The sequence below is a fragment of the Podarcis bocagei genome (assembly GCF_964188305.1).
Source record: "Podarcis bocagei genome assembly, chromosome: 5".
Classification (NCBI taxonomy): Eukaryota; Metazoa; Chordata; class Lepidosauria; order Squamata; family Lacertidae; genus Podarcis; species Podarcis bocagei.
Window position 1 is genome coordinate 76,420,574 of NC_138129.1, and position 72,089 is coordinate 76,492,662.

Below are 72,089 nucleotides of genomic sequence, written 5' to 3' on the forward strand. Positions count from 1 at the left end.
AGCACAGATAATGAGCTTGTTAGGTAACTGGGATCAGGGTTGGAACCAGAAATGGGTGAGTCCCTTTGGGTTCCTTAAATAGGCAGCTAGCAGACAAAATTGGAAGAGACCCTAGAGATAATTAGCCGGATGGAAGAAGTAAAGATGTTCCTCTATTCATCTTCTACCAATCACCTCACCATTTTCTGAATCTTACAGACAAAAGTGTATCACTGCTGTGAAAATGATACTCCCCCCCCCTGCCCCATTTCAAGACTTCAGAAAATGACATATAAATGATAACCCTTGTAATGTCTGCTGTGCTTTCAGGGAGTCCAAGTTCTGTGATAATGGAAAGCTTGACACTCCAGCAATCGCCATGTTAATGGATTATTACAAACAAACGGTCTTTCTAACATCTTATCTTCCTGGTTTTCATCAGATCAGAGACTACAATTGAATTTATGAAAGGGTAAACAATTGTAGCAAGCGGCAAGGAGGGTAATTTTTCATCAGTGATGAAACTAAAGCTGGTACATGAATTGTATCCCGCACAGTCTGTCCTCAGTAATACCAGTGAAGACTAAATGTGTTCAGTTTAAAAAAACAAAATAATCTTGTTGCCTCTTACTAAGAAAAAATAAAAAATAGATTCTGTGGCACCCTGGAAAAACCCTGGAGAGTGATGGAAGAGGGCCTCCTCTCCTGATCTTAACTATTGCTGCTACTGCTGCTACTGATAAATATGGACTGAGTCCCCGTCAGTCATTAACTGCAGGTCACTGTATCTAATTCTGGAGTTCATCTGTTATTAAGTAAGCATTTCATACATTAATACATAGTTTCCATCGGTACCAAGGATTGGGGAGATGACTTGCAGATGACTTGTGTGACAGGAAAAGAAAACGGATATTGCCTTTGTGTGTTTGTAAGGTAGAGTGCTTTATTATTATTATTTTTGCTTCAAACTGAGTGAGCTCTGGATACAAATCTCTGTTGTTGTTGATGACCTCAGTATTTTTTCGAAGCAGTCTGAATTCAGGTCAGCATCTGTCCATTAACAGATTACAGGCTTGCTAACATCTTTTATCCAAGTTGCAGAGGAAATGTGTTTTCCAGATTTCACAGGCTGGTGAACATTCTGTGATTTAAAAGAGTTTGGTAGGATTTGCTTCTTCTAAGTGGTCAGTTGGATATTATGACGGGTGCTGATAGGGGTGCCAACAAACTTCTCTATTTTACATCCTGCCATTTCATTTTTATGTGTCCGACTCTTTGTGACCCCATGGACCAGAGCATGCCAGGCACTCCTGTCTTCCACTGCCTCCCACAGTTTGGTCAAACTCATGCTGGTAGCTTCGAGAACACTGTCCAACCATCTCATCCTCTGTCATCCCCTTCTCCTTGGGCCCTCAGTCTTTCCCAACTTCAGGGTCTTTTCCAGGGAGTCTTCTCTTCTCACCTTTTTATCTAGCATCAACTAAAAGTATGATGGGCTAGGGATGAATGAGGGAGGGGGAAACTTTGCAATTCTAGGCCAGTGTGCTTATTTGTACCACACCAGAGCACAATCAGAACTGAGAGGCAATGGCATTGCTTTCTTCTTTGTCCCTTGTCAGTTGTCTGTAGTTTGCTTATGGTGACAACAGCAGCTCCTTTCTCCAAGCCTCACAGAATTTGCTCCTCAATAGGGGTAGAACTGGAGATCTGAACTAGCTCCTGATAGGAACAATCTCAGATCTCCTGAGCTGACTTTGCTCACTTTTCCAGGGTTGCAGTTATCCAATCACAGATCAGCTTGTTTGGAGACTTAGTAAGGGCAGTAGGCCAGAGAGGGTGGTTGCTCATTGACTGCCTGTCTGTATTCACTGCTATTAAATACAGCTGATGAGGAAAAGAGTATCCAAAGGATGTGACTGTGGCCAACACCAGCTGACTCCCAAGTTCATAGAATAATGTATGTACCAGAACCCACTCATGCCGGTTCTGATACACTTTTTGACACATGGCTTCTAGGCTAGTCCTGGGTCGACTTGTAGCACATAGCTGCAGGGGAGTATTTGGTGTGCTCTTGGTCACACTTGGACCAGATGGGGTAAATGCACAGCAGTAGGTCTCTTTACTACCCCATTTGAATCCCGTATGCCCTAGAACTGGACCCAGAATCCTCCGCAATGCACTCAGAGTTCTTGAGAAGTGTAGAGGTTTCTTTTTAAACAAATGTTTTTAATTTGTTTAATAACATTAAATAACAGTACAGAATATGACAATGAGATACAGAGTAGCCATGCCATTCATATCAATGCTAATTACACATTTCATTGGTTCAGTCAGGTCAGGTAGAAGCAGTGCTTTTTTTTCCTTAAAAAATGTTTAGGGGTACTCTCATTTTGACTCAAGAAAATCACCATTTTATAGTTCAAATCGAGAAAAATAAATAAAGTAAATGGACAAAAGTACAAAGATTCACAAAATGTTTAGGGGTATGCGTACCCCTGTGTCCCCCCCAGAAAAAAGCACTGCCAATAATGATATAAAATAAATAAAGTAGGTATAGGCTCATGATATAATAAATATGGTTTACTATTTACCCAAGGAGATTCCTCCATGATGCTCTGTGCATCGAGCGTGAACTGCAATCTTGTTCTTGCTGGGGTAAGTATGGAATAAAGCTAAGCCAATGTCTCAGTGTCTAAGCATTTCTGTCCCCTCCTCATCTATCCAACCTGTTTTGTATTTTTTTCCATTAGGGCTGTGGACCAAACCTGGCTATACCACTCATTACTCATGTCCAAGCTTGCAGTTTTCCAGCGTTTTGCATTTATGATTCTGGTTGCCATGAAAAATTAAGCCAATAGGTCCCATTCATGTGCACCAGAATCTTCTCTGTCAAATATTGACTGGAATGCTCTCAAAAGGTTAGATGTTATTAGGCTGACTTCGTGAAATATCCATGCATATAAATCCTGGACTACTGGGCAGGGCCACCACATATGATAGAAGGTACCTATCTCCTCACACCCTCTCCAGTGTAGGACTGGTAGTTTCTGTGACTCTGATAAGGATATGGGGAGTCAGATACCACCTATGGATCAGCTTGAAATAGTCCTCCAGGGATACCTTATATGGAAAAGGTCTGTTGAAAGTGGAAACAAAGACCTTTCCTTAATTCTCCGTCCTTAAACACATGAACCTAATTTGTACATCAACAGATGAGTTAATAAAGTCTCTTGGATACTAATATTCACAATGAAAAGATCAGAGCTCCCAACTAGATATTCGAAGAGAGAAAGACTCAGAGATGTATATGGCATTCTTTTGAATTATTTTCCGTATTGGAAGAATAAAGGATTAGAGTCCTGGTTTTGTTTTCCTTAGATTACAAGACAAAATGAGGCATCTCGCTGAAGTCTTTATTTCTTTAGAGCATGATTGATCTGCAATTCATAGAAAGAGACAGCTGTTTGCAGAAATAGTGTTGTATCCTTGGCAGCAGAGAGAGACTTCGCAAACCCAGCAAACAGCTGAGCTTCTGAATTAATAGCTTCTTAATGTAATTGAATCCTCATATTCTGGAAAGACAGAAGGCCTTTTCATTAATGTAGGGGAAGCAATCTGCAGTTTGTGAGAAAGTGATAAGGTCAATTCTTGCTTTGAGACGAGAGGAAGTGTTTCTGTGTTATCCGCTCAGTCCCCAAACCTCAAAAGCATCTCCTGAGATTTCTGCACAAAGGGAGGTGATGATGAAGAGGCTCCCACACTTCCTGAGGAAAAAGTGTGTTTAAGCAACTCAGGCTCCCTCCTGTTCTTTGCAAAGAATGACTGCTTGGCTATTCAGGCAAGCTTTTCTCGAGGACATTTTAGCAACTCTGTCCAAGCAGTATTTTGGAACCCATTGTAGATACACATTTCAGGAAGGTGTAATGTCGCAACAGCAATGGGATGTTCCCTGGTGCAACGCTCACTGAAATGTACGGGAGCTGTGTAAAAGCACTGCAGTCTTAAGGATGTGCTGGGTGTTATGGAAGGCATCTATCTGCTACTACACAATCCACCTATGACCATTTAAGCACAGTGTTTCTCAATCTGTGGGTCCCCAGATGTTATTGGACTACAACTCCCATCATTCCTAGCCAGCATGACCAATGGTCAGGGATGATGGGAGTTGTAGTCCAACAACATCTGGGGACCCACAGGTTGAGAACCGCTGATTTTAAGGAATGGGCAGTATGCCAGAGCACTGCTGTGATATCGCCCAGCATCCACTCACCTCGGCTGAGTTTGTGCAAGAGAATTGCTCAATGGATTGTTCACCTTCTAGATGCTTCTTACAAGGACCTTTGGATAAGAAGTAGGGTGGTGGATGACAAACATAGCATCTTCCATATAGTGAAGTGTCATAGTGTATCTCAGTGGTAGAGTATCTGCATCCACTGCCTATGACCCTGGAGAGCTGCTGCCACTAAATGTAGACAATACCATGCTACAGGGACCGATGATCTGACTCTGTATTAGGCCACTTCCAATGTTCCTATAGGGACACGGGTGGCGCTGTGGGTTAAACTACAGAGCCTAGGACTTGCCGATCAGAAGGTCAGAGGTTCAAATCCCCACGACGGGGTGAGTTCCCGTTACTCGGTCCCTGCTCCTGCCAACCTAGCAGTTTGAAAGCACGTCAAAGTGCAAGTAGATAAATAGGTACCGCTCCGGCGGGAAGGTAAACGGCATTTCCGTGTGCTGCTTCTGGTTCGCCAGAAGCGATTTAATCATGCTGGCCACATGACCCGGAAGCTGTATGCCAGCTCCCTCGGCCAGTAAAGCGAGATGAGCGCCGCAACCCCAGAGTCGGCCACGACTGGACCTAATGGTCAAGGGGTCCCTTTATCTTTACCTTAATGTTCCTATAAAGTACATTGATTGGTTTTCAAAGACATCTCTTTGAAGGCTGGTATATCAGGTGCATGAGCAATGTCCCACTAAGTTCGGCCAGCCCCCTGCTGCCTGTCTTCTCACTTACGACCAACCCAGAAGGTGGTATCTACTGTCAGCTTCCTTCTCCTTAGTCTCAGTGTTGCCCCTTGTAGAAGTCAGGAGGGAGAAGGAGGGGGGCAAAACTAGGATGAGTTGTCTCTTCCTGTTCTTGGCTCTGAGTTCACCTACCATTGGTCTCCCAAAGTCCGCCAGCCACCACTGTATCTTTCTGCTTGTGGAGTGCTCTCCCTGCAGAAGCTTGCCTGGTGCCATCATTACATGGTTTTTTTTTTTAATAGTAAATTTTATTAGTATTTTCCACACAACAACAACAACAAAACGAAAAATAACAATACACAAAACACAAAAACAAGCACATTAAAAAAACCAAATCTTACAAATTAATAATATAAAAGGAAAACAAACATTGACTTCCACCAATCCCACAGCACCTCCTTTACCTCTCATTGCGTCTTCCTGTTTTCCTGTACTCCTTATCATCTCTATCCTAGCATCTAGATATAAATCCCTCTTTCTTATCCTTTCACTTCACAAGGTTATTCCAGACTCAGCCAGATTGCTGTCCTTGAACCTTGGCTTTTAAGGTATTCATTTAGGCACTCCCATTCCTTTTTCACTTCACTTTTTTGGTTTTTGTCTTATTATATCTGTCAATTTGGCTAATTCTAAATATTCTGAAAGTTTACATAACCATTCTCCCCTAGTGGGTAACTGATTCCCTTTCCAATACTTAGCTTTAGGTGCCAGACAAAATCATTTCTTTTGGGCCAGACCTTTGGCTCTCTTTTTTAAAAATATATATATATATTTATTTGGCTTTTCAGATTAAGATTTTACAGTCTTATATCGAACACAGAACGTAAAAACAAGATTCTGAGGAATATCTTGGACTTTCCTCCTCCCCTTTGTGGGTCCTATTATTAATCATTTCCTCCTTCATCTTTTATAATGATCCTAATCTTTTACATCTCCACTGTGTCCAAAATTCACCATTAGACTACAAGTGATATTACAATCCTACTAACGATTTTAGCTGTTTACAATGGTCTTTAAGATAATTTATAAATTTTCCCCATTCCTTATTAAAATTTTGGTCTTCCTGATTTCTGATTCTTCCTGTCATTTTAGCCATTTCGGCATAGTCCGTCAACTTCATCTGCCATTCTTTTCTGGTAGGGACTTTATCTTCTTTCCATCTCTAGACCAGTTAACACCTGTGCAGCTGTGGTCACATACATAAATAGTCTTTTCTGCTCCCTTGGGATTTTGGTACCTAGAATACCTAAAAGGAAGGCTTCAGGCTTTTTTTTTTTTTAGCAAAGGTTATTTTAAAATTTTTTTTCAACTCGTTACACAGGATCACACTTCAAAACGACCTTGACAGATTAGAGAACTGGGCCAAAACAAACAAGCTGAACTTTAACAGGGAGAAATGTAAAGTATTGCACTTGGGCAAAAAAAATGAGAGGCACAAATACAAGATGGGTGACACCTGGCTTGAGAGCAGTACATGTGAAAAGGATCTAGGAGTCTTGGTTGACCACAAACTTGACATGAGCCAACAGTGTGACGCGGCAGCTAAAAAAGCCAATGCAATTCTGGGCTGCATCAATAGGAGTATAGCATCTAGATCAAGGGAAGTAATAGTGCCACTGTATTCTGCTCTGGTCAGACCTCACCTGGAGTACTGTGTCCAGTTCTGGACACCACAGTTCAAGAAGGACATTGACAAACTGGAACGTGTCCAGAGGAGGGCAACCAAAATGGTCAAAGGCCTGGAAACGATGCCTTATGAGGAACGGCTAAGGGAGCTGGGCATGTTTAGCCTGGAGAAGAGGAGGTTAAGGGGTGATATGATAGCCATGTTCAAATATATAAAAGGATGTCATATAGAGGAGGGAGAAAGGTTGTTTTCTGCTGCTCCAGAGAAGCGGACACGGAGCAATGGATCCAAACTACAAGAAAGAAGATTCCACCTAAACATTAGGAAGAACTTCCTGACAGTAAGAGCTGTTCGACAGTGGAATTTGCTGCCAAGGAGTGTGGTGGAGTCTCCTACTTTGGAAGTCTTTAAGCAGAGGCTTGACAACCATATGTCAGGAGTGCTCTGATGGTGTTTCCTGCTTGACAGGGGGTTGGACTCGATGGCCCTTGTGGTCTATTCCAACTCTATGATTCTATGATTCTATATATCATTTCCCAAAATCCTTTTATTACCTTACATTTCCACCTTTGGCTCTTAAGTGCGGACCCACTCACAGTGACCCCTTCACAGGGAACAAGGCCTAACCTTTGAAGGTGAACAAGCTGGACAGGACAACATTCTGGGATTTAAAAATAGGCCACAACTTTATTGATTCCAGATTTTGGCTTAGGTATTGGGTGTATATCCCTCTCAGCTCCCCTGGTGCAGGGCCAACACATGACAAGGTCAAGCCTAGGGTTAAGGGTGCTGTTGGCATATATAGGCTGGGGGCAGACCACAGTGAAGCCTGCTCCACTTTGGTCTGCTCCCAAGCTCCACCCACCCAGCCTGGCTGGATTGGCCAGAATTCAAAATATCGGGAGGCGGGAAAGCCTGCCAATCCAAGTGGCTGGCCCGGGAATTTCCCAACTGCTGGCCAACTAGCCCCAATGTCGCTCCTCAAGGGATGGAGTCTGCTGCAACAGGTTGTAACAGCTGCCCACCCCTGGACTGGGTAAGTAGCCATTATCTGTGACCTGTTTGAGTGGGTGGGACGTTTTAATCTAAAATACAATTTTTTATGTTTTTCTTTTATGCCCGTTTTAATGTATGTGTTTGTTTATTTGTTTCTATATTGGAAGTCACTTTGAGTTACAATAAAAAGCGAACAATAAATATATTTACAAACAACAACCTTCCTCCCATGGTTCTTTATAGATCTCTCCAACTTGTACTTTACATTTGTCTTCTAAATTGGAAGCATATGTAGGGGAAAAATACACATTTCTCAGTGTAATTGTAAAAAATTCCCATGATTCTTGAATGTTTGTTTGTTTGTGTGTGTGTGTGTGTGTGTGTGTGTGTGTGTTTAAGGAGATTTCAGGGGAAAGATGTAGCTGATGAGCATCACAGTTCCATCAGCAGCATGCTTATTTCTTACAAATGCTAAGCTAAACCCTTCCTTTGTAATGTACAGCTACCTGGTGCCTTCGCTTATTAAAACAGGCTCCCCGCAGGCCTAATTTGCTGCCTTCATTTATGAAACTGGACTCCTGTTGACCTACTTGATTGACTTCATAACACTATCTTACTAACGTTTCTATTTAAAACTCTTAATACCTTGCGGTTACAACCAACATTATGCTGCGATTGCAAAGAGATTGCCAAGATATATGAAGGAGTTTACCTTGAAGCCATAAAACTGCTTTTCTAAATTCCCTGGGTACTTTTTGGCTTACTAATTTAGGGCAGATATTACATAAAAGTTCCCAGCAGAGGGGTAGTTGGGGGGGGGGGAGCTCCTTTGTTAAACTGGGGTTTTTTAATTTGTCTCTGATGATTTTTTAAGCATGCAACAAGAAAACACCTGCCAAAGATAGTTCTGTTTGATTGAAATATGCAAATGCAGTATTAGTTTTATATCAGTTTAACTGTCATGCCTTCCTTCAAAGAATTTTGGGAATGGTAGTTGTGGTGAGAATTCTCTGTTAGAGGTTCCTAGAGTCCGTTGCAGAAATAGCAGTGAATTGGGAAAAGTTGGGAGACTATGATTATATGCAAAATCTGCTTCCTCAGCAGATGTGACAAGGAAGGAACACACACACACACACACACACACACACACACACACACTGGCATCAAAATTTCCATTTCTCTTGTGTGGGAGCCTGTCAAGCTTGCAACTACATTATGATCAAATAGTAAGTTGGCTTTGATACTTACACACCCAAAGTCTTTCAGTAGTTAGTAGCATTTGAGAGCCAGTGTGGTGTAGTGGTTAGGAGCGGTAGTCTCGTAATCTGGGGAACCGGGTTCGCTTCCCCGCTCCTCCACATGCAGCTGCTGGGTGACCTTGGGCCAGTCACACTTCTCTGAAGTCTCTCAGCCCCACTCACCTCACAGAGTGTTTGTTGCAGGGGAGGAAGGGAAAGGAGAATGTTAGCCACTTTGAGACTCCTTAAGGGAGTGAAAGGCGGGATATCAAATCCAAACTCCTCCTGTTCTTCTTCTTCATCTCCTTAGGCTGTTTTAGGGTCCTTCTCTAGATCATCACTATTTTAGTAGGATTCATTCACATGCTGGCATTTAAAGCTGGTTTGGCCTCTTGCAGGAAAGAAAACTGCTTCCCCACCCAGCCCCAAACCGGCCTTTTTTTGCAATAAGGACAGTGACAAGTAAATACACTGGAAAGTGTGGGATAATACTTGTGTCCCACTTGCACTGCACATTTAAAGCAGTATTGTGCCACTTTAAACAGTCGTGGATTCCATCAAAGAATCCTATAGCATGATGCTGCTTCAAATATATAATGCAGACAGCAACATTGCCTAACTTTCCCATGAACAATGGAATGCTCAATAAACTACTAATATTGCCTAACCTCCCCTTAAACTTTGTTCAAACAAATCAGGATACGTGCTCAATAAACAGGTCATCTGGAAGCAATCTTCCTCTAGTTGTCCCAGAAACCTACTACTTACGTTACATCAAGGGCTATAATCAATGTTTCATCTTCCCCTTAATTAGCAAGTATGTCGTACGTATTGTTATATGTGTTCTTTTTGTTGCCTGTATTTTTAAATGGTGTGTGTGTGTGTTTAAAATGAGCCACAGTTCTCAGGGTTGTGAGGGAATGACTCTTAAATGAATTAAGCCTGTAATGTGGATGCTTGAAGAAAATCGTCATTTTAGCCGGAGCACCAAAACTTTCACATTAGTACTCATTACCATACCAAATGAAAAAGAGCATGCCAGTTTAAATATTTAAATATGAAATATAAATATTTAAAATATAAACGCTCTGCTCCTCCACACGTGGTCCTGCCTAATGACAGATAGGTCGCCAAATTTGTTTTCAAGCTTTCTCAATATGGCTTGAGCAATTCAATTTTGGTTTTCCAGATGGGGTCAGCAATATTGATGGAATGGTACATGTGGCAAAAGAAAACAGCCGAGTGAAATGCTTAGGTGGATATGTGTTTCAGCCAGCATGTGTCACCTTTAAATCAGGGTTAACTACTGCTTCAGTTGATACATTTCATGAGGGATGGGCTCTTGTTGTGTGGAAGATAGGCAGCTGACTTACAGCATGTCAGAGCATAGAGATTTCTAGCTGTTGTGAACTGGCTGCATAGGAGTGGTGGGAGGCACCTAGCTGGGGAACCCCCAAGGGAATCCCCATGGGAAGAAGGCTAAGAGTCCGGGGAGTGGTAGTGAGATGACGATGAGTGGTCAGAGGGAGAAGAGGGAGCAGACTGGGAGGGGTAAGTGTCGGAAGCCGAAGAAGTAACAGGGTTTAGTGAGCAGGAGGAGCCTGTGGCAGAGAGCAGTCCAGAATTAGAGACAAAAGCAGAGGCTGGAGAGAAGGAGGACCAAGAGGCGGAGATGAGGCAGGCTGCTGAAGAAGCCAGGGAGGCCTCCCTCTCCTGCTACGACTAGCTCCCCTCTCCCAGAACCAGAAGAGGTATGAAGAGGGAGGAGCAAAGGCAGGCACGGCGATCAAGTCTCAGATTGCTTGGAAAGGACCCAGGGGAGGAGGAGACGTAGGGAACTGTGGGGACTTTCTGTCCCCACAGCTGCCTCACAGTGGCAAGTCATGCTGGGATGAGTTGCTGTGCTCACTAGGCCTAGCCTCCCGAGTTGACCTTGTTTCCTTGAATATAGAGTCAACTTCACTGACGCCGTGTGATTTATTGCTGACCTGCTCCTGGCTTCTGCTCCTGACACTCACCCAGTATTGTCTACACTCACTGGCACTGTCTCTTTGGGATTTCAGCAGGGCACATTCCCAGCCCTACCAGGAGATGCCACTGAGCTTTCAGTGGTCTGCCTCTGAAAGGACTGCTGCCTACAGATATTTTTTGGCTGTGGCATGGAGACAATCTCATGGGTGAGCACAATCTGTGTGGCAAGCCAGTACAAATGAAACTGTTGAGTGCATGGTTGCAATGTGTAGGCACTTTTGAGTTGCCTCGCTGTATTGGGGGTGGGTGGGGGGAGGCAAGGAGGCCAACAGCAGATGGAGCCAGAGCCAATGACAGAAGGAGCCAACTCATTCTAAGTTTGTCCCCCTTCCTGGGAATTCTGCAAGGGCAACACTCATTTTGAAAAGGAGAAAGCTGGCAAGTGGTGCCAACCCCTGGACTTGGCATAAGCAAGAAAGCAAGCAGGTGGGGACTGGATGAGAGCAGATGGAGGTTGGCAGAGTGGTGCTCCATTAGCACTAATGGATCAAACCCCCTCCCCGTTATAACATGTGAAGTGGCCCTAGGCAAGAGAGTAGGAAGATATGGCGACTTCTGCCCTGCTTAATTTGTTCTTGAACATAGCACAAACAGGGCTTATAAATTCTTCATTGAAGACCCATGTATATTTCATCTGTAATCAAAACCGTTAGTGTTTCTCATACCCATTTTTGAATGTAAGTTCTTTACCCCTGTGTCCATGTCAACAAGGACCTCAGCAAGGCAGCAGCTTAATTGCCGATGCTGCCAAATCCCCATAGAGAATATGCCTCTTTTGATTCCGGTCTTCCTTTTCCTTGTTAATGCAGAAAGATGATTAAAAATTGAATTTCCATAATGCTGCACTATAAACGGCTATTTATAAGCAGATAACTGGATTAGTTGCTATGGAAACAGAAAATATCGTGCCGAAATCGAATCAGCATAATCTAGAAAGGATCACTTCTGTTCAGGCGCGGCACCCTCTTACTCCTCTATTCATCTTCTTCTCTGCTCCCAGCCATGGCTGTAGAAATCCCATCACAGCCCCCACATCCCCTTCTGCATTGGTGGTCGAAGTGGGGTGGGTGGGGGGTAGAACGAGAAAACCATACTGTGGAACTATACTGCGCTCTCTCTCTCTCTCTCTTTTAGAATTGAGCTTCAGAATTTGGTTTTTTGTTCCGGTCCATGAATCTGTGGGGACTAATTCATTTCAAGCGAACCATACCATAATCACCACTTTGCGATTCTGAATGCCGATGTGCCGTCAATAAAGCCATCAAAAGAAGCTGAGCCATGTTGATATACAAAGATGGCAATGCTTGCCGTGTGCACATCAGGCTTCTGTGATGCTGGTATGTTTCTATGGCAACAGGCCTCTTGCCTCATCACTGTAGCAACAGGTGCCTGATCCCTTTGGCAGCCAGTCTGAAAATCTGCAACAGTATTGTAATTGTATCCTTTTTGCTGGCTCACAATTTTTTGCTCTCCAGCGCTGCTAATCAGGGCCAACGGAAAGAGCCCGATCTTGCAATCCGGCTTGGCCACCATTCGGTATAAGAGGAACTCAATAAGCATTTTCTTATCTGGACCCTCATTGCAAATTTTTATCAATGAATTGCTTAAAGGTGGTCCGAAAGTAATTTCATGTGGACCACCCAGGGCACACTGATTGCTGGAATACTGGCAAAGAATGCTAGACTAGGTAGGTCTTCATAATAATAATAATAATAATAATAATAACAACAATAATTTATCTATACCCCGCCCATCTGGCTCTGTTTCCTCAGCCACTCTGGGTGGCTTCTAACAGAATATTAAAATACAATAACCTATTAAACATTAAAAGCTTCCCTAAACAGGGCTGCCGTCAGATGTCTTCTAAAAGCCTGGTAGTTGTTTTTCTCTTTGACATCTGGTGGGAGGGAGTTCCACAGGGCGGGTGCCACTACTGAGAAGGCCCTCTGCCTGGTTCCCTGTAACTTGGTTTCTTGCAGTAAGGGAACTGCCAGAAGGCCCTTGGCACTGGACCTCAGTGTCCGGGCAGAACAATGGGGTGGAAACACTCCGTCAGGTATACTGGACCGAGGCCGTTTAGGGTTTTAAAGGTCAGCACCAACACTTTGAATTGTGCTCGGAAACGTACTGGGAGCCAGTGTAGGTCTTAAAACAAATCCACCAGGGCACTTGAGCTTTTAAGCAAGATTGATTACTTAAAATGATTTAACAGACATTAGTTTTGCCTGACCTGCTCAGAAATCCTGAGTATGTCCTTCGGCCGTATAATATGGGGATTCTAGTAAAAGAATTGGGCTACACAAAAGTATAGCCAGGCCATATCTGATGACACACCGTACATTTAAAGCAGTATTATACCACTTTAACTGTCATGGCTACACCAAATCCTGGGAACCTATAGTTTGCTAAGGGCGCTGAGAGCTGTTAGGGAGACTCCAATCCCCTCAAAGAGCTCCAGTTCCCAGAGTTCTCTGGGAAGAGGAATTGATTGTTAAACCAGTCTGGAAATTATAGCTCTGTGAGGGGAATAGAGGCCTCCTAACAACGCGGGACGTGAGTGGCGCTGTGGGTTAAACCACAGAGCCTAGGACTTGCTGATCAGAAGGTCGGTGGTTCAAATCCCTGCAACGGGGTGAGCTCCTATTGTTCAGTCCCAGCTCCTGCCCACCTAGTAGTTTGAAAGCACGTCAAAGTGCAAGTAGATAAATAGGTACCGCTCTGGCGGGAAGGTAAACGGCGTTTCCGTGCGCTGCTCTGGTTCAGGATGAAATTCTGTTGCTAAATCGTCCACACCAGGCTAGTCTTCAAAAACGTCTTACTTTGTTACAACAGACAACCTAGAATTTCATAACTCTTACATTATTATTGATGGGACGCGGGTGGCGCTGTGGGTTAAACCACAGAGCCTAGGACTTGCTGATCAGAAGGTCTGTGGTTTGAATCCCTGTGATGGGGTGAGCTCCCATTGCCCGGTCCCAGCTCCTGCCAACCTAGCAGTTCGAAAGCACATCAAGTGCAAGTAGATAAATAGGTACCGCTCCGGCGGGAAGGTAAATGGCATTTCCGTGCACTGCTCTGGTTTGCCAGAAGTGGCTTAGTCATGCTGGCCACATAACCCGGAAGCTGTACGCCGGCTCCCTCAGCCAGTAAAGCGAGATGAGGGCCGCAACCCCAGAGCCGGCCACGACTGGACCTAATGGTCAGGGGTCCCTTTACGTTTACACGCTTAACTAACTATAGTTCCCAGGACTCTTTGAGGGAAGCCAAAATGTGATATAACAGCTCTTTAACTGTGTAGCACGGATGCAACCTATAACAGCAATTCTATCCATGCCCGCTGTGAACTCAGTACGGCTGAATTTGGTGAGGCCTTTTCCCAGATAAACAAACAAACTAATGCTAAAACTTTGAGAATATCAAATTCTGTCATTATATCCTTTAATCTTCTGGGTTCTTCTGCAGTCAACATTGTTAAGGGCTCTTTGTTTTTATTTAATACAAAAGTGTTCATTCTACGTTTTGGGAAGTCCTGTGAGAGGTCAGTCATTTTTTAATTTTACAGATGGTGTGGTCCACAGCCTGCCTGATCATGGATATACAATCTCATCTAACTGAATCAGTTGCACCATTTGTATTCCAAGCTATAAAAAGATTCGCAAGCAATTCTTACAGAACTGTTGAAGAGGTACTGGTTTTAATTTTGTTCTAAACTTGTTTAAGTTTTTACTAATTAAATACTGAGTTTTATTTTTTAAAAAATGGAGCTTCTTTCCCCCTTGTTGCATGAAATGAATACCCCATGGCAACCCAGCAGATGCAGTGAATTGAAATCCATTTTCCCAGGTTATGAGAGGGGTGACAGCAATAGGAACCTCCTTTTTAAAGCACAACAAAACTGCACAACACCTCCTAGGTACATCAGGGATGTTGTAAGGAAGATTCTCCCATGGAAAGCTGGGCCATAGCATAGCTACTTATTTATCCAGTGTGATTTAGGAGAAATATTATAAATGAGTACGTTTAGGCATTTTGGTGAGTACAGTGGTACCTCGGGTTACAGGCGCTTCAGGTTACAGACTCCGCTAACCCAGAAATAGTACCTCAAGTTAAGAACTTTGCTTCAGGATGAGAACAGAAATTGCGCGGCTGCGGCGCGGCAGCAGCGGGAGGCCCCATTAGCTAAAGTGGTACCTCAGGTTAAGAACAGTTTCAGGTTAAGAACGGACCTCCAGAACGAACTAAGTTCTTAACCCAAGGTACCACTGTATAGATCTCAATGACAGCAGTGCAACACTAGTAAGAGCTTTATAATATCACTTTCACAGAACGTGAAGTCAAGGCAACCTGCTCATTTGCATAACTCCAGCCTAGGTTTGATGTTTTCATCCCCCAAAAGTTTTTGATTTGAGTTTCTACTGAAATGAGGCTGCATTTTAATGTTGTATTTTAATCTTGTTTTTAAGTTGTATTTTAATCAATTGTTTTATACCTGGTGTTAGCTGCCCTGAGCCCGGTCTGTCTTGGCTGGGGAGGGTGGGGTATAAATTATGATGATGATGATGATGATGATGATGATGATGATGTTCCATCATGCTAGTTTCTGACACAAATATGGACTCCCAAAACTTATTTCTGAACCATGTGTGGGCAATACCCAACTAACACATCCTGTTAACACAAGAATTTCCACTACCACAATGGGGCTTTACCCCCTCCCCTCTGTGTGCCCCACACCTTTGCCAAATCTCTGTAGAGTTGTGAGAGCCCCTAAAAACAAATTCAGGGGGCAAACGGGGGGGGGGGTCCTGTTTCTCAAGTGCAAATCCTTGCACTGATGGGATGTGTTACTCAGTGCTACTTTGGATACAACCCCTGGTATTTTCTGTGCCTATTTTAGATTTTGTGAGGCCAAGAACAACACATAGCAAAGGAGCATTAGGAAAGGGTCCTCTCTAGATACATGATCCGACACATGGCATTCGAACCCAGGAATGCTTTAAATTGATGGCAATTATTCTCAAATATCCAAGTACACAGAGGTGTTATGTTGAAGACCTTTAAGCACCACTCGTTGTAGAGAGTCTGCAATTCTCCCGTTTATATTTGTTTTTGTATCCAGAAAAATGTGGGGGCTTTGGAAACCGCTCTTTAATATCAATATTTGATTGAAAGAATTTCAATTCTACATTGCATTTTTGTATCTATATTTTTCTAACACACATTTTTGTTCTCCCCCCCCTCACTTCCCCCTTTCCCTCCTCTGTATCACATTATTTCTTTATATTTTTGATGCTATGGATTCATTTATCCATATTGCTTAAAAAAAATAATTCCCACATGCCAGTGTACCTGATTTAACTCAGGAAACTGATGAAGCAGACTGTGTCCCTTCAAAGCTTGTGCCATAATTAATTTGTGAGTCTTGAAAGACCTACGAGATCTTGGTTGCTTTTGCTGCAACACATGAACAGGGCTGTCCCCCCTGACCTTGTTCAGCATGTGAATCTTTGTTAATGCCTTGAAATGTTCTCAGCTCATGAATTGTGCATGAATAGCTCTGTATAGTTTTGTTGTTTAATCATTATAGCACAATCTGGCTTCTCACCATTGGGACCTTGGTCTACAGCTGGCCTTGAATCCTGAACAAATGGGAGTAGCATACACTTTGTTGATTAATGCCTGAAAATAGTTCTTTATGCAATTAATTTTCCTGTTCTGGGGGGGATGACTAAGGAATGAAGCTCAGAGGCCTCCCTCCCAGATCTACAGGCAGAGTTATCCAATGCTGGCCAAGGGAAGACCTCCACTGTGGATCACCTCCTCCATCCAAAGACAGCATGGTCCATAGCATTCTATAGCCCTTGAGATGCCCTCCCAGAGACCATAGAGTCACACCCTTAATATTCAGAAATGTGCATGCATTTTCTGTTACCCAGAACCAACCAGAGGACAAATTGACAATTGTAACTCTTGCGGGACACAGACGAGATACCTCTGCTTCAATGAGGAATTTCATATTTATTTTAATGATATTAGCACAATAAACTCACACAGTAGCATTGATTCTGTAATTATTTAACAAAATACATTTATAGCAATTTACAAATAGTTTTTTTTGTTTTCATTTTAAAACAGTGCATAACATTTTATTAGAACACAATACTTTATATAGAATTCTCGTTTAAAAACATATCTTGTATTTTACCCAATTTATTTGTTTTTCTTAGTAAAGCACAGCCTAACAAAGAAATTGGTGCCCGTTTTAGTGAGTAAGAAAAAACTAGAAGATGCCACCTGTCAATTTATCTGATTTGTTTGAAATTAAGGTATCAGTGGAATGTAAACAAAGGTTAATTTTATAAAAGGCTCCATAAATGATATACATGCCGGAGTCAAGAGTTCCAATGCATATCTTATTGTTATTTTGTTCTTTAATGTGATTATTTTTCTGAGAAGCCAGTATTAAAAAGAGTAGCCTTTGGCACTTCCGAGTAAAAAAAGAGTATTTTCAATATTTTAAGTAAAGAATGCAATTACAATGATTCTGCAAGTGCTTTTAAAATTGTCTGCTATTAAGTAGGAAAAGTTTAGGTAGGAAAAATAGCACACTGCACTTGAAAGGATGCAGTGAATTTCAGAGACTTAAAAGCAACTTGTGATGCCTTTATCTATGGTAAACTAACTAAAACAAAGCAAACTATAAACCATTGCTCCCACTAAAGCTCACTCCACTCTACCTACTGTTGACAGAATAAGCTGCTTTCCCAGAAGGGCTATTTTTTAGTCCTTGTATTATTGCAGTTGCTTAAATTGTCATTTCCCCTTCTTAGATTATCAAGTTATTAACAACTCTGTGTTCTCTCACTATATTTCTAGGTCAGCCTTGATTGCATCTTCGTTTCAAGGTCTTCCCTACTTGGTGTATCTAAACTAAACTACAATCCCTCATCAAGCCAAGTGTTTGCAATATTTTTTGTAAAAAAAAGTGGGAGGGAAAGGTCAATACCAAGCAGATCTGCTTGGGTTGTTTTATAGTTTTTTAAAAATGCTTATAAATACTGTATATGGAAAACAGTCACCCCCAACCCGGCTAGGTAGATCTGTATGCAGATTTTCTAAAAACGTTGGGATCTTTGGGTGCAAGAAAGTGCTGGATATGACAATCTGCTGGCCGGATGCCTGCATCCAGCGATCAGGGCGGCATACTTGGTTCCTGAGCTGGATTGGAAATTTGCATGGATGGCAACTGACACAGGGTCTGTTGAAATGGGATGTGGAGATACAACTGGATATCCACCCCAGTTCTCAGCGCGGCGCACTCATGGGCGCAAAATGGTATGGTTAATGGTGCCTTTGAATCGAATCCAGATGAGAAATGCTAAACCCAACCTGCTCTCTGAAGTCACTGCATATGGGGCTTTTGTTTCTGCACAAGTCATTGCCTGCTAAATACTGTTGCATGGGACTGACATGGGGTTTTCGAGCCGTTACCTGAAGATAGCGCAGGAGAGCGCGTTTCGCAGGTATGAAACCTCAGTTCTGTCACTGTCCGGGCAAGTGTGAAAGGCTCTCAGGTAGGAAAACTGGGAATGACCTCTGTTTTAGGACCCCAGAGACTAGCTTTCGATGGGGGCAAGGTGTGAATGCATAGCTCAGCTGTGAAACTGGGTGATCTTGGGCAAATCGATATCTCCGTCTAATTTACTTCACAGCTGTGGTGAGGGGGAAATGCCACTGGGCTCCTTGGCAAGGGAAATGGCTGCAATCCTATACACAGATACCTGGAAGTAAGTCCCACTGAACCCAGTGAGGTTTGTACTTCCAAGAACACATGTATGTGATTGAATAATCAGATTAACTTTGTATCTTTATACCCACTGTATTTTTGTCTGTTATTTTATAGTACTGAGTGGGTTTTACTCAGAAAGGTGGCCTACCAATATTTTAAACAAAATAAAAAAATAAGGAGGAGGAAAATCATTAGCATCCAAAGGTTGTATCCAGTGCTAGTTTTGCTTGGAATAGACTCACTGAAAATAATGGACACAACTTTTTTAGGTCCATTATTTTCAATCAATCCACTCTGAGTAGGACTTAGTTGGGTACAACTCCAAGTATTTTGAGGTCATTGGATTCTGGATAGGTCTGCAGGTTTTCCAAATGGTAGATGCTCCTGTGACTTTCAACATTTCTAGCTGACTACTGCAAGAGGCATTCACAGAATTTGATCTTTGTGAGTTTCTGATATGAATTGATCTTATCCATGTCTCCAGATTAATGTGGAGATTGGAATTTTGTTTCACTACAGATTTTGCACTTCTTGAATATTCTGATGCAGTTCTTGGCAAAACTGAAAGTATCAAAATGTTTAAAAATGTGTTTTAAAATACACTTTAACATTTGTATCTTTTCTTTAAAAAAAATCATATTTTGAGAGAAATAGGTTTTAAAAGTCACATTTAAATGTGAATTTTCATATCAGATTTTTATAAAAGAAATAGCAAACTAATGCAGAAACATGGAAGGGACGGAGTGAAAAATAAAATGTCTCAGATAAAAAATAGTGTGGTTTGTCTATCCCTAGATATCTCCATTAGCTACATTCTGTATGATTTAGGGCAAAACACTTCAGTTTACAATTGCCATCATCCCTGATCATTAGCCAAGCAGGCTGCGATTGTCATCCCAATTCCAAACCAGTCAATTTTCTCCTTAGAAAATAATCTCGGCAGCATCTCCTCTCCTCAGGATGAGTTCACAGCAAGGAAAGGCTTTTCAAATCCCTAACTGAAAAGTATGTTTAATGAGAATATCCACTGAATCTAATTTGTGGTACAATACAGCACTTGTGTATTAATTTGGCTGTTGCGGGCCATTCCAAATCTCAAAATAACAACAACCCCAATGAACATTCTAGGAGTAGCTTAATGGGCATTATGTGCCAAGCCAAACAAGTGATGGAACAACGTCTTGGAGTGAGCTCAAATACGTGTTTCATCAGCAGTTTCCCACAAATTACAGGGTTAGCCCATCCATTGGACTGGGACTTCTGTCTATGGTATTATGCCCAAAGAGATTACCAGATGTCTCGTTCCCTGACACTACCCTCATCAGGTTTGCCTTATGGGATCTTAAATAACTCAGAGGAAGGCTAAACTGCCACAGTGGTGCAGGGATACAGGATAAAATACTGTACCTGCTTAAGGTCGCCTTACTTTGAGTCTTTATGATGGCAAAAACCCATCTGGGATAGGACCTCGCAACTTAAACACCCAGTAATTTCACTGATGCTGTTTCAGGTCAACCCCATGACGGTTTTACTAGCTAAAAGGAAGTTAAGGTAAGCGCATTAGGATTGCTTGGCATTCTTAATCAAGTTCAGGTCATCTCCGAAGGCAGAGAATGTGGCTCAGGTTCTGGAGGAGGGTACAAACAGGCCCAAATCTTGTCTAGGAGGCCCCGATACCTATGGCCAATCCAGCTAATTGATTCAGAAGCCTGAATTATAATCCCCCCATCTTTACAACATAGTAGCAATTATCAGAGTGAAACACTAGATAGTCAATAATGAATAAAAATTAGGAAAGATAAGCAATGAGACAAATCGAGAAACTGTTAAAAATGAAGTGTTAACCAGTGCTCTAAGAGATCCCTGTTTGTTTGTTTTTAAAAAATCCCATGCTATTTCAACTAGTCCCAGATTAGTTCACTGAGAAGTGACCTCTTTGTAGCACCTGAAACTAAACAAATTTCGGAAAGAAACACAAAAATTAACCAGAAGAGAAAATGTTTCCATTTTCATGGAGTATCATTCACATTTTTTTTTGTTCCAGTAAACATTTCAAAAAACTACACAAAACCTTTGCAATCTTTTAATGTGAAATACCCACTATAACAAAGCTGTCAATATTTTTCTACTCTAAATGAATGCAGCCAGCATCATATTTTCAGCAATATCACTTGGAAAGGAATTACACATCAAAACGTCATGTGTCTGTAGCAATGAACAGGTATGTAAGTTTACTAAAAAAGTAAAAGTAAAAGTAAAGTTAGAATCAGCACCGACTTGTATTAAATTTTGGTGCAAAACCCGCAAAGGTGAAGTACAACACTGATAGTACACCTTTTGCCCATTGTCCTTAGACATATATAAATCAAAAAGTTGGCACATTCAGGAAATAAGGTGTCTGTATTTAAGATTGCTGTTTTTGTTGACATTGTTCCCATTGGAAAAACATTTTGAGTCTGGGGGAAAAGAAAAACCTGTTAGGAAGCATCCCGTTCGATAGGTTCTTGCATTTGTGCTCCCCCCTCCCCCTCCACTGCAACATGAAACCCACAAATTCATGCACAATCACTACACATCAGCAACATCCAAAAATGGTCAGGCTGATGGTCGATATTTTGGCACATCAAGAATATTTCGGCATCAGCTCAAAAGTAGAGAGAGCACAAAGCTAGTACCAAACGGTGTCGATTGTCAGTGGCATGGCTGGGTGGATGCACCGAGCCTCATTCTTTGTAAGCTCTTGTGGGGGATGTTCCCTTGTAGAAGATGTTCCTGGTATTCTCCGGGCTGCTTCCTCTTTCAGGAATCAAAATGATATTACCTTTCCTCCGAAGCGTAGAATCACGGCTGGAGGAAACAGACAGGGTCTCTGAGCCAATCTCGCTGCCTTCCACTGGCGTGACCCTGATCGTCGTCATCCCGTGATGGTGGTGCTCACTGTTGTCGATGTTACTTCTTTTTCTGTCCCCGGATCCATAACTGTCTTTCAAAGATTCGCAGCTCTCCGAGTCTCTGTTGAGATCATTGAGCTCATACGTCTGACGAAGGCTTCCTTTCTCGGGAGCTTTCCATTTCCACGAGCCACTTCCTTCGCCTTCCGAAGGCATCTGAATGATGGGCCTGTTGTTTTCGGGGTGGGCTTCGACTCGCACGATGCTGCTCGGCTCGTGGTCCGTCAAGGTTTTGTATCGGATGGAGCCCGTGCAGGTGACCGTGCTGCCGTCGGAGCTCTTTGGGCTGCCCTGAAGGACGCCTTGCTGCTTTGACATGGCGATGACCTGCATGATCCTCGGCTGGCTGTTGCTTCTACACCCGACAGTCTTCTCGGCGGCTTTCAACCACTTAGCTCGGGCGGAGCTCGTTTTGGGAGACGTGTTCACATTCTCCTGCGTTTCTTCGGGGATGTGGACAAGCTGTGAAGAACCCGGCCGGGACTGAATAGAAACTCTTGGCCCACCAGAAAGGCCAACGCTATTGCAGCCTGGCATGCTGCCGGGCTGGATTTTCAGGTACTGACTGGGAGGCCCATGGTGATCGCCATTAACGCCAACCCTGGATGGCTCAGAGCTAGACCTCATCTCAATTGCTCGAGGTGGTGACTGCCCAGAATCCGTCTCTATCACCTGCAGGGACAACTTCCGGCTTTCATTCTTGTTCTTCCACTGGGACAGAAGCTGTTTGGAGCGGGCAGAATCCATAGATGCATGGATGGTTGCGTTCCGACGAGCTGACTCTTCCATCGCAGGCGTGTTGGCTCTCGGCAGTGTGTTGCTGAAAGTCACCATGTTCTCCTTCCCCATTGGACTTCGCGGCGTTATAATTTCTACGTCGGCATTTGCCCTTTTGAGGTTGGTCAGGGAGCCAGTGTCCCTGTGGTTCCTGTTTAACATACTCTCGGCATGGTGAGGGGGGATGACGTCATTGCCGCTTCCGTTTTTCCCTGGTAAAATTCGACTGGGATCTTGGCTCAGGTCAGTCAAAGACCTTAACGGTTCTCTGTGCGGGTTCTGGTTGAACATATTGTCTTCGCTCGGCAGGAAGTTCCCCACAGCATACAGGCCCTGGCATTGGGAGAAGAAAACACAGGATCCCATTATGAAAAATAAATATTTGGATGTTATTGACATTCAGTGACTGTGTGTGCAGAAGCTAGAATGAGAATCCACTTTATGAAGTCTTGGTTCTAATATGTCTCAAAAGACTAACACAGACAGGCCAGCAAATTGCAGGACATTTCTGGAAATGTCGCCTTGACATATTTTAATATCTTGGGCATGCCCAGTGGGATTCTGTTCCCCGCTCTGCTCCAAACAACAGGCTTCACCAATTGTTTTGAAACATCCCATAATTTAAATTTCAAAAGTTGCTTGCCAGATGGGCTACTTCTGGGCAAGAAACATCAGCCTTTCAAAGCCCTTGCTGGGTGCTTGGGTTAAGCCAAACCGTCCTCTGGATCTCGACCACTGTGGGAAGCATCCACTGATGTTTCAACAGAGCTTACCTCCAAATCAAAAACCATTTTGAGTGCATCATTTACTAAACAATGTGGCTTAAAATGAAGAAGAATGGAAATAAAAGCAATAACCTACTAAAAATGCTATCATTTTCCATTTAAGTTTGTGATAAGGTGATGATTTCTCATCATAATTCACCAGTAAATGAGTTAGGACAAAAATCAATCCGAGGCAAGTTATCAACGTTGCTGAACATAAATTTCAAAGAATTCTCAAAAGATTATTTTTCTTAATGTAAATACTGCTATTTCATATTCATTTTCAGCTTTGGGATAACTCCTGTCCCTCACACTCAATTTTACAGTCACACCAGCCTGATTTACCGATCGTGGCCTCAACCTGATTAGTTTTCTGCTCAAAGGTTATGCCCTTTCTGTTGCTTAATAGCCATGTAATGCAATATCTTGGCGAGAGACAAATTCATCAGTTTCAAATCAATTTGTGCAGAACCTCGGCAGGAGCTTGAGCTTCACTCTACACATTCAGTGGTCCATTAAAAAGAAAATGCATTGCACTCTCTAAGGACAAAAACAAGTCTCAAGTTTGAAGAACGCCAAGTTCATCATACGTGTACTCCAAATGGGCTTTATAAATGATATAAGGCTGCTACAGCTGGCCTTATCCATTTTAATGGTATCAGTGTTCAGGCACTTGTCTCAATGCGTGCTGGGTGGTGATTTTAGGCTGACGTTCCCCAACTTGGTGCCTTCATACCGCCTCTCCTGGTATGCCTTAAGGTCCACAAATAACAACACTTTGGAGGTCCTGAGCCTCAAGGAGGTTAGATTAGTTTCAACTTAGTTTCAACTAAGAAGAAGAAGAAGAAGAAGAAGAAGAAGAAGAAGAGGAGGAGGAGAAGAAGGAGGAGGAGGAGTAGTTTGGATTTGATATCCCACTTTATCACTACCCTAAGGAGTCTCAAAGCAGCTAACAATCTCCTTTTCCCTTCCTCCCCCACAACAAACACTCTGTGAGGTGAGTGGGGCTGAGAGACTTCAGAGAAGTGTGACTGGCCCAAGGTCACCCAGCAGCTGCATATGGAGGAGTGGAGACACGAACCCGGTTCACTAGAGTATGAGTCCACCGCCCTTAACCACTACACCACACTAGCAAGGGTGACATAACTGGGCTTCTAAGGCTTAGAGCACAATGCCCCACAGCTGCAAAAAAGAATGCAGTTGGTCAAGGGAGCCATGGACTCAAAAAGGTTGAAAACCTCCGTTCTACAGTATCGCGCAGAACAGAATCTATTACAAATAAAAGTGAAACAAAATATTTATTATTTGTAGGGCATTTAGCTACCCAAACGCAGGCATCTCTGCACAATTCCAGTCTACTTACCAAATACAGGGCAATTCCACCTCCAATTAAAAAGCCACAGTAAACATCAACTGGGTGGTTTTTGTACTGGGTGATGCGAGTCAGTCCACATATAATCCCACAGATGATAAAGGCAAATACTAGGAGCGGTTTCAGAAGTTTAGAGGAGTCAGTTAACGTGGAATTGAAGTACATCTTTAAAACAAAACAAAACATTAAAAAAAGCAATTTAGTTAAATCTCCCAGGTGGGATGGTTTGCTTTCTTGTTTCCTTAATGAGCTAGTAATGTGCCTCTCCTTAAGCCTGAAAGGTCCATAGCTTCTCATCCTGAGCTTTCGCTTTGAACTCCATGGGCTTCAGAACATGGAAAGTTTGTAGAAATTAACACAAACTTCTCAACTCTTTTTCAGTTTCATTCATTTGATGCCGAGGTTAGAGGCATCTGATCTGCATTAATGTGAATTGGTGGCATTTTAAGAAGTACTTGACTTATTCTGAAATTTAAAAAAAACCAATTTCATAAAATTTTACCCTCTAATTTCAGCCCTGATTCCCGCTTTTTTCTATTTCAGGCCTCCATAAATAAATAAATGGGGGAGCAGAGAAAAAGTTTTTTCCTGCTTCTTTTGTGGGGGGACGCTTGGCACCTGCAGTCTCAACCTTCCTGCTTTAAACAAGACATGAAATGACATTCAGACTTTACCCTTTTGTCCACATTATTGCAAAGAGGCTTAATTACTCACCGAAACGTACACAGCTGCAAATGCTGCCAGGGTGGCGTGTTGCGAAGGGAATGACTTTCTGCAAAGGAAGGACACCCAAATTAAATTTCTCACTTAAAAATACATTCCGCAAGGGCTGATTTAAAAATAACCAAAGCACTGGGTGGTCCAGTATTGTAATCATATTTAACTTACAAGCTGTAATATCATCACGCTATAGGGCTTTTTAAAAAAAACCCGTTCAGTGTACTGGAGAGAATGTGGAATTTAGGCACCATTAACAGAGTAAACCTGTGGTCTCAAATAATGTGGGTTTTGATTTACGTATTGCAATGGACAGATTCTACAATTACACAGAAGAATCTGTAATGCACAACAATCTAGGAAAAAAAGTTTGAGTAATTATCGCCATTGGGTTGCATCCAAATAAATTCTGCTCAGAATAGACTTCTTGAATTAATGGACTTAATTCAGGATTAATGGACTTAATTCAGGTAGGCATCTGGGTTGGTCTGACGCAGTCAAAATATATAAAAAAATGTCCAGCAGCACCTTAAGAGACCAACTAAATTTGTTCTGGGTATAAGCTTTCGTGTGCATGCATCTGAAGTATCTGAAGAAGTGTGCATGCACACGAAAGCTCATACCCAGAACAAACTTATTAGGTCCCTAAGGTGCTACTGGAATTATATATATATATATATATATATATATATATATATATATAGAGAGAGAGAGAGAGAGAGAGAGAGAGAGAGAGTGTATGTATATATCTATCATCTATCTATCTATCTATCTATCTATCTATCTATCTATCTATCTATCTATAGTTATAGATATATAATGGATTTAAGTTAGGCATCCCCATTACTTCAAATGGACCTACTCTGAGTATGACTAATGTTGGGTGAAATCCATTAATTTCAACAGTGGAGAGATCTCTCTCCCCACTTAAGGCCAGGCTCATACATACATGTGTATCACTTGATTTCTCTATCCTTCATTGCTCCGTATGGGATGATTTGCAGCTAAATAGAGAAGCATGATGTGAATGAAAATGAATGTCTTGTCTGTCGGAGCTGTAATGGCCCTTTCACACATGCAAGGCATCACTTGATCTTTATCATGTGATCGGAACCGCATAATTAAATGATATTGATGCTTATCATTTGAACATAGATATAGGCGGATCTGCCGATTTCAGCTTCTTTCGCTATTTCAGTTTTCCAGTCTTAAGTTCAATTCTCCACATTTGCACATCTATTTGCATATATGTGTGTGTGTGTGTGTGTGTGTGTGTGTATGCAATTTTCCCCAATAGTCCCATTTTGCAAAACATTTTTTCATCAAAGAGCACATTTTTGTATATTTTCACAAATGCATACATTATTATGTGTATTTTGCACTAAATGTTCAGAAGCACAGAACTGTTTTGGGTGATAAAACAACTGCAAAGTGAGGCAGGAAAATTTTAGGGAGCAAGTGGCTGGGAATGATGCTTAACATCACTTTTTTTTGAACTTTTGTCTCTTGAAGCCACGTTTTAACACCTGCTTCCTCTTAAAAGAATGCCCCCCCCCAAAAAAAAGGGGGAAGGGAAAAAAAGGCAATTGTTATAAAGATCCCCCGCCATGGGCAGGTTTTAAGAACTTCTGCCAAAAAAACGTACAACAACTCTGTAAAGAAAAATGGTACTACTATGATTGGCAGAAAAGCGGCAGAGTGGAAAAGCGGCAGAATTTGTACTGACTTTTTGCACTTGCGGAATATAAATAGATGGCAACACATGGTATGTGATGTGTCCAGGGGAGGCACTATAGGTGAAATATACTCAGAGTCGAGAGTGGATTTCATGCTCTTTATTCAGCTCATAGTGGTGAGGAGGAATGGAAGTTCCCTCAGAATGTCCGCTTTATATACATTATTTACACAATGGGCCCCACGTGATTGGCTAATTCCGGGATTCTCCTGTAGGCTAATCAGGTTGCGGGTTCACTTCCACCTGGAGCTGGATTGGGTGGCTCCTGTGGACCAATCAGACTGCTGCATTTTGGATCCTATTCAACTCAGTACATAACATTAGGCAAAACAGGGCTGCCTTGCCCTGCTGCTGCTGCCACCAGCATACCTGCCGCCGCCACTGCTGACTCTGCTGCCGCAGTGCACTCTGCCACATCCGCTGTTGGAGGAGCGCTGCTGTCATCCATTTCAGGCAATGTCGTGCCAAAATGGATACAATCTTTCCCAAAATCAGCGCTGGAAGTGGCAGGGCAGGAGGGATGTGTTTAGGAGTGCCAATGTGTGGGCTTCCACTGCCTGAGGCAGCAGCCTCACCCTGCCTAATGCCTGGACCAGCTTTGTATGCCAAAGTGATGGGAAGTCACTGTTAAGCACATGAGGAAGTAAGGCAAGGCAATGGCCTATCTAGTCCAGCACCCTTTTCTCACAGTGGCCAATCAGAAACCCACAAGTATCACATGGACGCAAGAACACTCTTCCCTGCACTGGTTCCCTGCGTTATTGGGGAGGCTCTGGGGAGTGAAGAGGTCAAGCCACATATTTGATGCTAGCCTTTCTGTGTTTGTCTTCTCTGAATAATTCATGCAATCCCTGCCCCAAATTTCAGTCCTCTCCTACGAATGTGTGTTGTAACTCACTCTACGTGGGGCTGCCCTTGAGACTGACCCAGAAACTCCAGCGGGTGCAGAATGCCGTGGCGAGACCTTTAAAGCCCTATACGGCCTAGGACCCTCGTACCTATGGGACCGCCTTTCCAGGTATGTCCCACGGAGGGGACATCTTGGAGATCCTGGACCACAGGATGCTTAGGCAGGCCTCAACCAGAGCCAGGGCTTTTTTGGCCATGGCCCTAATCTGGTGGAACGCTCTGTCACAAGAGACTAGGGCCCTGCGGGACTTGACATCTTTCCGCAGGGCCTGCAAGTCAGAGCTGTTCCACCAGGCCTTTGGCCAAGGCACAGTCTGACCCCCTCTCTCCTTCTGTAATCTTCATAGAACTCTAGCCTTATGGTTGCCATTAATTTGATTCTGAAGTGATTTTAGAATGTATTTCAATTAATTGACTGTGATTTTATGTAAACTGTGCTATTTTTACTGTTATTAGCCGCTCTGAGCCCGTCTTTGGCTGGGGAGGGTGGGATACAAATTAATAATAATAATAATAATAATAATAATAATAATAATAATAATAATAATTAGTCATTATGTTTTTATGGGGCCATCATCCCCCTTGAAGCCAGTTTCTAATAAACAATGCAGGGAGGTACCCACATCTCCTTTGCAAATCCCAGATGCACAACTCTCTCAAATAACTACAGTGTGTGCAACCACTGGCAGCTCTAGATGTTAATCAGGGATCGTGAAGGAAATAACGAAGTAGCCATATCTCGTTTCTTGGTCAATGTGATGCTAGCTTTGGTTGGAGGAGCAGATCTTGCTCCTCCCCCCTGCCATCTTGCCATCTGTGCCATATGGATTCATGAGAGCCAATGAAAACAGAGTCTGCTGTTATCTGCAAAGCTCCCCCCTTCATCTTGCTCTTCTCCCCTTGAATGCTGCTTCTTGGCTATATTAATGCATAATGGAGTTGGGTATGATATATCTAAATCATGAGAATGAAATTCATGTAAGCATGCCCAGGTCTTAGAAAAGCTTTCAGATATTATCAGAAAATTTTGGTCCACAGTTATGGATGAAAACAGATGGCAGCACATTTTTGACTGGGTTGTAGTAAGTGGCCTTAAACTGAGCCAGAACATTAATCCATCTAGCTCAGGATTGTTTATCTACACTGGCTCTCCAGAGTTTCAGGCATGGATCTCTTGCAGCCCTCCCTGGAGATGATGGGGATTGAATTTAGGACCTTCTGCATGCAAGACACATGTTCTACCACTGAGCTACAACCCCCCCCCCAAAAAAAAACCCCAAGACATAATAAACAATGAAAGATCATATTTTCCCCCTCCCCCATCTTTTTGTGTCTAACCTTCCATCGTTGATGATGATGGGATCGGTTCCTGAGCAAATATCCTCCACGATGTAAGAATTTTCTGAGCAGGATACGTTGAGTGATGTATAGTTAGGCTTGCATACAGTCAGGAAATATGGCGTTTGATACCCAGTTGACAGCTGTATGATGTCAGTGATGAGAGCTGTGGCACAAAGGCCAAAGACGTGGACACCTAGAAGTGAAGCGGGAGAAGCCTTAACATCTTTGGCCAAATAGATACAGCACTTCATCCTAGGTCAAGGGATGGCAAACTGGTGGCCTGTGGCCCAAATCTGGCTCCATTGAACAATTTCATTTGGTTATCGTATTTTAATCAATATGTGTTTTCACAGAGAGCCATGTGTCATGGCTTAAAGCTAAACCTCTCTTTAGATTTAGTATATAACAGCTCAGCTATATCTTCACATGCACACTCCACAATTGTAAAGTTCTCATAGTTAAATGATGCTTCATCATTAAGACTTGCTTCCCAGTTGGAGTTTGCTTGTGTAATAAAACATGCTTCTAGCCTTGGGATCATAATCTGGATAATAGAGTGCTTTGCCTCCCTTGGAATCAATAGAACAATGCCCAATTAACAGTGAAAAATGGATAAGGTCATTGGTGCAGTTAGGTAATTCTGTAATCAGGATTTAATGGCTTTAAGGGAGCCTCCCTTCTTTAGAGAGTGGCCTGGTTCACACCATGGTTTGTTTAAGGCATGGTTTGTTTAACAAACCATGGGCTAGCCACAAGTTGTACCACAGATGATCCAACAAGCCGTGGCTTGTTTCTCCAAAGTCTGGTTTGTTTTCCCATGACTCTTCATTAACACCTTTGTAGTCAGGTGAGTGTCATACAAACCATGAGCAAGGAAAGTTGCTGGATTCACATGTAACACCAAGCCATAATGAAAATAAGATAATATCACCAAGACAACTATCTGTAAACAAACAATAAACATCCATAAAAATGGCAAAAGTAGTTTATTTCCCAAATATGTTTTATCTTAAACAACAGCAGACACAGTAAAGAAAGAGTTCACTTGTCATATATCAGTGGCTCAGTGCTCATTTCTTCTCTTTCCAAAACAGATTTTATTTCGAGTAATTGCGAACACAGTAATAAAGAGTCCACTTCTGATATAACAGTGGTTCAGGGCTTGGACATCATTCCAGTAATCAGAAGTTTTGTTGCTAAAGAGCTTAGTCATCAAGCTTTGTCCCCATCTGCATGTTTCCATTGGGAGGAGCATAGAAAGGGGAGAGTGTCTTTCAATTTGTTAAACCTAAAGGAGGCTGATGACTAAACTCTTTAGCGACAAAACGTCCGAGAATGACGTCCGAGCACTCAACCACTGGTATATCACAAGTGGACTCTTTATTTACAGCATTTGCAATTGTTTAATATAAAACCTATTTAGGAAAGAAATTACTTTTGCCATTTTTATGGACATTTGCCTTGGTGGTATTATCTTGTGTCGACTGCAGTAGTCACTGTATCACCACCCTGTTCATTGTTTTATTATAATGAAAACAAAGCAAGGTTCTTAAGTCAACAAAAAGCATGGCTTCAGACTGTGGTTTGTTGGTAGTAAGCAAACCACAGCGCAGCTGCTGAGTGGGGTTCACATATAAAGCTAAGCTACAGTTCAATAAACCATGGTTTAGTGCAGTATGCAAACCAGGCTGGCATGTGTAATATTTCACTTACTTTGAAATGTGATAAGCAAGACCTGCTGCGTTTGGGGGCTCTTCTGCGCAGTCTGGACTTCTCCCCAAAGTTCTGGCCTTGTAGCTCAACTAATTATAAACATGTAATTTAGCTGCAAGCCGCAATGATTTTAACAAGACTTGCTTCCACCAAGTATTAATTTTACTTTCTATTTGTTGTTTTTGAATGTATTCTATTTTTATTGGTAATAAAGGTCATATACCCAGGATAGCATGATTGATGTATCATAATTAGTTGGGTTTTTTTAAATAAAAAAAGGATATTTACATCTCTTCAACCATCTTACAGCAGGATACACGGTGCTCCCCCCCCCCACCTTTCTCCACAAGAACCCTGTGAGGAGGGTAAGGTTGAGACATGATGTTTGTCATCAAATGAGCTTCTTGGCTGAGTGGGGATTTGAACCTGGAGCTCTACATGTCTAGTTATATTCGCTTGCTGTTACACCACACTGATTTAAGCAGCAGTGGGATGAGCTGTGCTGAGAGAAGAGGGTGGGTGCTTTGTAAATGGACTGTGCAACAGTTCAATATTATAATGAAAAGGAACACATTATGCACTGTGGAAAATGGATACTGAGCACTTTGTGGTGTGAAGCTAAGAAATTGCTCAATGTGTGTGGCCCCTCCCCCAATGATTTTAGCTGTAGACTTTCATTCTTTATTTCAAACAGAGCCATGCCAAATTAATATCACTGGCAGCTGTGTATTTATTTCTCATTTTCTTTTGTAAAAGGGGTTCTATAATAAGTCTTCTTTTTTTTTACAATCAAAATGTTTACTTTTCCTTATGATGTGTTGTATTTACTGCCCATCAAGCAACCTCCTGATTTATTTATTTTTAGGCTAACATTTCCAGATGTCAGGGCCAATTCAGATATCCTTCCTAGACTGTACTATTTTATACTGCAGAAATATTTACATTTTTGAACATAAGCAAAGGCAGGGATTCCTACCTGTCCAGATTGGATGATACTGATGAGATTATATAACCTCAGAAATAATATCTTACTTTCCTCTTCCCTTCTCATCCCTTTCTCCCTTTTGTGTCATGCCTATTAGATTGTGAGCATGTTTGTGGTCTCTTTTCATCTCTGTATATCACTTATGAAAATGTCTGACCCAGCCCTCATGGTACATTCTTGTAGATCTGAAATCTGACATGTCCTTCAATTTATTTTTTTAAAGAGACTAAAAGCAGCAAGATTCTTATGAATCAAAACCCAGAAATTCTTCAACAAAGGCATGAGCCAAAACCCACCAACAAATCGGACGGCTCTCCTAAGGAAAGAGTTGAAGTTGCAGCCTCCCGCATTGATATTGGCCTCGGCTCCTATGCCATTCCGACGTTTTGAAAGGCAGCAGTAGAGAATTCCTTCGCCCACCATGATCTGTTATGACAAAGGAAGGGTTCAAGGCAACACTGGCAATTATGTAACCAGAGCATGATTTGTTTAGAAGGACTCACATATAGTCATAAGAGACCAAACTTCATTTGTGCCTGTTAACATTGTTCCAAGAACATGGCAAGGTTAGATGTAATGCATTTTCACTGTCTTGAAAACTCATTGTTTTGCAAGGGAGATATTTTGATCTGTTGGGATAGGGACAGTGGTTGATCTTGGATATGTTCCATCTCTCTAACAATGGCATGCTTTAGGGCTTCTTGGATTGATTATATGACTATATTAATAAACACAATTAGAACATCTGCACCCACACCATCCTCTTCAAAAGAGCCCCGATATCTGTATTTTTGTTTCACATCAACACTCCCAGGTAGTTAGCTTAAGATACTAAGATACAATGTGATGCCCAAGGACACTAAATTAAACTCATCGCTGGATGGAGAATTCACATTTTGAAATGCCTTGTTTTGACACTGCCATCAGGGCTGAGCTGTAATAACTTGCCCTGCTCAGTGACCAAACATGGAAGGAAGGAGACAAAAACACAAGGCTGGGTGAATTGGGCCACAGTTATTTTAACGCAACCAACCTGCAGAGGGGAACAATGGTGAGACATACTCCCTACTCATAACAAACTGCGGGTGAGCCAACCTGCCAAAGGTGAGGGGTACCACTTCATCTAACCTGTCCCTTAAGCCCCACCCTTCAGGTGAATAAAGAGGCCCCCAGGATTATAGGTTGATGTTACACGTTGGCCCCAAAGGTGTCTCTTACCATGCCAGTGAGTCCCACAGCCCTGAAGGCGAGTCTCAGAACTACAACCTTAACTGTCTGATAACCTCTGGAAACCTACCTGCCAATGTTTAACCAATTTAACCACCAGTTTAACCTATTTATTGATTAATCTTTGTTCATTACACCTGCCAGCAAATCAGTACAGAATAGTGAAAAATAAAACCACCAAGGCCAATCAACTGTTGACTCCCCTCCCAATTTGGCCCTAAATGGTGACCAGCAATGCCTGTACTGAATAAAGGATGGGAGGATGGGTAGAATGAACATGCTGAAGCCAGGCCAGGCCTAAATAGCCCTGCATTGGCCCTATCCCCAACACTGGGGCTGTGTGTGGGACACCATTTTGCCTATATAAGCAACAGCACTCACATAAACACTGGCAATAGAAGGCATGGTTTCGGGGCCATTCTAGATTTAACATCCTTTAAGCCAGGCATGGCCAAACATGGCCCTCCAGCTGTTTTGGGACTACAATTCCCATCATCCCTGACCACTGGTCCTGTTAGCTAGGGATGATGGGAGTTGTAGTCCCAAAACAGCTGGAGGGCCGAGTTTGGCCATGCCTGCTTTAAGCTGACTGAATGGTTTGTGAGTATAAAAATCAACAACACTCCACAGTTTTCCCTGTTAAGCAAAAATCGCAACAAGCTGTTCATGCACTGAGGGAAGAATTCAGTAGTGCTCTTTTAGATTATATCCTACCCAAAGCCTGAAACGACCACAAGATCAATGCACAGGAACCTATGTTCGTTCTTAATCTCTCTTGCACCTACTGGAATGTAATAGTTCTCTTCAGTTCTTCATGGACTGTTAAAAACAACAACAACCAACCACAAACCCACAACCTTAGGGTTGGTACGCATCTGTGTGTTCAACTATTGATGAAAGTAAATTCATCCAAGGTGTAAATTGAGCTATCAGAGATTTAGCAGCGCAGACACACAATGGCATTCAAAATGCAAAACCTTTCCACACGTTTACTTGCCTGTCATCAAGGAATGTACATGCATGAATATACATTTAATGCTCACTCTTTTGTTGTTGTGGGAGGAGGTATAACCATAAAGAAATGGATTCTAATTACCAATAATCAGGGTGACCCCCATGTATTTTAAGTATGAAGCAACGTGGGTGAGGTGTTATTTATTTACTTCATGTTGAAGCTTTAATTAAAAGCTGTGGAAACCCATGACTGCTGATGCAGCAGACTTCCTGCTGCGCGGTGAGCGGAGAGTTCAGTGGTCTGACGTTGTTGCTAGCCCAATAACCTTCTCCCTGCTGCACTGCGTATCTTAATGGGCTTTTCTTATTTCCCCTACAGCAAAATAAGGGCAGCGGAGGTTGTATAATTCCTCAAGAATGTAGATGGCGAAAGGGACCTAGGGGATTCTATAAACTGAGAGCTACTGTCAAAAACAGCCTCCGAAAACATGATCTGTCTCCACACAGCCATTATGAAGGTGTCACTTCGACCAAGAGCAACTGATGGGGATTCTTAAATTTGCATTTTGTTTAACATTGCTCTTTAAAGCTCCATCAGAGCAAATGGCAATCTGTGGGAAACCCACTCTGATGTTTGCTTCGATTCCGGTTTAAAGAGTGGGTTTTCACAGGGAAAGTTGGGGGCAACAAATAGACAAACCACCACACTCAGACACAGAACCTTAAAGTGAAGGCCTCTGACTGGAAAGAGTGAGGCAAAAAGCAAGTGTGGATAAGCCCCGGGTGAGCAGTTTCTGAATTATTTAGCTGTTATTGATTGCATTTATATCCTCCCTTTTTCTTCATGGGGCTCAAGGTGGCTTGCATGGTCCTCCTCATTTAATTCCCACAACAACTCTGTGAGGTAGGTGAAGCTGAGAGTGAGTGACTGGCTCAAGATCACCCAGTGGGGATTCGAACCCTGGTCTCCCAGGTCCTAGTTTGACACTATAACTACTGCACCACGCTGCTCCTCTAATTAGGTGGATCACCTAATCTGGATGGGGTTGCACTCCTCCTGAAGAAAGAGGGGAGCAGTTTCCTCTATCTATCTATCTATCTATCTATCTATCTATCTATCTATCTATCTATCTATCATCTATCTATCTAATTATTTATTATTATTTTTATTATTATTATTATTATTATTATTATTATTATTATTATTATTATTATTATACCACCCTTCACCCATAGATCTCAGAGCTAGTCACAGCATAAAAATACAAGACAACAACACAAAATACATAATAAATACAAAAACAAAACAACCACTCTCCTTGCCCACCACTACATCACTCTTGTATGCAGATGTAACTGTGCGATTCAAACATTTGCTGATTTATTCAAGCATTCGCTGATGAAAACGTGAACTCTGCTCTTCTGCCAATGCGCCGACAGTAGTTTGAAAGGCTGTTAAGAGGGGTAAGTGGGATGTTCTGCAACTCACCGTAATGGCAGGTGCCGCAAAAGCCAAGCTGAGCAACATCAGGAAAGGAACAGCCTCTTGTGAAGGTTCGATGTATGGCATACTGAGACTCCTGTCATAGCAACTGAATCCAGAGTGAACCGGCTTGAAGACATCCGTCAGCTCAAGGAAATAGAGGCTAACCACAGAGGAGGCCAGTATGGGCAACTGGGAAGGAAGGAGGAGGAAGACTTGTTAAAAGCAATGCATACATTTTTGGGGTCTCATCTGCAAGCCTATATAGCAACACGAGCAAACTTAAGACACAGAGTTGTGATGGCTTTGCAGCCGAAACAGGGCTAATCAGAGAGAGTTGCGTGCCAAGGCCCCGGGCCCCGCAGTTCCCTTAGATAATAAACACACAGACATGGATATTTTAGGTTCATGGGATAAATTAGGCCACAACTTTATTGGTTACAGATGTGAGCAGTTTGGCTAAGCATTGGGTGAAACCAGGCTATATTCTGCCCGTCTGCAAGGAGTCTCACTAAGGGTAAACCACCAGTAGGGGGAGCCCTATGACATGCATCAAATCGTGGCACCCCGCGGAATCCCCGTTGGGGTCATGGCATGGCCCCAGCCCACGTCCAGGCTTCAGACATGATTCACACCCCCAGATCCCTTTAACAGGATACCCTTACTGCCCCCCGGCTGCATCACAATTGAGCCAGTGTGGTATAGTGGTTAAGAGGAGTGGACTCGTAATCTGGTGAACCGGGTTCGCTTCCCCGCTCCTCCACATGCAGCTGCTGGGTGACCTTGGGCCAGTCACACTTCTTTGAAGTCTCTCAGCCCCACTCACCTCACAGAGTGTTTGTTGTGGGGGGAGAAAGGGAAAGGAGATCGTTAGCCGCTTTGAGACTCCTTAAGGGGAGTGAAAGGCGGGATATCAAGTCCAAACTCTTCTTCATCTTCTTCTTCTTAAACGGCCAGCGGCCACACCCCCAGCTGCACTGATTGGCTAGCTAGGGGTGTGACATGGCTGGGCACCAGCATGACATGCACAGCATCCCTCTACCCTCTGGCTGGATCACTAAGGATCCCGGATGCCTGGCCACAACACTGCCCACCGGTGAAGGTGAGTGGACTTAGCAGCATACAGTGATACCTTGGGTTAAGTACTTAATTCGTTCCGGAGGCCTGTTCTTAACCTGAAACTGTTCTTAAACTGAAGCACCACTTTAGCCAAGCGGACCTTCCCTTTGCCGGACGTGCCGCCGGAGCACGATTTCTGTTCTCATCCTGAAGCAAAGTTCTTAACCCGAGGTAATATTTCTGGGTTAGCGGAGTCTGTAACCTGAAGCGTATGTAACCTGAAGCGTATGTAACCCAAGGTACCACTGTACTTGGTGAAAGCCCAAGATCAGCATAAGCAGAAACATACTATTTAGCAGCAAAAGCATCCAAGGAGCAAACAACTCCCTCAGAGTTTGCTTCCACGATATTTGTGTACTTCTGAAACATAAAAGCACTGTCCCTCAGAGACTGAGTTTACGATTAGTATAAACGATAACTGAAGAAGCTTTAAAAAAATTTAAAGCACAGAAACCTGATCATATATCAGTTTACATCTCTTAAATGTGTCTGATTGTATCTACACTCACAGCAGCCAAGCAGAGACCTAGCTGCTGCTACTGCAGCCCCAGGGGCACATCACGTGCCTTTTCCTGAGGAGAGGCTGCAGTATGGGGAGGAGAAGGAAGTGGGAAAGTTCACGCTGGGTTAGCAGACTTTCTCTTGCACAGATCTGCAATGTAGCACCCTGATTGCTTTTTCCACACTTTCCTCTTGGTACCTATCTAGAGCAGCTAACCCCTAGACTGCGGGCCAGATCAACCCTCCAAGCTCTCCAGTAAACACAGCAGAGTGGTCAGAGAGGTTTCACCTTCGCCTCTCAGCTCAGAGCCCTGGTAGAGATGCAATTTGCTCCCTCTATGCTCATCAGGCTGGCCATTTGATGCCTGGGAAGAGGCTGATAACTTACCGGCAAGTCTCTGCATCCAGTCCATACAATTCTCAGATCCCAAACCAAATCGGGCCGATATGGGCCACTCTGAGATTTGTCCAGGGTGGGTCGAAGAAGCACTAGATCACTCTGAGGCAGTTCAGGTCCACCTGCAGTGATCTGGGGCTGTCAAAAGGGTGGTGGTGGTCAGGTAGTGAGGAGGAGACAATACAGGCAGAGATGTTGCCTGCACCATCTCTTTCTTCCTTTCTCTCCTCGCCACCAACCACATCTTAAATTAGAGTTTAAAGCACTGATTCAATGTGGTCAGAAGGGGGAGAGAGCAGATGATGCCTGTATAGTCTCCCACCGATGCCACAGGACACATTTAATCGGGGTTTAAAACCTTGATTTTTAAATAGGGCCTATATATGTCCGTGAGGGACGCGGGTGGCGCTGTGGGTTAAACCACAGAGCCTAGGGCTTGCTGATCCGAAGGCTGGCGGTTCGAATCCCCATGACGGGGTGAGCTCCCATTGCTCGGTCCCTGCTCCTGCCAACCTAGCAGTTCAAAAGCACATCAAAGTGCAAGTAGATAAATAGGTACCACTCCAGCAGGAAGGTAAATGGCGTTTCCGTGCGCTGCTCTGGTTCACCAGAAGCGGCTTAGTCATGCTGGCCACGTGACCCGAAAGCTGTACGCTGGCTCCCTCGGCCAATAAAGCGAGATGAGCACCACAACCCCAGAGTCGGCCATGACTGGACCTAATGGTCAGGGGTCCCTTTACCTTTTATCTATATATGTCCCTCCCATTTGGTCTGGGTCCTGAGTTGGGTCCTGGTTTGTCCAGGTTGGACTGTGGCCTGATCTGGATCATCAAACTGGACCCCAAACAGAATTGGGGGTACCTTCCACAGCCCAGGTGATAACCCCCCCTCCAGGTCTTCAGCACAGATCAGCTGTAGAAGGTGGGGGCTGCATGCCTATTCTTATTTTGATTATTTATTAAATTTTTATACCGTCCTATGCCCACACACCTCAGGGAGGTTCGCAACATAAAATCCCAATATAGAAACACAAGATACATAATCAAAACAAAAACAAGGACATCCTAATTATTCCCCTCCTCCCCAACACGGTTTAAAAGGGCATCGGATGACAATCAGCCAAAGGCCTGTTCAGAAAGGAATGTTTTTGTCTGGAGCTTAGGGTGCATAATGCCTATGTGCCACACTCACTGCTGCCATGTGGTCTCAGAGGCTTGACCCGAGTGCGAATTCAGCCCTCAGGCCAAAAGAGTTTTGCCACCACTTGTATGTAATAAGACTTTTAAAAAAGAAAAAAGCCAAGGGAAAACCATGTATGTTTTTAAAGGAGAAGTTGCAGGTGGCTATTTGAACTTATGAATATTTATTGAGTTTGCTGCTTTGAACAGCAGGAGCATTGCAATTACAGGTATTAACTTCAAACACCTTGAGCTCGATGTCCGATGTAATTAGATGGCATAATGCTCATTGCCTTAACTTCTGGACTCAAATTGGAATTTTAAAGGCAAACAGATACAAAAGAGAGAAAGGGCCTAATATCAGCAACTTTAGCTGGTTGGTGGAGAGCTAGCTTCCACAATTAACCCTTGCTTGAAATTTACAGTGGGGGGGAAAATAAGTGAAGCTTTAGTACAGTGGGTTTATGGGAGATACTTCTAAGTATTCAGTGACAAAACTGTAAGTTTGGGATCCTAATTTTCTGGAAATGCATTGTGCAGGAAACAGTAGCCATTGATTTCAGGAGAATAGGCGGTGAAGATGATCAGTATAATTAATAAGCTTGTTTAACCTCAAAATTGCTTGAGTTCTTTTTAGTATCGCACAAGTGCCATAATAATAAAAAGGACAAACATCTCCATGTTAATCCTTAGGAAAGCATAGTGAAAAGACAACCACCAAATCAAAAGTATTCAACATGAGGAATTATTCTACGACCTCTTCAGATGCTGCTGCCAGGTATTAATCACACTCCCAACACAATGAAATTGATTGGCGATGGATTGAGGACTGAAAAGAGGATATACCGTATTTTTCGCCCCATAGGACACACTTTTTCCCCTCCCCAAATGAAGGGGAAATGTGTGTGCGTCCTATGGGGCGAATGCAGGCTTTCGTCGAAGCCTGGAGAGCGAGAGGGGTCGGTGCGCACCGACCCCTCTCGCTCTCCAGGCTTCGCGCAGATCTCCGCAAGCAGTGGGAGCCCGGCGCTGGGCTCCCGCTGCTTGCGGAGAGTTGCCTGCATGCTGAAGCCTGCGCGCGCTGAGCTCAGTGCGTCCAGGCTTCGCGGACCTCTCCGCAAGCAGCGGGAGCCAGTGCTGGGCTCCCACGGCTTGCAGAGAGCTGCCTGTTCTGGGGGCTGGAGGGAAAATAATTCCCCCCCCTTTATTCCTCCCCCCCCAAAAAAACCTAGGTGCGCCTTATGGGACGGTGCGTCCTATAGGGCGAAAAATACGGTACTTCACAAAATGCATACTTTTGTCTGTGGAATTTAAGATGACCACTCCCATAGATGTAGCTTTCTAAATGGTATAAAGAAATCCAAGGACAGGTCAATGAACAGCAGTGAGTTCTGAAAGTAGGATTGACGGCTCCATGTTTTAAAGCAGTACACATCTGATTATTCCATACCTGGGGTCACCAGGGGGGTTGTGACTGCGTGCTTCTGACTTTCATTGGCCAATCTGTCTGTCTGCTGTTGGAGAGTTCAAGGCTCCATGGATGTGAGGTGAACCTGGCAATTTAAGTGGTTCGGCCAGAAGCAGAATGTGATCAAGAGCACACAATTTTTACTTGCTTCCATGGTTTATCTACAGGGGTCAGCAAACTTTTTCAGCAGGGAGCCAGTCCACTGTCCCTCAGACCTTGTGGGGGGTCGGACTATATTTTTTTGGGGGAAATGAACAAGTTCCTATGCCTCAAAAATAACCCAGAGATGCATTTTAAAGAAAAGGACACATCTACTCATGTAAAAGCACGCTGATTCCTGGACCATCCACAGGCCAGATTTAGAAGGCAATTGGGCCGTATCCAGCCCCCAAGCCTTTGTTTGCCTACCCATGGCTTATCACGACAGGAACAAGGGTAGCCTCACATGAAGGTCCTAAATCTACCCCATCCTCTTCTGGCCCAGGGAGTTCAGAAACATTTGCTTCTGCTTTTTAATTGATTGCAGCTTGTTCCATTGTTCAAATCCAAGAAACTGTAGTTAAGCGTTGTTGTTGTTTAGTTGTTTAGTCATGTCCGACTCTTCGTGACCCCATGGACCAGAGCATGCCAGGCACTCCTGTCTTCCACTGCCTCCCGCAGTTTGGTCAAACTCATGCTGGTAGCTTTGAGAACACTGTCCAACCATCTCATCCCCTTCTCCTTGTGCCCTCCATCTTTCCCAACATCAGGGTCTTTTCCAGGGAGTCTTCTCTTCTCATGAGGTGGCCAAAGTATTGGAGCCTCAGCTTCACGATCTGTCCTTCCAGTGAGCACTCAGGGCTGATTTCCTTCAGAATGGATAGGTTTGATCTTCTTGCAGTCCATGGGACTCTCAAGAGTCTCCTCCAGCACCATAATTCAAAAGCATCAATTCTTCGGTGATCAGCCTTCTTTATGGTCCAGCTCTCTGAGTTATTCAAGCCCCTTCGCCATGACAAGGCAGTGATCCATGAAGGAGCAGTTAAGCATAACTATGGTTTATTTTAAACTAGCCAGCTTCCAACTATGATTTATGATGCTGCCTTATTTCAACAAATCATAATTTAGGTTGGTGTTTGGGGACAACACTAAAATGTGCTTACTTGATCTCCTAGCAGCCACGCTGCAGGAGAAGCAGAAGTGAGCATTAAGATATCGAAACAGGCACAGAGCCCAAACTTTTAGAAATTCTCTGAGAGAAAAAAAAGTAAGCAAGAATTAATATCCTGAAGTTACAGGAGGGGAAGGACTTGTTGGAAGCGAATACACACACCTTTTGCGGAAATGCCCTGAAAAATACTCTGGAATTGTTCATGGTTCTGTTCAACCTGCCCTGTCTTACCCAGCTACCGCTGCAGTTCTTAATAGTGAGTGCAGTGAACTAATTAATAGAGTTTGTTGCAACACATACACAAGCCACCCACCATTTCTCCTCCTAATTTGATTGACAAAAATACATGCAAAATGATTAAGTAAAATATATTTATTTCAGAAACACTTGTGCTGCATTGCTTTTAAAAAATAAATATTGATATACATACAAAATACAGTAAAAGTAATAAGTGTAACCAATACAACCCTTTTAAATATGAGATAGTTGAATGCTATATTGTATTCTCAGTTGCTTTCAGGTTTTCCTCCCTACTGCATCATTGTTTTATTTTTTCAGTCTCTGCATGCGTTTCTGTTGCATTGCTTGCTTGTGCTCTCTCTCTTTCTCTCTCTCAGAAGGCCATAAAGGAAATGCAAAAGAAACAAACAAAAGCTCTCCAATGTAGGAAACACTACCTGTTGCTTCTCTGGTTATCAGAACATGCTGAAAGCTACAAGGAAATCTGGCCTTCAAAGAAAGAGCTCTGAGCATGCTCAAAACAGATCTATCATTCTGATAGGTTTTCACATGGTGCAGGAATGCATTAAACAACTTCCCTGTACAAGGCTGCCTTCAGATGTATTCTATAGGTTGTATAGTTACTTATCTCCTTGACTCAGAGGTCACAGAACTCTATACCCTCCAACATTTCCAATGAAAACAGGGACCTCCTAAGGGAAAGCAGGACATTCCGAGATCAAATCAGAAACTGGGGCGGCTTGTGTAAATCCGGAACTGTCTCTGGAAAATAGGGACACTTGGAGGGTTTGCTAACCTGATCTGAGGCTGCTGGATTGTCCTAAACAACAGAGAGGGGTTGGAACCTGCCCAGGGAGGGAGGGGAGAAAATTGAAGGTCTAACCAGTGCCAGTGTGGTGTAGTGGTTAAGAGCGGTAGTCACGTAATCTGGGGAACCGGGTTCACGTCTCCGCTCCTCCACATGCAGCTGCTGGGTGACCTTGGGCTAGTCGCACTTCTTTGAAGTCTCTCAGCCCCACTCACCTCACAGAGTGTTTGTTGTGGGGGAGGAAGGGAAAGGAGATTGTTAGCTGCTTTGAGACTCCTGAAGGGGAGTGAAAGGCAGGATATCAAATCCAAACTCTTCTTCTTCTTCTCTTCTTAACAGCAAAGAGTGTAAGTGCTGTGTGTGTTCTGGATCTAACCGAAGCCTCAACGAACTAAAATTCCTGGTGGCTGCTTCTCCCACATTGGACATACTTAGAAGAAGAGAGTATAACTGCCAGACATGTAGCCAATTTAGGCCCAGATCTTGTACAGCAGCCATCAGATGCTGTTCTGATAAAGGGAATTTTTTTGAACATAGCAAAGGGCAGGGCTAGTGCCTTTCCTTCACTAAGTGACACTCCAGAACACACATCTTCTCTAAATGAAATGAAATGAGTCAAATCCACATGTAACCTAACAGTTGACAGGAAGCTCCCGTCCAATTCAGTCAGTTGCAGCTCTGTAAGCTGCAGTTACAGAGATAACTCCTTCCCTTGTCGCCTGTTCCCTGTCTGTTCCCTGCCTCTTCCACCAGCAACTCCAGATGCAAAGTGTCTCTGAGCAAGTACGTTCCATAGATGGGTAAGAACTCATCTTTGGGCTTCTATGCTACATCCTTATTTATTACTTATATAGTGACATGGTGCTTTACACAGTACAAGAGAGCAGACGCCAGCCCCTAAAGTTTACCATCTGACACAGGAGAAAGAGAGGAAGATAGGGAGAGGAAAGTGGAGGTAGGAATGAATAAAAAATAAGGCACAATTCCACCATCATACCAATTGCACACACTGAAGTTTAACTTATGTGTTTTATATTATGGATAGCATGCTATGGAAAAGCCAGTTTGGGGAATAAGGCACTCTTTGCATGCTCAGAGACACTTGAAACAGCATGTCTGTCAGTCAGTCTTACTCACTGGTCAAGCATTTGGGGGACTGCCGCATACAGCTTTTAAAAGAGGAAGATGTTGCTTAGATAGGCTTTTAAATGTCCACTGCTTTAGAAGCTTTGAAATGCCGCAATTTAAAAATCACAAGTACAGTAGAGTTGACGCAGGTATGGTAGCAACCACAACCTTCAGATTTGCTTCTGGAATTCCTCCATGTCCCATGGTGTTGAGCGTAGAGGAACGCAACGCTGCTCACCTGTGATATTGGCACTGCAAGAGTTAATTATATAATTTATCTCCTTGCTTTCCACCCTCCCCCCCTTTGTATCTCATCAAATAATCTGTGTCCTTGTAACTTTCCCTGCAACATGTGAGGACTAAATCCCACTCCATCTGGAGGATAAAAAAACCAGACTTCTGCATAATTCCTCCCCCCCCCTTTTCTAATATGACATAATGCAATAACAAAGGAACAACTTGCTATTTGCAGGATAATGAATGATCGAAACAGGGTTTGTTCCCTTAACGCTGTATCCACGCTGGCATTTTAAAACAAAGGAATCACGTTCTTTTTCTTTTTGATGCACACACACACACACACACACACACACACCAAAGCACAGTCGCCACAGCTTTGCATATATGTGCATGCGCAGCCCACATTCATTAATGGGGTGCGCATGCATCGATGAGCCAAATATTTCAGTGGGAAGCAATGGAGCAGACGAATAGCCCTGCCTATAGAAGAGTTTACAAATGGTGTCCATGGGACTCTGATAATTAATAGGCTTGGGGCACTTTCCTATAACTTCAATGGGTTTCCTGACATTCAATGGGTTTTCACATCTGATCCTGTGCACAGGAAGTAAAAGAAAGAAAAAAGGAAACTCATACTTATCAGTGGCATATATTCAAGTGTTTGCCCTGTTTATATGATTGGATAGGTTTCAATATTTGCCATTTTTCTCTAGACCTGTCAGTATAAAGTGTTATGGTGGTACTCTCAGGGGCATAACTATGTCAGAGACTAATGAAGAGAGCCTCTCAGTCAGATGGCTTTCAATGGGGGGCGGTTGACAAATGCAAGGTGCGTAAGGCTATCATGGGCTAGTACTAGTCCAGGTTCAAAGATCAAAGAATCATAGAATGGTAGAGTTGGAAGGGACCCCAAGGGTCATTTAGTCCAAACCACTGCAGTGCAGGAATATGCAGCTGTCCCAAATGGGAATATGCAGCTGTCCCATATGGGGATCAAACCTGCAACCTTGGCATTACCAGCACAATGCTCTAACCAACTGAGCTATCCTATCAGGGATAGAATAACTCTGAATCCCAATTCCCGTGGAACCACAGCAGGAGAGGACAGTTGCTATCATGCCTTGCTTGTGGCCTTCCCAAGAGACATCAAGATGTGCTAGATTAGCCTTTGGTCTGATCCAGTAGGCATCTTCTTTATGGTTGAATAGCATTTCCCTTTTCTCAAGGAACCCTTCGAACCATCGTACCCTGAAGGGTCCCGGGGGTCTGGTACGGAATCATTTGCCTCATGAGTAACCTAGGATCCCCAAAATTCTTGTTATGTCCATTAAACTGGCCAATATAGATCTATAGTGTTGGGGGTATCCTAAGACTGTACAGTGGTACCTCGGGTTACATACGCTTCAGGTTACAGACTCTGCTAACCCAGAAATAGTGCTTCAGGTTAAGAACTTTGCTTCAGGATGAGAACAGAAATTGTGCTCCGGCAGTGCGGCAGCAGCAGGAGGCCCCATTAGCTAAAGTGGTGCTTCACGTTAAGAAGAGTTTCAGGTTAAGTACAGACCTCCGGAACGAATTAAGTACTTAACCCGAGGTACCACTGTATCACAGTGCCAAGAAGCACTGCATGACCCTCTAGTGAGAGTTTCCGGGCCAAGGGTATAAAATCAATGGCCACAATCCTGCACAAGGCTAGGTGTACTTCACTCCCCATTGGTTTCATTGGAAGCTTCTCAGTAAATTTAATGAAGCTGGCTTGGATGCTCAATTTGCAAGACAGAGAGTAATGCGGCAGGGCATGGCCTGAGTTGGGCATAAGTCCAGACACATTTATTTTCGCTGCCATGACTCAGCCTTGGAATTCGTGAAGTGAGACGTTAATCTATTTTCATGAGGTTGAGGGTTTCCCAAATCCTGCTACTACTTTTTCCAGACGATGCAGCTTTTATTCTCCAGGAATATATTGCAGAACGTGCTAGTGCAGCTTCTTAAACAATACACGGTTGGACAGGCCAGTTTGTTTTAAATACTATTGTTCTGACAACCACAATTTGGCTTAGCTTGTTCTTTGACGAGTGACATGTTTTTCCACTTTATGATCATTACCTTAAACCCACTTAGCCCAACTGCTTCTCACTATGGATCCTGAGGATGTCCACTCTGCTCGGTTACATCATTCCTCCTTCCCAACTCTAAGCAATGCAGAGAGCAAGGCCAGCTCCAGACAGGTAGGGATGCTTATGAAGCAGGTGTGCAGCTCTGGGGGTTCCTGACTTAATGCAATTTTGCCTTTGCATGTGGATACATGGACCTGAACCCTCGCTTAAGTGGCAGGCCCACTGTAATCCATTGCTACACACACAAAGCTATCGTCTTCCTTCTGCAAAATGTACACAACAAAGTTACTTCATGTCCTTCAGAGAGCACATTTCCTTGGTCCACACTGGTGCGCAGGAGAAGCAGAACTGCGTGTCATCAGCATACTGCTGACAACGTACTCAAAACTCCGGATGACCCCACTCAGTGGCAGTGTTAGAAACTGAGATATGAAAGCTAGGAGCTGAGTGGCACGTTAAACTGAGGTTATAGGCACCACAATGGAGTGTTTAGGTGAGCTCTTTTATAACAAGAATGCAAAGCTGAAAATGAATGAACTGCAGCTAAAATCTTATGTTCGTTTTTCACATGGCTTAGTCCTCATCTGAAGACTGCAAAAAACAAAGCCATACTTCCCCTGCCTGCCCCCCTAATATTCTTATGAGGGTCCCTTCTCTAGTTTTCAGAGAGTGGATGGAAATGAGGAGGCAGAAAAAGGTCTTCCTTTTCTTCCAGCAGTAGCAGTTTTAAACTGAAATCTTGGGCTCAGTACTGTGCCCACAGCTCAGAAACTGCTTGCATTAATGAAACTCCCCATCGCAAAACGCACCTAGAACAATGGGAATTTTGAACGCTGCTCAGGGGTTTCATGTAGATGTTAAATAGCATAGGGGATAAAACTGAACTCTGAAGAACTCCACTCCTATGGGACCGCCTCTCCTGGTATGCCCTGCAGAGGACCTTAAGGTCCACAAATGACAACACTTTGGAGGTCCCAAGTCGCAAGGGGGTTAGATTGGTCTCAACTAGGGCCAGGGCCTTTTCAGTACTGGCCCCAACTTGGTGGAATGCTCTGTCACAAGAGACTAGGGTCCTGCGGGACTTGACATCTTTCTGCAGGGCCTGCAAGACAGAGCTGTTCCGCCCACCCTTTGGTTTGGACTCAGTCAGACCCTTATGTTTCCCTCCCCTTGTGGTTTTGATCTATGAGCTACTTTTAAAATGAGGCTGCATTTTAAATTGCATTCTAACCTGTATTTTAAATTGCCCCCCCCTATTGTGTTCTTACTGTAATTTTACTGGTGTTAGCTAGCCCTGAGCCTGGCTCTGGCTGGGGAGGGTGGGGGTATAAATAAAATTTATTATTATTATTATTATTATTGGCTCCATGGGGCTGAAAAGCACTCCCCAAGCATCACTCTCTGGGAGAGACCATCCAAGGAGGACCGGAGCAGCCACAAAGCAGTGCCACCTACCCCCAACTCAGACAGCCTCTCCAGAAGGATATCAAAAATATAAAAAAATGGTATCAAACATCACTAAGAGGTTGAGAAGAATTAACAAGGTTATGTTTCCCATGTCTCTCTCTTATATAGGGTGACCCAAGCAGTTTCTGTGCCAAAACCGGGCCTAAACCCCCATTGAAATGGATACAGAAAATCAGTTCCCTCCCACAGTTCACTTTACATCTGTGGGTGTCGCAGAGGTTGTGTTAGACTGTTGTCTTGCCTCGGTAACAGACTCAATGGGAGCCAATAAACTGAAGCTCAATCCAGATAAGATTGAGGCATTGTTAGTGGGTGGTTCCCTAGACTGGATAGATGTGAGGTTGCCTGCTCTTATAACAATAATAAATATTTTTATTTATTTATACCCTGCCCTTCCCAGTTCAAAAACCGGGCTCAGGGCAGCTAACATCAAATTTAAAACACTTAATTATAAGAGCAGCATAAAATACAGTATAAAAACATGAATAACAATAAAATTCAAAAATCAATTTAGTGGAAATAAGCATTAGATAATCCCCATGGCTAGCTGGCTGAATTGGTCCTACTTGGGCCAGTGAAGAGGCCAGGGGAGAATTAGCTGTGGGGTCTCTGAGTGAGTGATCTTCATAAAAGGGTAGGGGGAAGGAAGAGAAGGGAAATAAAAGATCAGGCTGAATTCAAATTAAAGGCCAGGCAGAATAGCTCTGTCTTACAGGCCCGATGGAAGGAGGTTAAATCCTGAAGGGCCCTAGTCTCATGGGACAGAGCATTCCACCCTCCCTCTGAAGTGGTGGTTATGTAGCTTGGGAGTACTCCTGGATCCTTTGTGGTTGCTTGAGGCTCAGGTGGCCTCGGTGGTACAGTTGCCTTCCATCAGTTTTGGCTGGTGGCCCAGCTGTGCCCTAATTTGGGAAAGGAATAGCCTAACTTCTAGCCCAGTGCTCTGAAACAGGCAGCTTTCACTTGCCTAGAAAGCACGGGTCTGAGTGGTTTTCCGCTTTCCCCATTTCTTTGACTGGGAAAATCCGCTCTTTAGTGTTGAATTGGCGCAAACATCAATCCACAGAAAACCTGATAGAAGTTTGCTCCAATTCAGCTGTAAATATTGGGTTATCCCAGTGGAAAGAGGCAGGACAAGAAGAAGTCTAGATGAGCCTAGGCTGCAATCAAAAGCAAGTTCAGCACCATGGACAAGGACTACAGTGCTGGTTCAGCACCATAGGCAGAAGTGCAGCTGTGGAGACAGAAAGAGCAAATGATCTCAACATAGGGCTGGATCAAGTGGGAGAGCGCTTGATAGTAAAAATCCAAAATTTAGAAATAATTACTACGATTTGAAAAACAAAACACAGTACAAACTACAATAATGGGGGAAGAGTGTGACCAGGTGACCTCAGTTGCTAAACGCTGATGGACAAATTTAAGGTCCCTGCTATCCCTTTTTAGGATTATCTGTCCTTAGATTAGACTTGGACATGTCAAATAAAGGCCGGCTCTCTGTAATATAGGTCACCAGTTTGTCTGTATGCAGGGCAAAGCCCTCCCAAGGCAACTTTGCAAACAAGACATAAAAGCTGAAGCATCTCATTACAGTAAAACTAAACAATTAAAACAGCAGCATTTAAAAAAAAGGATTAGACCAATTCATGGAGGAGAGGGCTATCAAATGTTGTGCTTAGTATGAAATAAGAGCCAGTGGTCTGATCCAGCAGGCTATTCTTATGCTCTTATTTCATCCTAAGCACAACATTTGTCTATTTATTACTTAATATCCCTCTCTTAAACCTGAAGGCTCACAGGGTGGTTGGTATACGGCAATTCATAAAAATACATCATTACAAACCTCGTAACACAAACAATATAAATAGAACAAAAATCAATATAATAAAATGACTAACATCAGAGAGAATCCAGCAGCAACTTATGTCTCACACGAGCCATTTATACTTGTTAGGGCCATGAATGAAGGATCTGCAAATGAAAACTTCTCATTGCCCTGAGAAGAGAGATCCACCCCCGGTCTACCAGCAGGGTCTGAAAAGAACTCTTAGCAACTTGAAATCCTGTTCCCTAGAAGTCAATGGCTGCAGAAAATTGCACTGAGCCTTTGACTGACCAATTGCAGCATTTGATCTTGACCACCTAGCCCAGATTACAAAGCTCTGCAAGTAGATCTAGGACAATTTTCTCCATCTACCTCAGCTGCTCAACTTCCAGCTATGATCCTGCACCTACACTAAAGTCCTTGTACATGGTCCTGAACTTGCTTTTGTTTCTAGCCCATATCTGAGGATATATGGGCCATCATCTCTTCTCAGTGGTGGACATCAGAATGCACCAGGACAACTCTCATATAAAATCAATGTAAGCAATTAAGGAAAAAAACAACATTCCTTTAAAACCAGCAACAATATAAATGGTTTGAAATGGTCAGCGCAACACCTCGGCTCAAGGCTGCTTGAAGTAAATGAGTTTTCAAATCTTGTTTGAAAGTGAATTGGGGCCAAATGTATATGTTCCACATATTTGAGTCCCTGTCTCTAGTGGCTGCCAATATGCTAGCTGCCTCTGGGAACAAGGACACACTAGAGCTATGAAACTGCCGGCAGAAGGCCAGAGGCATTTCTCCCAAGCAACCTGGCAAGTGGTTGTGTGCGTCCCCCGCTCATGGTTCGTGGGAATACCATGAAAAAAGCCACTGACTCATGGGTATACTAAAGCAATAGAAGGTATATTCGTATATCTAGGCACCAGTTTCCCCAGTACTGGCAAACTGATTCCAGCACCACATTTTCAGCCAGTCACATGTTCTTGGGCTTTAAAATAAAATAAAATGAGGTAGTCCTTGGGTTGGTTGCATTTTTGACAGACTTATAAAAGTGAGCTCCCAACAGGCTTCCAAACGTAGCAGCTTCAGAATATTATAACATGAGTGAAAGCTGGTGGGCTGAATCCATCCATAGTTAAATTCATGTCATGAACATGTCTGCCTTTGTATTAATTCTGAAACCATCTCAACTGTAAGAGCCACACAGAGGCAAAGGGTTGCGTCTTCCAGACAATTTATGCTATCCTTTGTCCATGATTATAAACCCAACACTTCTCTCCCCTTATCTTTGCCTTCCCTTTGAATTTACTCTGAGCCTTGTTGTCAAGACCATGTGGGTGGCGACACTGGATAATCACACTGGCAAGTCTCCTAAATTTCTATTTCCCTTTTCCCAGGACAACCTCAGTGTTTAAGCCTTAAATGGGGTCAGGATTCAACTTAAGTGTTGTATACCTTGTAGGATCTACAAATACAGTGGTACCTCGGGTTACAGATGCTTCAGGTTACAGACGCTTCAGGTTACAGACTCGGCCAACTCAGAAATAGTACCTCAGGTTAAGAACTTTGCTTCAGGATGAGAACAGAAATCGCAGAGCAGCAGTGGGAGGCCCCATTAGCTAAAGTGGTACCTTAGAACAGTTTCAGGTTAAGAACGGACCTCCAGAATGAATTAACTTCTTAACCTGAGGTACCACTGTAACATTAGCAGAGGGTAAGTATCTTAAAGTATCGGTCCAGGTAGATCTTTGGGTTTCCCCAGCTCTGCTTTGAATAAGAACTTCAGAAGAAGTTCAGATCCTATTTGGATCTTTCACCAAGCAACTCACATCTCTGCCAGAGCACCTAATTTTCTGACCCTGGGGGCCAGAAGGCCCGGCTTTTCTGTTTGAGGTTAAGGATTCTCTGCATCTGATTTTGGGACACAAGCCTAACTCCATTTAAGGTTTAAACACTGAGGTTGTCAGCAGGAAGAAAGTTCCAATGTATAGGTGCTGCCACACTAAAAGATGGATTTCTTACAAACGTGGTATTATTTGGCACCCAGAACAGCACCAGTTCTACACTGTGTTTGTGTGAAAGAGTGTACACCTGTTGCTTTGCACAGCTCAGGTATGGTGTACACATGGTCACAGATAATACGATCATTGAATGTCACATGTGAACACCTCTAGTGCTTGCCTGGCTGTGACACTGGCTGTTAACAACCTCTGGCAGGCTGGACGATTGGCTTGCTTTTGCTTTCTAGGAATAATCAATGACCTTTAAGAAAAGAAGTCCAATTTCCCTGCTTACCATACAGAACTTTGGCCTTGCTCTCCTCGAGCTGGTAGCCACCTCAGGGGCTCATATCACTGTATGTATGCCTTCTTTGTACAAAAAGATTCCCAGCAGATAAGCAGAAAATGCCACTCTCCTTTTCCCACACTTGAAACGATGCTATGCTTTGCTAAATTAATCTTACCTCCATCTAACAGTTCTTTGTTTGCCCTGACAAATCCACAAAGCCTTGCCTGATGTTTAAATGTGTTATGTTTGATGTAATATTCATGTATGAGTTTTGAAAGTTGCCTTTTCTTTCTTTTTTTAAAAGGGCTCCACATATAACTCAGGTTTGCTAAATCCTTTCTGTCTGTAGGTCCTCAGGAAACCCCATCCACCAGTATGTTCAGAAACAGAATGTGAAGATGGGTGGTAGCAACAGACTTAGGCTCAAGTGTGTGTCTGATCCAAAAAGAGGACACCAATTTTCATAAGATTCTCATGCGGTAATATTTACTATAACTGAAACAGAAATGCGACACATCTAACCGTAGTGGAGAAGACACCAGAGGTGATTTGTCTGCCTGCTTAGTTTGAAGATCAAGTGATAAAAACTTGTTGATGGGCATTTTCAAAGCTTTTGCTCTCTCTTTCTATGGTCATTTTAAAACCAGTCTCAGGTCATATTTACAGAGGCTCAAGAATTCTTTGTGTGGAAGCCATGATTGTTGAAAGTGGTATCATAGTGCTTTAAATGTATGCAACCCTGAATGTGAGTGCAACCCTGGACTGGATGACCCTCAAATAGAGGACACTATCAAACAGAGGACTGTCCTTTGTAAAGTTGGGTATATAGTCACCCTGGGCCATGCCCTCTGCTTACCTCACATTTGGTGCTATTGTGAGGGAGGCCTATACACTCAAAGATCGTCCACATGAGTGAGAACCCTGATAGACTGTACACTTCATGAACTGTAAATCACCTCAGTGCAGTTCTGAGGGAGATATGTAATCTGGAGCCATCCAGACCATGGAAATCCAATCATGAGCATCCTCATTGAACACACCACATTCCAAAATGAGTAACATTCCCCTTCTCAAAGCCCCCCCCCCCGAGAAAATGTTCTCTCTTCTGCATGCAAGTATATTTCTATTACATGCTCTTCACTGTTGCCCTCATGGTCTGTGGCTACCTAAAACCATGCAAGTTTACATCGAGAGCCAGTGTGGTGTAGTGGTTAAGAGTGGTAGTCACGTAATCTGGGTAACCGGGTTCGTGTCTCCGCTCCTCCACATGCAGCTGCTGGGTGACCTTGGGCCAGTCACACTTCTTTGAAGTCTCTCAGCCCCACTCACCTCACAGAGTGTTTGTTGTGGGGGAGGAAGGGATAGGAGATTGTTAGCCGCTTTGAGACTCCTGAAGGGGAGTGAAAGGCGGGATATCAAATCCAAACTCTTCTTCTTCTTCTTCTTTTATTCTTTACCTCCCACTCTCCACACCCTCGGGCTGCCTTGCCCTCTCCTGCTGGCTTTGGAGAAATAACAGCCAGCAGTGTGTTTTATTTCTTTCATTGTTCAGTGCAGTGAAGTCTTAATGGTTGGTTTCCCTGTACTGTATACAATTCTGAGAGCTATTCCCTGGGCGACAAAATGAAGTGATGACTTTTAAAAGCCATTTTTAGACTGATTCTGTGTGGGTTCTTCTGGAGTGATGGCGGCCTCCACATACTCTCTGATTTAAGAGGGAGAGAGCCAGCCCACATATCCTCCTCCCTCCTCTGGACAGAGAAACAAAATGCATTAACATGACACCATCATGCTTCCCATTCCCCTACAGAATCATGCTTCCCATTCCCCTGCTGCCACGTGTGGGGGGCTTGAAGTGCAATGACATCATTTGCTACCAGTCGGCTGCTGAGCCAAGTTCAAAGGTGCTTGGGTTGACATTTAAAGCCCTCCATGGCTTAGGGCCCACATACTCATTGGATCAGTTACTCCCCTATACACCAGCCCAGACTTTAAGACATTGCAGAGACACCCCCTTAACAATGTGACATGTGCCAATGAATGGTATGTAGAAACCTGTTAGAGGATGCTCTCAATCGCGCCACCTTGATTATGGAATGTCCTCCATTCACAGACTCAGTTGGCACCAATGCTGACAGCCTGTGGGCACCTTCGAAAGCAGCGGTGGTGGACCTTTGACCTTCCAGATGTTGCTGAACTACAACTCCACAACAAGCAGGACCAACGGCCAATGACGATGGAAGTTTTAGTTCAAGCAACACCTGGAGGGTCAAAGGTCCACCAAATCTGCTTTAAAGAGACATTTATTCACACAAGCATTTGGCTAAATTGGTCAGTAGAGTTGATTCTGATTTGTTGTAATGGCTTTTGATGTGTTTTAAGATTTTTTAAATTGTTGAGCATGTAATATGAATTTTCCCTGTTGTAACCTGCTTTGGGATTGATTTTGAAAAGGCCAGGCTCGAAGTGGCTCCAATGAAATAAATAATGTTCCATTCCCTACATGTTCATTAGATTCTTCTAATCAATGTTGCTCAGCTCTCTGCAGCCTGTTTCGGAGGGTGTTGTGTTTGAAATCAGGAAACAGCTACACTTACCTAAGCAAAACTTATATGAAACCTCTGAGTACTTTCCTTTGGCAAAGCAGCCAACCAGTCTTGGACTCCCTTGACTTTGTCATTATGGACTGAACCAAGACCATGGATGATGCTTAGGTGGCTGAGTGAAAGAAGGCCCAAGTGGAAGCAGTGATCTAGTAATTCAAAAATTAAGCATCTTGTCCTTTGAGCGCCTATCAACAATGGAGCATTTTCAAAGAAATATAGGAAGTAGACTCATACCAAGTCGGACTATTGGTCCATCAAGATTGGTCCAGCTACCTCAGCATTGTCTACACTGACTGGCAGATGCTCTCGAGGGTTTCAGATTGGGGACATACCCAGCCCTACTTGAAGATGCTAGGAATTGAACCTGGGAACTTTTGAATGCAAAGCAGATGTTTTACCACTGAGCTTCAGCCCTTACTCTACCCTACGGTGTCAGAAGGACCATACCTTTCAAAGTCATAGCTGCTCTCTCCCAATATGGGAGAGGGGGAAAAGAGGGCGGTCCCTGGGCGTGCCTGGCCTTAAGTAGCCTAGGCCGCGCCTCCCCCGCCCGCCAATTGGTGGGCTGGGTTGCAGGCACGCCCCAGGGATTCTCCAACTCTCGCAGGGGCAAGGGAAGCCCCCGCGAAGGAGGGAGGGTCCTGCCCACAACACCCTCTCCTCTGCAGGCTCGGAAAGGGCTTTGCAAATGAGACACAACAGCTAGGCTTTGTGAAGCAGCTATTGGCTATCCTGGACCAGAGACTTCCTATTATATCAACACAGAGCCCATCACTGGGAGTCTAGATGGGATGGGCTGAGCTTCTTTTCTCCAGGTGATGGTGGGAGGCGACTGACTTCTACAACTTTTTCTGAGTCTTCTTGTCAATCATCTCTAAAGCAAACACAGACGTACTCAGTCCAACACTTCTTTCCTCAGCATATGCCCAGGTCTTCCAAGGATATGCTCGCTCATTTCCTGAGCTATCAACGAAACGTACAAATACAAAATTCCTTTTTGTGCCCCAGTTGCAAAAGAAGCAGTTCACAAGTGCCTATACATCACGCTGTCAGAAAAGAACCAAAATGAGTGCTGGTGGAACACTAACAAGGTACAACACAGAACAGCCATAACAGTTCTGAAGCCATCAGTGGGGGAAATGCATTCACACAACCGCTTTGCTTCTGCAAACACACACATCACACCTCGGACCACGTATGGAAACAGGAACCATCCAAGCACCTCCCATGTACCTGAACGTTCACCGTGTAAGTGCATGCCAACAATAATGCAACACCAATTGTTTAGCAATCTAAAAACGTTTGTTCCCAACCTTAATTTTAATTTTCTCAAATAATGCATGCCCACTACATGTACGCGTAGAACAACCCTCTTCCTCCCCCCAACCTTGCTCTCCTATTGGAATGATCCTGAGCATGTGAAGTGATCTCCCCTTCATTTGCAACCCTCCTTCAATCTTTAAAGGAATGATTTCTCCCAAACAGCGGAAGAAGTCTCTGTGTGGATGTGTTTCACCCCTTCCCCCAATTTCAAGCCAGGTTTACACTCCTACAGACCGATGCTTCCTGATGCATCATCCTGATCTTTTTTTTTTTTTTTTTTTTTGCTTTTCAGGAAACAGCTCTTTAAGGTGATCCAAAGGGAAATACGTTGCCTCTCTTCCCTCCCACCAGTCCTTGATTAAAGATGAGATCAGGAGGAGACCCAGTTTCTGGGCAGGAATGCCAAGCAGGCTCTCCCCACCCACGTAAAGCATACATGCTAAATGTTGACACCTCAACCTTACACACACACACACACACACACACACACATGCCACTAATGCACAACTGCTCTTTGCTTTTGGGGAGCCGACCCTGGCGCGTGCCAGGTGGGGCAGGCGACAGATCCTGCCCCCTTACATCATCTCTCCCCATCACCACCACCCCCACCAAAAAAAGAGAGGATGGCGCCCCCCCCCCATCGTCTGCCCCACTCACCTCGACGAAATAAAAACAAGGCAACAGCGTGACGCTCTCCTTGACCACTTTGCTTTTCTGCCTCTCTTTCGCAGACATGCTGGACGGCGCGGGCAGGAGACGCGCAGCCGGAGCGGGCGGCAGCGAGTGCGCGACCGCGGCGGCGGCGGCGGCGCTGCCGGGCAGCCGTCCCCCTCTCCTGCCCCACTGCCTGGCGGCGGCGCTGATGTCACATCCCCCCGGGACCACCTCCCGGTGCGGGAGCAGCGCGCAGCCCACAACCTCCTCCTCTCGGGGCGGCAGCAGCAGCAAGAAGCCCGCTTGGCCGTCGGCGCCACCGCCACCGGCAAAGCCACCACCGGCGCTGGCCGGCCGGCCTGCCGCTAGTCCTCCGGCTCCCCTGTCGGCCAGCAGGCGCCGGGCGGCCTCCTTCTCCAAAGCGGCGGCGGCGATCAGCGCCTCCTCGTGCCCGGCGCACTCCCCTCCGGCGAAGGGCCCGCCTTGCCTACATCGAGCGCTGCCGCCAGCCGTCGCTCTCGCCAGCCGGCTTCTTCGTGCAATATTCATAGGTCTGACGTCAAGGAAGCTGCTCCATGCGAAAAGGGGAAGGGGGCCCGCTTGCCTACATGGTGGTGGAGCGGGAAGAGGAGGAGGAAGGAGGGGCGCGGGCGCGGGCACGCGGCCGCCTTAACCTCTTCGCCGCCGAGCCCCGACGCAGCATCATCCTCCTCCTCGGCGACGGCAGGGTGGGGTGGCGTCGGGGGTTGAAGGCAGCCGCGCGAGAATGTAGGTCGCCCGGGGAGGGTGGGTGGGTGGACGCGCGAGCGAGCGAAGGAAGGCCCCCTTCACACGTTCGCGGCGTGGGCGGGCGGGCGCCTCCTATGGGACGCCTCGGACGGAACACGTGGCCGCTCCGGCGCGCGCGCACAGGCGCCCACACGCGTCCGGGAGACGCGAAACGCGCCATCCGGGAGGATGCGGGGAAGGGCCATGCTAGATCGGGGTCCAGGAGTACACAAGGGTGTCCAGTTGGAGAGGCCAGACGGGAGCTCACCTGGCTCAGGTGCTGCTGGACACCTGGCCTAAGGGAATTTGGATTGCAGGATGGGTTGTTAAAGGGGGCAGGCTCTTGTTGGGGCAGAACCTCAGATTTGTATTGATCTTTATTGTTTGGGGGCAGCTGCCCCTCCCCCTTACACCCATGTAATAATACTAATACTAATAATAATTAAATAAATATAGCTGTTCCTGCACAGATTTAGAAATGGGGCCAATAATAATGGAGTAGCCCTTAAGCATCTTTTTGCTGTAGCAGAGCAATGATGCCTGTATTTCTGTATTTCTGATATATTTGCTGTATAATGTGAGAATTAGTTTTGCTTTTGTGCATTGAGGCCCCTCCTAACAGTTCGGTTGGAAGAGCCTGAGACTCTTAGTTTCAGGGTTGTTGTGGGTGTGAGCAGGTGTGAGCCCCACATTGGGCAAAAGGCATTGCGGGGATTTGGACTAGATGATTCTCGTGGTCTCTTCCGACTCTACAATTCTATCATAATATGAGGCTGAAACTGTAACCTGCCTAGCTTGGGCTCCAGCACTGCTAGTTCTCACAGTGACAGACCAGATGGCTGTGGGAAGCTTGCAAGCAGGAGCCAAGGGCAGTCGCAGCGCTTTCCCTAGTTGTGATTCCCCAACAACTGTTATTCAGAAAAAATATTGCCTCCTGTAGTAGAGGGAGAACATAACCATTGAGGCTGCTAGCCACTGCTAGCCTTATCCTTCCTGAATTTGTATAATCCTCTTAAAGAGTAAGTTCCGTGCTCAGGGGTAGGGGGAAGCTATCAGGATTGTAGGGTTGCCATATTTCAAAAAGGACACCCTGAAAGTTGTTGAGCTGATTTTAGAAAGACCCCAATATTGTTGAGCTTCTTTTGCAAAAAAGCCCCAAAATTTATCAATTGACTTGCCGAAGATCCAGGTCACCTTTTGGAAATTCCCCCCGGATATCAATTCCACCTTTGAAATCCTGGTAATGTCCTTAGGATTGGGACGCAAGCCTGGGCAGTGCTTATGGTGATCCTGGGCTGCCCAGACAACAAGACCCCCTTCTCAGCCTCAATGATGTGGTCCAAAGGAAATCAGAGCAATATGTTTGGCACCAACTTGGCTGCAAGAGTTGACAGAAGGAGGCATGCAAGGCGCCATCCAACCATCTTAGAGACTCCACTCTGGATTTGTGTAGGGTTTCCTCCTTAGCCTTCTCTTCCCGCAAAGACGTCCCACAAGACAGCTGTGATTTAGGATCATAGGTTTCCTTCTAGATGGGCTACCTTACTAGGTTGATGAGCCCCATCTGCCCCTCACTCCCCTCTACAACATCATTTTTAACTGTTGGACCTACTATTGGTCTCCTCCACTCAATCTGCCGGAGCCTGCCTTTGCCTGCAGGGGAAGTCCCTAACTCGAAGAGGACTTGAGACCCATCAGCTACCCTCACCTGGTTTAGCCGGCCAATGAAAGCCATTTGGTGGGGTGTCCCTGCTGTCTCATGCTGACAGTTTCTAGGAGCTGCAGATGAGGGCTGAGTGCAGAGTGGGGACCAAAGGTGGACAAACCACCCCAGAAGGAGCATGACTTGTCCACCACCAGAGGTACAATCCCTCCCCTAATCCCATACACCTCACTTCTATATACATAAATGTATAATCATCATCATCATCATTTTTTATTTGTATGCCGCCTTTCCACAGTTAAAAAACAATGCCCAAGGCGGCTTACAGCACAACAAGATTTCCATAATTACAAAAGTCATAAACAATAAAGAAACCACATCAAAAAAATACACAACCAAATGGGAAACAGTTTCCACATAAATCAAAACCTAAAACTAAGAATACAGCATTAATATCAGTTTAAAATGGCATAGGTAAAAATAACAGCAATTTAAACAAAAACAAAACAAAACAAAACAGATACCTCTCTGCCCAGCAGCAGCAGTCTTTTATAGAGCCTATCGGCCCCCGCCCTGGGCCAGGTGTTGAGTGGCAGGACTGGGGCCCTCAGGCGCTGAGCTGGGGAGTCCTCCTGGGTGGTAGCCACAGCAGCAGTTCTTATAGGCCTGTCATATCTGAAATATCGCAATCAGTGAAACAGCCGTTTCATAGCAGACAATGTATGACTCAGCATGGCATTCACCCCTGGCAATGCTAGAGCAACCGTCTTCACCTCTTACAAGACTGACTCCCCATAAAAGCCTGGAGAACAGAAATATGTTTAATTATTCTGTGAACCGCCCTGGGACTTCTGGGCATAGGGCGGTATATAAATTCAATAAATAAATAAAGTCAGAACATAGCCGGTGTTGGTATCTATCAGAGTTACAGGAGGGGAGCTTCATAGCCAGGCACCACTACAGAGAAGGCTCTTTCCCAGGTCACAAATGGGTATAAACCCAGAAGGGCATCTCCTGAAGATTTTTATAGAAAGCCCCCCTTTTTAATGTATCTGGGTCCAATGTCATTCAAGGCTTCATATGTTAGAAGTCAACACCTTAATTTGGGCCCGATAACATATCAGAAACCAACGCAGCAAAGGGGGTCCAGGAATGTATGAACCAGGGCTTTCTTTTGAGTATGCACTTGGTGGTGAAACTTGCTTGGCTTCTGTGCGATATGTGAAATAGCCCAAAAGCTACATGTTCCTGCACTGTAGGGGGTTGGACTAGACGAGTTGGACAACTCTACGATTCTATGACTATGTTTTACTATTCCTAGAATAATGAATGGTTAGAAGGGAGAGGCTGCGCTCAGGAGACATGCGACACTCTAGTCCCAGATGAGTGAAATCTAAGGTTACTGAAGAAATGGGATTCTTTGCATGCTCAGAAGCAGCATTTAAATGCTATGGCAATCCTCAAGAAAGCAGATGTGTAAAATAAGAATGGCATGTATTGATGAATATTGTACTGGTTGAAAATCAAGCTGCCAACTTAGATTTCAGTAGGGATGGGGCAAAGAGGTATCACTGGGAAGGCAGGGGGGGTGTAAAGGCTTTTTCTTGGATATAATTCAAGATTAAACTGAGAAGAGGAGGAAGAGGAGAAGGGCAAGGAGGAGGGAAGGTAACCACCAATGTTCAGTCTTAAGAACCAAACCATCTAAAAAGCCCATGGGGGTGGGATGAATATTTAAATCACTAACTTATATCATGTTTACTACTTTGAAATTCACATATTTCTTGAATCAGCATACTTAAATGGTTGCTGTAAGAATTATCATATTTGTTTGCATCTAAAGAGAGCCTAAAATATGCAATTTAGAAGCATAATCCAAAACTTTTAGCTATGCCATCCTTATGTGCCCTTTCCTCTGGATAATGATACCTGCTTAGAGATAAGAGGCAGATTTTTATTTGGCACTTGGTACACATGCAAGGATACTAAGCAAGACCATTTCCTTGAAGACTAGGAAGTTTCCAAGTTTCCAACAAGGAGATGGAAAGTGAATGTGCATTGTGTTTGATTTGTAGAGTCATAAGCATTATTAATTTGAGAACTGAAAACATTATAGGACTTGGGTAACTGAAGGACCTCAAAGAACAACCACAGTGACTCAGTGGATGACCACGGTGAGAAAAAAAGAAGCATTTCTGGGATTCCTACATCTGTAATGATCTCTTGGTCCTGTATGAAGCCTACAACTAGGGGCATATTGCAAAATTTCCTGTGAAATTTTAAATGCTTAAGCTCAAATATCAGATACTTTCCACAGGGGCATGAGATACTTTCTCATGAAGCAACCTTCAACCCAGTCTTTGTAATTGTGTGTGGGACTGAACAAGTTTGTATTAAATTCAGATTTTCTTTAAGCCAGGCTTCCCTCTCTCTCTCCTTAAAACTATAATTGAAAAATGTAAAACATTTACACTCCAATTAAAAAACAACTCCTGATTTAAACATTTTTTATTTATTTTCTCTTTAAAACAATTTTTGTGTTTCCTGTACTGTTTACACATGTGCCCTTCATATCTGATGAAACCACCCTACTCAGGCAGAGGTGGGAAACTTTTTTCAGGCCCAAGAGGGATCTATTGCAACCTTCCAGGGGCTTCATATCATTGGTGGGTGTAGGAAAAGTGGGTGTAGCCAGAAAAATGTCATTCTCCATCTAGGCAAGCAAGAAGTGTGGTCACCATCCAAGGACACATTCCAGCCAGGTAAACTCACTAGAGGAGGATGCAAAGCAGGGCCAGTGAGGGGATGTGGCCCAGGCAGAGTCTTGAGGGCCATCTGCAGAGGCCTCGAGGGCCACATTAGCCTTAGAGGGCTGAGATCCCCTCCCCCTGCTTGTACTAGGATACTGGCACCCAAGTAGCAACGTCATGCAAGAAGCATCCCATAGATGCAGCTGTAGTGAAGGAAGAAAGTGAGTGGGAAGGCAGGCCATATAAGGAAAGATTTTTGCAAAACTCAGTTGAAAGAAGAGAGAATGAGAACACACAGAACCACAGATAATTTCTGCTAACAGTTGCAAATACACCTCCAGAGATGACAGCAGCAATAATGTGATGAATTTGTTTGCATAAAGGTAAAGGTACCCCTGACCATTAGGTACAGTAGCGGATGACTCTGGGGTTGTGCACTCATCTCGCTTTACTGGCTGAGGAAGCTGACGTTTGTCCACAGACAGTTTTTCCAGGTCATGTGGCCAGCATAACTAAGCTGCTTCTGGCAAACCAGAGCAGTGCACGGAAACGCCGTTTACCTTCCCACAGGAGCAGTACCTATTTATCTACTTGCACTTTGACATGCTTTCGAACTGCTAGGTTGGCAGGAGCAGGGACCGAGCAACGGGAGCTCACCCCGTCTCGGGGATTTGAACTGCTGACCTTCTGATCGGCAAGCCCTAGGCTCTGTGGTTTAGACCACAGCACCACCTGCGCCCCTTTTTGTTTGCATATCATTATATTTTCCAGTAATCTCTATATGTCCAAATAAATAACTGGATGTTATGTTCAGCTTTCAAACATATATACATGTATCTTAATGGTCCCATATATTGTCCCTGAATTATTTTGCTTTTGTCATTGTTGTTTATGCATTTAGAGCTCCCTTGCCTCCATTCCACCACCCCCAACACACAACGTGTGTGTGTGTGTGAGAGAGAGAGAGAGAGAGAGAAAGAGAGAGAGAGGAGAGAGAGATTCATCTGATGAGGTGGATTCCACAAAAGCTTACATCATATGGACATAGCAATCCAATGCCTTCCCCTTAAGTGGAGCTGGGGGAAGTTTGGATTAGGCAAATACGTCCCTCCCTTCAGCTGTCTGTCTCAAGGAGTCAGCTGCTGGCTGCTGAATGTGTGAATGGTCAGGAAGCCAGACTCCTGGGCCAGTGGAAAGCCCTGAAACGTGGCGCTCCAAGAGTAAGAAGGAAGTGGGGCTGAGCCAGCCCAAGATCCAATGCATTGAGACTGATTGGGAGCCAACTGCTACACCAGCCTGCCTCCCCACCTTCCATTGTGGCTGCTATGAGCATCAGGGCTGCTTGTGGGGTTGTGGCCCCACTGCTTCACAGCCCTGCAGGAGGAGGGGGGAATTTGGATTGTGGCCTAAGGTGCATATAAAAGTAATGCTCATTGAATTCTATAGGGCTTATTTTTAATGCATGGGACTGGACTATAATAGTGTTGATTCCCTGATTTACCTCTGATCATTCTGACCAAACATTTTACCAACAAAATGAACAAACAGGCAAAACCTCCAGAAAAGATCAATTTTCTTTCCCCACATATCATCAACTTATCAAAACAGGAACCTCTGAATTGCATTAGGTAAAAAGTTAGTGACAATTGACACTCTTCATAACTTTTCCCAGTCTTATCAAAATAACTTTTGCTTCCTTCATGACTTCTGCATTCTTAGAATTCTCTGTTGGGTTAAAATTGGTGCAAAAGCTGTTGCATCTCTGCTGAAAAAATCACTGCCGATGAGTTTTTACCTGCCCAGCTCATTTCTATCTTTTTAGAAAGAGGTAAAGACTTTTGTGTGTGTGTGTGTGTGTAGTTTTTTAATGATTTGGGAGGCTTTACCAAAAGTAAAATTTCTTCTTTCATAATTCATGGTTGATTTTAGTTTCACCTAAACAACACGGTCCGACACATGCCTATCCAGAACTAAATTCTGTAAAGTGGTGTTCACCCATAAGCAGGTGTGTACAGGATTTCAGCCTAAATGTATTTGATGGATTTTCTCTGTATATTCATGATGCTTGGAGAACCACGAAAAGCAGGGTGACGATGCATGAAAGAAACAGATGAATGGATGGAAGGGAAAATGATGAATGAAATACAGTGGTGCCTCGCAAGACGAAATTAATTCGTTCCGCAAGTCTCTTCGTCTTGCGAGTTTTTCGTCTTGCGATGCACGGTTTCCCATAGGAATGCATTGAAAATCAATTAATGCGTTCCTAGGGAAACCGCCTTCAGACCAGGTCCGGGGACAGTCTGTCCCCGGACCTCTTCTGAAGGCTGGGGGGGGGGCAAGGGCTTTTCTTCCCACCCCCAGCATTTTAAAAAACCCCGGGACAGCGGAGGACTTCTCCGCTGTCCGGGCGATCTTAAAATGCTGGGAAGGCAGGCAGGGGGGACAAAGACTTTCGCCCCCTGCCCGCCTTCAGAAGGTGTTCCCGCCCCCCCTCCCCGCTTTGGAACAGCGTTCCGAAGTGGGGCGGCTGGGGCAGCTGTTCCCGCCCCCCCTCCCCGCTTCGGAACAGCGTTCCGAAGTGGGGCGGCTGGGGCAGCTGTTCCCGCCCCCCTCCCCGCTTCGGAACAGCGTTCCGAAGTGGGGCGGCTGGGGCAGCTGTTCCCGCCCCCCCTCCCCGCTTCGGAACAGCGTTCCGAAGTGGGGCGGCTGGGGCAGCTGTTCCCGCCCCCCCTCCCCGCTTCGGAACAGCGTTCCGAAGAGGGGCGGCTGGGGCAGATGTTCCCGCCCCCCTCCCCGCTTCGGAACAGCGTTCCGAAGTGGGGCGGCTGGGGCAGATGTTCCCGCCCCCTCCCCGCTTCGGAACAGCGTTCCGAAGTGGGGCGGCTGGGGCAGATGTTCCCGCCCCCCCTCCCCGCTTCGGAACAGCGTTCCGAAGTGGGGCGGCTGGGGCAGCTGTTCCCGCCCCCCTCCCCGCTTCGGAACAGCGTTCCGAAGTGGGGCGGCTGGGGCAGATGTTTCCGCCCCCCTCCCCGCTTCGGAACAGCGTTTTAAAATGCTGGGGGTCGGCAGCGAACGCTTCGCTCCCAACCCCCAGCATTTTAAAATCTCCCCGGGACACGGGGAGATTTTAAAATGCTGGGGGTCGGCAGCGAACGCTTCGCTCCCGCCCGCCAGCATTTTAAGATCGCCCGGGGCAGGCGGGGGGAAGGCAGGCTGGGGGGAGCGTAGACTTTTGCCCCCCGCCGGCCTTCAGAAGAGGTCCTCTTCTGAAGGCCGGCTGTGGGCGAAAGTCTTTGCTCCCGACCGCCAGCATTTCCCTATGGGCTTTCGTCTTGCAATGCAAGCCCATAGGGAAATTCGTCTTGCGAAGCGCCTCCAAAACAGAAAACCCTTTCGTCTTGCGGGTTTTCCCTCTTGCGAGGCATTCGTCTTGCGGGGTACCACTGTAGTTTGAATCGGTGTGAATCTGTAGATTAAAACTTGGCAGCCCAAGTTGCATCTTGGCAGGTACCTTTGCATTGGACCTGCCAGTCTTTGACTTTTAATGTGTTGTCCAGAACCGGCATGAGGCATCTGCTAGCTTGGCTTGCCCATTGTAAGATCTCTAGGTTGCAGCCTAAGCATAATTTCAGTTGAGAAAATGACTCACACATTGAGTTGTGCACTCACAAAGGCAGCCTGTATTCTTCCTGGCAGGATCCTGAAGGAAGCTGACTTCACTATGAGCAATTGTTTCCATGGTGAGCTGTGTTATTTTGGGGGAGAATAATATAATAGGCTGAAACCGGAAGCCTCCTTTAAGCTGCCATTGAAGTTAATGAAAATGTTGCCGTAAATGCAGTGCATTTGTGTGTGCTTATCTGTTATGTATATATTTGCATTTGTAGCTGTCATGAGAGACTACCCTCTCCTTTTTTGGCAATGCACAGAAGCAGCCTGCAAAGAAAGAACAGTGCCATTTTCATATGATAATATTCCTTAGCATTTTTATAGTCTACATAAAAGGTGTTTCACATAGGCTGCAGTCCTAAATTCCAGGAAGAAGGGAGAAAGCTAAAGGTGGACAAACTGCCCTGTCAAGCTCTGGTGATATTTTCATGTGTGGAAGCTATGGGTGAGACATAAACTATGGAGCTCAAAGACTGGCATAGTCACTTTCCTAGTTTGAGAACTGGAAAAGTGTTGGCTCCTTCAGATCCAAGTCTTCTCCTAAGGTAAAGGTAAAGGGACTCCTGACCATTAGGTCCAGTTGTGACCGACTCTGGGGTTGCGGCGCTCATCTCGCTTTATTGGCCGAGGGAGCCGACGTACAGCTTCCAGGTCATGTGGCCAGCATGACTAAGCCACTTATGGCAAACCAGAGCAGCGCATGGAAATGCCGTTTACCATCCTGCCAGAGCAGTACCTATTTATCTACTTGCACTTTGAACTGCTTTTGAACTGCTAGGTTGGCAGGAGCTGGGACAGAGAAACAGGAGCTCACCCCGTCATGGGAATTCGAACCACCGACCTAATGATCAGCAAGTCCTAGGCTCTGTGGTTTAACCCACAGCGCCACCCGCATCCTAGCCTTCTCCTAGTGTGCCCCAATCTGCCCCTTTTCAGGCCCACAGAGGTTGGAGGTTCACATAGAGGTTGGAGGTTCACACAGTCCACATCTCTGCTCTTTGCCCCATTTTTCTCCTTCTTGGAATCCTTATAACACTATATTCTCCTTAAGGGTTTCATGCACCAGAGACACTTCTTATTTATTTATGTACTTAGAACATTGGTTTACATTGGAAAAAACAGCATCCAAGAGAAGAAGGTGTTGATTAAAGCAGAGTCCCTTGGCCAGCGGAAGGATGAGGAGTACGTGCTGCATACTCTATATTGCTTTATTTACAGTTCAAAGCTGGTATATTACAGAAAGACATCTTGCCTCTGCCGGAGCAGAAAAATGCATCCTCTCTCCTCAACAGCTCGGAGAGAATCACTCAGTGAAAAACAGGAAACCAGTGTACGTCACATCCAGCCTCCCTTTCCCGTGAGAAACTCCAACAGTACAGACTGTGGAATGTAAACACCTGTCTCATGACAAGCCCTTTCGCTGCACAGTGAAGCAAAGCAGAAACCAACATCCTCCCCCTTTCTGTGAACATCACTGGGCAGCGTGTTCGTACAATATCAGTACAAACCCAACTTCTGCACATAGGTACAGTGTTGATCCCTTGATATAATCTTGGACAATACATCAGCAGGAATTTCATTACCTGGCATATAGGACACCGTTACGAGTCCCTTCTGAATACATTCCCTAGCATGCTGCAACTTTAATTGCAAGTGCTTTGTGCTTTGCTTACAACCTTCAGACTTCAGCAAAGCCAAGCATGCTTTGTTGTCCTGGTAAACCTGGATTGGACATTTGACAGGAATTTTCATATCTTTGCACAATTGTACCAACCATTCACAATCCTTAAGTGAATAAGACAGTGCATTCAGTTCAACTTCACAAGTACTTAAGCTAATTGTTGTTTGCTTCTTGCATGACCAATCAAAAAGACCCTGATTGTACATGTAGCAAACTCCAGACGTACTTTTCCTGTCTGTAGTGTCACTTCCAAAACTTGCATCTGCAAATATTTCAAGACCACCAGACTTCTGATTGTTAAGTCTCAGTCTGTAATGCATAGTGCCTTTCAAATACCGCGCTATGCGTTTCAGAGCTTTCCAATCCTTGACACTAGGATTGCTGACTTGTCTGCTTAGCAAATTACAGCTAACAGCAATGTCTGGTCTTGAACATCTGGCAATGAAGTTTAGCTTGCCTAGCACACTTCTGTACAGTGTAGTGTCAGAAAATGCTTCTTCAGTGTCATCTACCTGATAACCTGTTGTCATCGGTGTGTCTACAGGGTTAGCATCCATCAGGTTTAGTTTGCTTAACACATCAGCAATTTTCCGTGACTGGTGTACTAGAATGTTACCATCTTGATCTTTCTCTATTTCCAGAGATAGGTAGTTGTTTACCTCACCAAGATCTTTCATGTCAAAGTGCTCTTTCAGTTGAGCTAGGGCATTATTGTACATTGCGACATCTTTCCAAAAGAATAACAAATCATCAACATAAAACAAACAGTACAGTTTCTTTTGCCCCTCCTCTTTGACAAATACACATGGATCAGCTTTCCCTTGCTGAAAACCTAGAGAAAACAATACTTCAGTGAGTTTTGTGTGCCAACACCGTGCACTTTGTTTGAGACCATAAAGGGATTTCTTCAGAGCACAAACAAATCCCTGTTTTACCTGTACACCATCAGGTGGAAGCATATAAAGTGATTCATCCAGAGATCCGTACAGAAAAGCTGTATTAATATCATGGTGACTAATGTGTAGATTTTCCTCTGCAGCTAGCTTGAGCATAAGCCTAATGCTCTCATATCTCACTGTGGGTGAGTAGGTCTCGTGATAGTCTTCACCTGGTACCTGTGCAAAACCTCTGGCTACCAATCTGGCTTTGTGTCTGACTATCTTGCCATTTTGATCTGTCTTCGCTTTGAAGACCCATTTGCTTCCAAGCAGTTTCATTCCTGGAACTACTGGAACTAGTTCCCATGTTTTGTTCCTTTCTAAGGAATCAAGCTCAGCCTTCATGGCATTTAACCATGGCTCAGCTTCCTTTGAATCCAAACCCTGGATTTCTTGGAAACTTGAAGGTTCAAATACCTTCTTGGAGCTTTTAACAGTTGTTACTGCTATTGTAGCAAACTCATCAGCAAATCTCTTTGGAGGTTTGCCTTTTGTGGCTCTCTGTGACCTACGAATTAGCCTTAAGTCTTCAACACTCTCCTCTTCCTTCTTAGGAGAAAAACGACCTATTGTGAACAATGGTTCCTCCAATTCTTGATCAGAGCTTTCAGAGGGTCGCATAGAGGCTTTCGCACTCTTGAAATCCTCTGAATCACCCGATTCAGTTTCAGATTCAGACTCAGAACCTTCATCAGTGGGTGTGGGTTGTTGTGGTTGCTTTTGACTATCCTCAGTCTCATCACCGTCATCAGGATAACATTGGAAAATTCCCACATTCTCCCCCCACTTTGCATTGTACTCAACACTTCTCGTGAGCTTAATTGTTTTGGAGTCAGTCATCATTATTCTGTAAGACCCTTTCTGATAACCTAGAAAGATACCATGCAATCCACGCTTGTCTAACTTGGAGTTTTGTGGTGAGCGAACCCACATGTCCGAACCAAAAATTTTCATGTGTTTGATGTATGGCTTCTTGCCAAACATCTTCTCATAGGGGGTACAACGAATCGCTGAAGATAACCTGCGATTGTAACTGTAAACAAAACACGAGAGAGATTCGGCCCAATAACTCTCTGGAAGATTGGCATCATGCAGCAAGGTTTTTAACCCTTGAAGCAATGTCTGATTTGCCCGTTCCGCAAGTCCATTCTGCCATGGCGAGCGAGGACTAGACAAATCGTGTTGAATTCCTCTCTCAGTCAGAAAAGCTTCAAACTGCTGAGAAGTGAATTCTCCCCCGCGATCACTGAAAAGAGTCTTTATCTTCTTACCATGCACATTTTCCAACCAAGCACAGAATTCCTTGAACCTAGGAAAAGCCTCTGATTTCTGCTTGAGATTGTACACAAAAATATATCTAGAAAATGCATCAATGAGAACCATGAAGTACCTATTGCCACCCAAAGAGGGCGCTAGTGGTCCAACCAAATCAGCATGAACAACCTGGTATGGTTCCGTAGCTTGCCTACTAGACACCTTACCTTTCGCAGCCATTTTCACCTTGTTTGCTGCGCATGCTTCGCACTTCATGTGGTACCTGCAGGGTTTAATAGTCATACCTTCAACCAAGGCAGGCATTTTAGATACTGCCTCAAAATGCAAATGACCAAATTTTCTATGAAAATCATGAATACATTCTGCATGCAAACTTTTGTTAGAACCTGCAATGCAACAAGTGTCATCCTTTTCAACATCATCATAATACAAAACAAACAAACGAACAACATATTCAGCATGCAATATATAGTCATTTTTCTTTGTGATGATGCACTTCTTGTTGTTGAAGGACACGTCAATGTTCCGCTCATTCAACTGTCCAACACTGAGCAGATTATGTTTGGCGTCTGGCACGTAAAGTACATTCTGTATCGATAAGTCCAAACTGTGAAGAACAACAGTTCCGTAGCCTTTACTGGGAATAGTGTGGTCATCCGCCTGGTGAATCGCACCTTCCTGCGGTGTAAAAGACACAAACAGTCTCTTATCGTTGCACATGTGGTGAGTTGCCGCTGAATCAACAACGAAGAAAGATCTAGACGTCTTCTGGACCTCTGCAACCTTTGGAGTGAAGCGTGAAACCATAGCCTTGTGCTGCGTTGTCCTAGACACCGGACCTTTGCCTTTGCCTCGGCCTTTTCCACGCGATGAGCTTTCGCTGCGCTGCTCTGTCTTGGCCCTGGGATATCTGCATTCCCTCTTCACATGGCCTAGACGTCCACACGAGTAGCATTTCACTGCCTTCAAAGCTTTGGCGCCATCTGGTGGTTCCACTGCACTAAGGGATGACGTCTGTGAAGACTCCCCCTTGCCCATGCAGCTAGCACCCCGACGATCTGCTTCATTCAATATCACGGCAGTTACATAGTCCACTGTCAGCTGAGCGGTTGGCTGCACAGCAATCTGGGTTGCAACAGACTCCCAACCTGAACCCAAAGATTGTAGTATCATGAAAGAATACACAGCCTCTGGAAAGTTGAGTCCTCTCTGTTGTAGCTCATGTCTCAGATTTTGCATCTCCATCAGATGTAAACGCACATCTCCACCTTCAGCAAGAGCCATATTATGCAGCTTGTTAAAGTAAAACATAGTAGATCCAGCTTCTGTCCTTAAGTGAGCCTCTCTCAAAGCGTCCCAAATTTCTCTGGCTGAGGTCTTATCACGCAATAGACAGAGCTCTTCTGGGGATACTATCAATGTAAGCGTTCCCCTAGCTTTCGAATCCTTAGCTTCCCATGCATCTGTAACTGGAACTGGGGGGGTTTCTGTAATCACCTCAAACAAACCCTCTTTCCGCAGAATTGCCTCTGCATACAGAATCCAGTCGGCATAATTTTTCTTGTTGAGCTTAGGAATCCCACAAGCATCCTGAAGTGCCATCATGACTCTGGCATTAGCCTTCAGCGTCATATATGCTGCTTCAAATCTTGCTGCATCACTGCTGCAGCTGCTTTATTCCAAAAGCGCACTTAAAAGTTACTTTCGATTTCCCCAGCATAGTAACTTGAGCCTGGGAGCCTTTTGCCTATTCCCGGCAAAACGGCTTTAAAAGTTCAAAGCCCAGCCATAAAGCAATTAACTAGAAGCTGGCAGGCTGCCCGGAGCAGTAGCACATACCTCATCAATCACTTTTACGCGCAGAGCGGATTCCGTTCCGATCTGTCCCTCTGCATACCGATCCTTTGCCGGCACTCCGATTCGACTTCTGGAGCCCATAACCACGTGTTGATTAAAGCAGAGTCCCTTGGCCAGCGGAAGGATGAGGAGTACGTGCTGCATACTCTATATTGCTTTATTTACAGTTCAAAGCTGGTATATTACAGAAAGACATCTTGCCTCTGCCGGAGCAGAAAAATGCATCCTCTCTCCTCAACAGCTCGGAGAGAATCACTCAGTGAAAAACAGGAAACCAGTGTACGTCACATCCAGCCTCCCTTTCCCGTGAGAAACTCCAACAGTACAGACTGTGGAATGTAAACACCTGTCTCGTGACAAGCCCTTTCGCTGCACAGTGAAGCAAAGCAGAAACCAACAGAAGGTTGTCTCATTATATTTGGACCTCTCCTGCTTAATTGGAGTAATTGAAATCTCAGGTGGGCTGAGTAAGCCAAGACCGTTGCGGAGATGATGTCAGGGTATTGAGGGCAATGGGTGCTGTTTATAGAAAACATAGCATAACCACTTGGGCATTGGCAAAATTTAGATCAACTTTCAATCTGCCCATGCAGCTAGAAAGATCCTGCCAGCTTGCCAATAAAATTCCCTGTGGCTTACGAAGCTCTTAGACAGCAACAGAAATTATGAGGACAGAAAGGATGGCCAAAATGGTCTTTGAAATGAAGGAAGTAGAAACAATTGGAAATGTGCTGGTTGTCAATTTGCTACTTAGCCAAGTTTAAGGTTCTTCTGTCAGTGTATGTGGCGATCACACAGGGTCCCTGGACATTTGACAGTCTATTAGTCCCTGTGCCACCACTGTGCTCACTTCCCCGCTGCCACCAACCCATTACTCTTGGGTACACACTGAGTCCAGACAGTTTTTAAAATTGAACCAAATAAACAAGTTTATTTTATATGCGTTAACAAGTTTATGGTTTCTCAGATAATAGTCTTGTCAGTTTCTTAACTTTAGTTTCCTTACCGGCCTATACCTTCCTAATACCTTCTGACTGATTATCTCAACTGTTTAACTGACTCCTCTTAACAGATTCTCTCACATTAGACTAGCCCAACCCACAGACTTATACTCACTCTCTCTTCTCTAACTCCCGACTGACTTCTTAACAACTCTAACTCTAACTCCTCCCCTTGGGTTCCTATTGGTTAATCATTTTACACTTAGTTAACCCTTTCCTTATGAACCCAGTATGATGTCGCACACCTAGGAGGGCAAACGCCACAGTGTATAAAGCAGGAAAAAAAGGGGGGTCCTAGTCACCTGAAGCCAGTGGCGTAGCGTGGGGGGTGCAGGGGGGGCCGGCCGCACCGGGCGCA

General features: G+C 44.4%; 1 protein-coding gene and 1 long non-coding RNA gene across 2 annotated transcripts; one reads left to right on the forward strand and one right to left on the reverse strand.

The window, feature by feature from the left end:
• The first annotated feature begins 12,297 nt into the window (after positions 1-12,297).
• Positions 12,298-17,851, forward strand: LOC308586934. The gene is made up of 3 exons (XR_014008148.1): positions 12,298-12,435; positions 14,462-14,584; positions 17,776-17,851. It is a non-coding gene; the product is annotated as an uncharacterized lncRNA (long non-coding RNA).
• A 1,465-nt stretch (positions 17,852-19,316) lies between these two features.
• On the reverse strand, positions 19,317-56,925 carry PLPPR4 (phospholipid phosphatase related 4). The gene is made up of 7 exons (XM_081193999.1): positions 56,133-56,925; positions 35,623-35,808; positions 32,249-32,378; positions 29,252-29,447; positions 25,267-25,324; positions 24,544-24,717; positions 19,317-22,749 (listed from the first exon to the last, which is right to left on the reverse strand). Exons 1-7 carry the CDS (start codon positions 56,676-56,678, stop codon positions 21,412-21,414), a joined length of 2,628 nt encoding a protein of 875 aa, XP_081050125.1. The 5' UTR covers positions 56,679-56,925; the 3' UTR covers positions 19,317-21,411.
• Between the last annotated feature and the right edge of the window lie 15,164 nt (positions 56,926-72,089).

What these genes read in the sequence shown, in the direction of transcription:
- PLPPR4 (XM_081193999.1), bottom strand. Translation starts at nt 56,678, where the DNA reads ATGAATATTGCACGAAGAAGCCGGCTGGCGAGAGCGACGGCTGGCGGC. An exon ending in TTGCGGCACCTGCCATTACG is followed by an intron (nt 32,379 to 35,622) that starts GTGAGTTGCAGA and finishes TTGTCATAACAG; the next exon opens with ATCATGGTGGGCGAAGGAAT. An exon ending in GAGAGCCGTCCGATTTGTTG is followed by an intron (nt 29,448 to 32,248) that starts GTGGGTTTTGGC and finishes CTTCACTTCTAG; the next exon opens with GTGTCCACGTCTTTGGCCTT.